Here is a 72,089-nt window from a genome sequence, read left to right as displayed (position 1 = left end):
CATCGCGAACACCACCATACAGTTCCAAAACTGTTAAATCATGATAACTCGCATCGAGAGTACAAAGACAAGCAAAGGAAACTGAATTCTGTTTAAGTATGGCAAGTATAACACTTCTGCCCTTAGACATCAGACGACACCTCGTACTACTCAATTTATTTGAAACATGCAGTGGCCTTGAGTCACACCAGAAAAGTTTGCAGGAAAAGTTCAGCACTTAGGTTTAAAGATCATTCTGTTTTCTGCAGGATCATCACATCAGCAATTGCCACTTATTGTCCCAGTGGATGAGATAAGATTTCACTCCATCATCTCTTGTTTAGAAAGGAGCAGATGGGCCACTTACTGGGAGAACAAAACCCTCTCATGTTTTGCATAAATCACATCCACAGAGATTACACTGATGATTGGATAGAGATCTCACAGACTCTCATTCTATTCACCAGTGATTGTAACAGACAGAGAGACGAAAACAACTGCTTCCATTTAAGTCATGGCCTCAACTGTGGGCGGATGGATGGATGGATGGATGGACTGACAGTTGTCTCCAAAGGCTGTCCTTTATTATCTAATCTGCACATTTCCAATCAGGACCCTAACATGTTCCTTCCATTCCCCCTTGGTTGATTAGATCGCAGAGACCAGCTGAGGCCTGAAGGATGGCGACTGTAGCCAGGCTGAAACAAAAGTGCTTCTGATAATGGGAAAGAAAGTGAAAAGGAAAGACGACAGGGAGACAGAGACATTATCTGTTAAAATGCAAAATAACGGCCAGACATACATGCACCCTAACATGCTACTATCTTCAGTTTCAATCATGGGTTACTGCAAGTTAGTCCTAGCTCTGCTGATCTGATGTTAAACTCTGGGACTGCTTAAGATCTCCATCAATCAAACAACTCTGATTATTAGCTGATTACCCCAATAAGTAGGTTTGTAATAATTCAATTGGTAGTAAGCCGTAAAATGATGTAAGGAGGCATGCCAGTAAAGGATTAAAGGTAATGCCATTTGCAGCCTCGTAAATCCTAACCAGCTTGATTAGAATCAGTGCCAGATCAGCCCAATCTCACTTTTCTCTGTATAAAGTAGCTGATATGGACGAACTCCTAAGTTACTTACTAAGTTCTCCAAGTCTTCTAATCCACTTTTATAGAGCAAGTAATTTCCACTTATCACTACAAAGTGTGATTTATACTCTTCTTCCATTTCCACTTTTGGCCGCGCCAATTAGAGCAATGCTGCGCCTCTCTGTCTCAAGGAACACTGTGCCATGCTGAGCCGCACCAGAAATGGACCTTCTCCAGAGTAGGGTCAAAGCCGGCTGGTCGCCCCGGAGCACGTGGTGGTGACGTCTCGCCGACTGCAGGCAACCCCCTGATGACCCACTGAAACAAGCGTTACTGACGCAAAACTTAACTCACGTCTGTCTGTGCAGGAGAGAGAAGAGCATTTTTAAATACTCTGTATGTAAAAAAATAAAAAAAATTATTGACTATAAATGCTTTGAGTAATTTGGGTTACATTCAAATGGTGAAATTCAAAGAATTCAAAAGACATTTTGATCCAAGACAACGGCTTTACGTTTTCATATTTTTTTATTACTATTATTATTATTATTTTATTATTTGTATTTTTTTATTATTATTATTTTTATTTTTTTACTAATATTATTTTTATTTTTAATCAGCATATATTGAAAAACATCTGTTCCAAAAAAAAAGTGGGTTTTTTTGGAGGACATTTGGACATTTTCTCTGCATTTGTTACCAGATTACATGAGAAATTGTCAGGAAATTGTGAATAAAAATGAATAAATGAATGAATAAAATCAGTTATTATCAGTTCAAAAATAATATTTATTTGTGCAAACTGATATAAATATCAGGTTGGGTGGGCACCAGCAGAAAGCATCTTACTCCTGTGGTATGAATAACACTAATACTTTATATTTAATTATATATTAATATATATTATTATATTTTAATATTTAATATTGTTTAAAAAAATAAAACAATAAATAAATAAATAAAATAAAACTACATTACCTCAAAAAAACTTGTCCCTTCTATCACCACTTTACTGAAGAGAGAAATTTTTTTTTTCTGTATTTCCACAATGCCTTTGCCAGATATAGATTCCTGAATGCAGCAAATGGTCATATTTGTTTAGAATAAATATTAACATATCTGAAAAGTATTGATTTATTGATGCTGTAATGCTATACATAAAATTATGACTCATGACATGAGTTAGTGTTGACCTGAGCTGTCAGCCCCGCAGGGCTGCAATAGCATCGGGTCAGATCACTTCACGGCCCTGAGGTTGCTGACTGTCACTTGACCTGCCATTCACCTCTCCGCTGAACCTTCCTCAACAATTACCAGAGCATGTTTTGCGCAAATTAGTGTATCAGTTCCCGGAGGTGTGTTTGTGTGTGTGTGTGTGTGTGAAGGAGAAAGAAATGTGTTCCTGTATCTGTGCACATCCCCATGTGACGAGCAGACTGTGTTCATTTAAAGTTCACACAGCACACAGAGAGCCAAAGTGCATATTTCTTTTATAGTTCCAGAGGCGTGTTGATGTGTACATGTTGTGTGTAGTTGTGTATTGTGTGTGTGTGGCTCACAGACACACCAGCAGCACTTTAACTAAGTGTGAAGGCGTGTCCTATCAGTCCCGCGTGTGCGTTTTCGTTGCCAGCATTGTTTAGAGGTCTGTGGAACGGCAGGGACGTGTCACTCTCAGTTTTCTTTTGGCAGGCAGCGATGTTATATTTCCTATTGGCTGCAGGAAATCAACAACTCGTACAACAAAGAGAACTCTATTGACTTTATGCAGAAGCAGAGAGTCATGCTGCTGAGGACAGCTGCACATTAAGCGTTAAATCTGATACAGGCACAATAAGACAAGCCGAGAAGAAGAAAGAGCCTGAAATATAGATAGAAGCATTCAGGGTCATCCCGATGTTCCCAGGGTTCTACGTCTCCTGATATCAACAAATACTGTAAGATACTGGTAAGGACAAGCTTTGCAGTTCAGAATACAAAAGAACAAAGAGATGCTCATGTTTCAAATGCATCCATTTTGCAACTGTGGGGATATCACGTTCTCATTCCAAATCGTCACATATCACCACTTTGTCAGTGGCCTTTCACGTCTACATCCTCCATCTGCTGTTGACGTTCCAGACCACTGCAACCAACACCAGAGGTCAACAAGACAAAAAGGTTACCTTTACAAAACAAAAGCACGTGGTTAGGTGTAATGTGGTTTGGTTCCACATTCATACAGGAAGTGAACAGCAGGCTCCTGGATGAAAGTCCAGGGTTTGTTGGACCCACCCGCCCCATAGAGACTTTCCAGCACCTTAAATTGCGTCATTACCGGCAGCATTTCAACCTGACGATCTCCAGCAGCGTATCATACCGCCTGTTGATGTTTCAGAATGCCGCAACCAACGCCAGATGTCAACGAAACCACAAGGTTAGGTTGAGGCAACAAAAGCACATCGTTAGCTTTAGAGCAAAACATCATGATTTTGCTCTACATTCATACGGGAAGCGAACGTTGGGCTCCTGGGTGAAAGTCCACGGTTTGTTGGACCCGTTTGCCACCCCTTACACCTGCCCTATGGGGACTTTCCAGCTCCTTATATTATGCCTTTACTTGCTGCATTTCTACCTGATGCCGTCCAGCAGCATATCATTCTGCCTCGACGCCACATTACGAACTGACACTGCCCATCCGTGTATCATACCGCTGCGACAGGTAGCTTTTAGGATCAGGCATGTGACGTCAAAGTCACTGACAAAGAGGCGGTATTTGATGACTTAAGAATGAAAACAGGCTGCAGTGTCTTATGATGAGCTAGGCTAAAGCTAACTGTCTCAGGACTGCAGTTCAGTACCTAATACACAGAAACAAGAGTGGTAGTTGGGTGAGAATTGTTAAACAGCAGGTAGGGATGCTAATATTTGTATATATTTAAGCTGCCAATTTTTGAAACAGCAATTACATTCATGCTTTTTGCAGCAGAACGCTTCTGTCTTCCATGTCATAACATTGTACGTTTGTAATGATGTAAGTGTGCTACATTACGTGGGGTGCAAAACCAAGTTAAAACACATGGTGGCGCCAGAGGAATTGATGATGAATCTATCGCGACTTCTTTGCACTCTTCTCAGAAAATACATCATATCTCAAAAACTAAATAATGTACATAGTTCGAATAACTGTGTGTCAGAAAATATTTTGTTCATGATTCTATGTTCAGAAATCTTTTGGTTCAATATGTTTTGTGTTTTCAATTATTATTTTTTTTTTACTTACATAACCTTTTAGCTTTTGTTGTACAGATTTAAGGGATATGAAGTATTTGAAGACATCGCATTAAGCAAAAGTACCAATGTAGGCACCATTTCGATTGCAGAGTTCAACAGAAAAATGGCCTAAATTTATATTTTTGTAGAAATATAACAGATATTGATTCATATTTTTGGCACTTTTAACTCATGATGCAAAGTGTTTTATCATTGTTTCCCCCAACCTTTGTATTCCCCATGACCTCAGCGTCTGTAACAATGTCTTAATGACAGAATCCAGAACAAGCAGCGCTGTTAAATTCACCATTTAAAGAAGTTTGGTGTGGTTTGACAAATGAAAGGCTGATTTCCCCAGCCTCACACAGCTCAGCAGTGACACAATAACAAATACAGCGCGGGCCAATTACACAGGCGGGGGGAATTAATGAGGCAGAGGAGGACTGTAGTTACAAATACAGCTGTGGAACTTGTTTTGACTGCTCAGCGGTTTAGCTGCATTGCGACAGCGAGACAGGCAGAGAGCTGGTTACCAGCAAACAACTGGCTGGACTGAGAGTTAACCCCCTACCAGCTGTGGCTGCTTGTCACCTCTCAGTTTTACTCCATATCTGATGAGGTCGTGATTTATTTACTATTAATTATTGCTTATTCGTTATTTAAACTTGTGCATTTTTTCAGCTGAACTTTGTGAGGGCAGCAATCCCGGCACCATCAGAAAAATTGCCAGTATTCAACCCCACAAAAACATAAAATCAATTGCACGCTTATCTCCTAACAGCCCCTCCTCACTGTTTCTGTGATGTATGTCAGGATGAAGACACATCACAGCCTGAGCAGACAGCACCCTGAGCCTACTCTCTGCTTCATCCTGTCCTCCTCAGCCTCCTCCTCAGAGCAGTAACAGGTGGATCCCTGTTAGGTTACCCTGCATTGCCTCCCCGTGGTCTCTCTAAAAACTGACACTAAATCAGCAGTTTGGTTGTGTTGCCATCTAGAGGTGAAGGACTCACACGTGTCACACGTTCCTCACGATGCCCTGAATCAATAAACCACACACTTTATGATGTTTTAAGAGAAATTTGATCAGCAGTGGTTTAGCTTTAATGACAGTAATAATCATAAACAAAATACACAGCCTCAAATGACAAATGGATGAAAGTGCAGTAAGAACATTTGAGAGAGAAAACACCAGAGCTTAACAATTTTAATCACATGCAGTATGAGATGTTTTATATATTTATGTCTATAAATATACATATGTGTGATTTAGATCAGATCCTAATTTATCCTTTAGCTCATGTGAAGCACTTTGAATTTCCTCTGAGTTTTAAAGCTATAGCCATACAAGTAAAGTTGCCTTGCCTATGAGCCGCTAGGGGGCACTGTAGTGCAGCATGGTGATACAGGTTTGGTATTATTGAACCTGTGACAGCAGGTTCCTTACTTTAACCCTCTAATGTCCTCACTAAGAAAAAAAAATCAATTGACACTTTTTATTTTCTTGGGGCAATAATAACAAATGTCAATAGGTTTGTTTGTTTGTTTATTTTAACAGAACCCATTTTTTAATGTCCTTACGAAGAAAAAAGCAATGGAAATATTTTTCTTTGCATTTTTCTTTATTATCTTGGGGCAATAAATACAATAAATTTTTATCTTTTTCTGTTTATTTTTTTATTCTATTTATTTGCAAAATAAACCAAACATACAAACCACATACTGTTATAATGCTTATAATATTTTATTACACCAACATATTTCAATTTGTGACTATGAAATTATTAGTATTACCAGTACTAGTATAATGTCCACTTATTTATTCTTGATATTTACCACTAAAATGCTTCATCTCAGAAATGGTGAAAAATTATATTGCTTTTTTTTTTATCAAATATATAATGAAATAACATTAAATATATAGTATTAACAACTGTGGATATTCATCCTTTTTTTAATTTCATGAAAATTGTAAATTTATTACCTTAGCATAACTACCTTTACCATAAAACACCACAGCATGGCTTTAGACAGTCAAAAATAATACTTATAAATAAAAATTATTTCATTACATTACATTCATTTTACAACAATAAATGATCAGAATTTTTTTTTTATTCGAACCAAATAGTCAATTTTAATCACATTAGATTAGCTTCACTACCTTTAACATAAAATGACACCGACACCGTTTGGTTTTAACCTTATAATAGTTTTAGTTTTTGTATAAAGTCACATAAATCTGTTTAAGTTAGACTTCTGTAGCTACAACATGTCAAATAAACGTGCCTACCTGAACTGAAACGACAGACTATTTAGAGACACACAACATCTAGTAGATTTTTTTTTTATCATACCTAAACTGTGTTAGGAATGTAAGAGTCAGCTCAGCCGGGTTGGGTCAAGTTCAGCACATTTTTCACCAAGATATAGTGACTCAAAATGTGCTCTAGGAAACAGCTGAGCAGATCATTAAAGGGTTAATTGTCCTAATAGGCTCATAAAAGGCTTCGTCTGCATGTCATTAAAGAAGGTTGTCAGCTGTATTATGTAACTCCAGCAGCTTCACTACAGTTGATATTTGGAGGCGTAACATCAGGCATATTTTTTTAAAAAAAAGCTTCTAATGTACATTTCAGCTAAAATGTGCTTGTCACCTTGGCAGAGAGATGCAGCACAACACTCATAACTTCACTGCATTAAGCACAAAAAGTTCTTGTTTCTGTGCTTGTTTTGGTTTTAACAGTAATCTGTCTCCGTGTATGAGCAGCCATTTTAAAGTATTTGCATAAACTGATTTCATTACCCCAGACAGACTGGTTTTTAGAGGAGACCACACTCTGTTGAGCTGTTTGTTCTGGCCGGCCACATCATCCCGAGATGATTACCAGCCACGACAGTGGGGTTGGTATTGTTTTTACCTTGTGAGTGTGTGTGTGTGTGTGTGTGTGTGTGTGTGTATCATGGCTAAATGTGGTCCTGGAGACACTAATTGTAGCAGGAACTACCTCAGAAGAGGTTTTGCCAGGTATTTATATGACTGTGGGCAGATTTCATCGACCTTATAGGGTCACAGCTGTGCAAGACGCAGTCTTAAAAGTTTGTAGGTGTGTAGCATTGATTGCAGAGAGAATGGATGTAGCTACCGTGACGTAACTGCTTCTTGTGGACTGCTGTTTTGAAGCCTCCATTTTGGCATTGCATCCGTTGCCATCTTGTGTTGGGTTTTTTTATAGCCAGAGGTGACCATATTTGAATGAGGGGTGGATCTGACTCACAGACTGTGGTGATGCCTCACAGACCACCTGTCACCCAAAGCAGCCCCGCCTTCAAATATACTAGCCTATACTTTGGACTGTCCCAAAAAATTCACCCCCATACAGTTGTCATGACTGTTGATTTTAGCTATAAAGACAGAACAGTTTTTTTGTACCAGGCAGTAAACGTTTATTTCTGCTGTAACGTTGGACATGTTAAAATGGTGGTCTATGGGGATTGACTCTGTTTTGGAGCCAGCCTCAAGTGGCCATTCAGCGAACTGCAGTTTTTGGCACTTCCGCATTGGCTTCATTTTTCAGCCTGATAGGTTGTTGCTTGGTGTGTTCCTGATTACACAACGAAGGCTCAGTTTAAAGATAGGTGTGGGCTGAGGTGACGTGATCCCATCCCAAGATGGTCTCTAGTTTTTGTTTCAAATGTTAAAACCAAGCGGCAACCTCCAGGGCTAAAAATGAAGCCAAAAACCGCACTTCTTTGAAAGGTCACTTGAGGCTGACTCCAAGGACGATTCAATCCCCGTAGACCTAGGGGAAAGGGTCGGATAGACGGATAGGGTCTATGGGGATTGACTCGCTCTTGGAGCCAGCCTCAGGTGAGTTTTTGGCTTCATTTTTAGCCCCTAAAGCTGCCACTTGGTGTTGACATTTGAAGTAAAAACTAGAGACTGTCTTGGGATGAGATCACGCTAACTCAGCCCACACCTATCTTTAAACTCAACCTTTGTTGTGACCTCAGGTACACAACAAGGGACAACCTCAGAGGCTGGAAAATGAAGCCAATGCAAAAAGTGAAAAAACTGCAGTTCCTTTAACGGCCACTTGAGGCTGGCTCCAAGAGTGAGTCAATCCCCATAGACCTCCATATTAAAATGCCCAAATTTACAGCAGAAATAAACATGTTTGCAGCCTGGTACGAAAAAGTTTTTTGTTTTTAACTGATCCATATTTCGACATTTATGACAACTATATGGGAGTAAATTTTTTTTTTTATAACTTACCCGTTTACATTTTATAGAGGCTTAACAAATAATGCAAATTTAAGGGCGAGGCCACCTTGAGTGACAAGCCATCTGCTGATAGTGTCCACAGCTTCTCGGTCACATCCACCTCCACAGCTCCAACCTCTCGTCTGAATATGGTCACTTCTGGCTTTGAAAAAGACCAGTATGGCAGCAGCCAAAATGACGAATTTGAGGTTTCAGATCAGGAGTCCACAAACCAATGGGTGACGTCACGGTAGCTACGACCATTATTTTTATAGTCTATGGTTAAAACCATTGGGAGGCTGTCAGGGGAACGGCTCCAAATGTCTCCTAGTGGCATATTTTGAGGTAATAAGGTGTCCAGAAATAGACGAAACTGTTGAATGTCAGTGAAAATACCTTTTGGGGTTGTGTCTCAGGTTTTGTCCTTTGAAGGGCAGTCTGCTCGGACATGTATGTCCTCAGAGCTGCAGGCCTGTGTGTGTGTGTGTGTGTGTGTGTCTGCATTTTATTATGTAAGAAAGGAAAGAAAACAAGAGTTAGACAGAGAACGGAGGTGGAAAACAACTAGGGACGGATGCATTTGTGTGTGTGTGTGTGTGTGTGTGTGTGTGTGTGAGGGGAGGGTGATGAGAGGAGATTGCATAACCCGTCGAGGACGAAGAACATGTGGTTTTCATGTAAATTAGCCTGCGCTGCAGACTGATGCTGATGTGAAACAAAGCTTTTAATGCATTTACTGCCCACAAAAACTGTGGCTGCATGCTGGCAGTCAGGAGGCCGAGTGGCTGCTGCAGCAAACACGGCTGATTAACTCTGTGGTGTGGAACAGGATGGAGGTATCCAAGTGACACCACTGCTTGTTCTCTGTTGATGTGATTCTTTTAAGTCAGTGGTTATTGACGGGATTCGTGTTTGATTGTTTGTCATTTGCGGTGCTAAGTACACAGAGCTGCTGGCCTCTCATAATCCCGATACAACAACACATCAACCTGAATCTACCTTACTCCCACAGGGCTGCACCTGACGGGTCTCCTGGCCGATTCCCAACGTACCCTGTGTTTCTGGGAGCTCTTGGTACATTCCTGTATATGTTATGAGAAAGCCGGCCTGTTGCTCATTTTGGAACGTGGTCTCCACACAGTTATTGGGTATATTCTCCTTATCTATGCCCACATCTGTAACTGCTTTACTCCTGAACAGAGGTGGGATCAAGTCGCTGTTTTGCAAGTCACAAGTACATCTCAAGCCTTTGCACTCAAGTCCCTAGTCAAGACTCAAAAGTCCCACGTCATTAACTTGAAGTTTTGAGTCCTAAACAAGTCCTAATGCGCTCTTTGCCAAATGTAATGCCATTCTACAACACGGTAACAGTATATCAAATAACAGAAATCATGAATGCTTTTAAAATTTGTTGAAACATGGTCTGTCACATGTGCTCAGTGTGAACCTGCTCTCATCTGTGAAAAGAACTGGGAGCCAGTGGCGGACCTGCCAGTTCTGGTTCTCTGGCAAATGCTGATCGAGCTGCAGGGTGCTGGGCAGTGAGCACAGGTCCCACTAGAGGACGTGGGGCCCTCATGTCACCCTCATGGAGTCTGTTTCTGGCAGTGTGGTCAGAAACATGCACACCAGTAGCCTGCTGGAGGTCATTTTGTCGGGCTCTGGCAGTGCTCCTCCTGTTCCTCTTGGACTACCTGTGCAACCTGACTGGGCTGCAGGTACGGCCTCATGCTACCAGTAGTGACAAGGACACTAGCAAAAGACCAAACTAGACAAGAATCAGTCAGGAAGGATAAGGAGAGAGCAACTGTCTGTGGACACCACATGTAAAACCATTCTGTTTCTGGGGGTTGTCTTGCTTTTGCCTCTCCATTGCACCTGTTGTCACTTTGATTTGCACCAAAGCAGCTGAAACTGATTCACAATCCCTGAAGGTGAACTGACTTGGTGTTAGACTGTGGTCATTAAGTGTTCCCTTAATGTTTTTGAGCAGTGTAGTTACTCACAACTACTAACATTTCTAACACACAAATGCCTGTTGTCTTCAAACCCCAGAAACACCCCTGCACATGTATAGATGTTCAGGTTTAATTTTTTCGATTTGAAAGCTCCAGAACAGCTACTAAATGGCCCCTTAGGTGAGACTGTGTTTAACTGCAGTTTCCAAGGTCAAGAATAAACTTTGAAACTCAGTATTTTTACTGTTGAATGTGATTTTTTATTTGTGCGTCAGTTGAATTTCAGCAAATGAACGTTTCTTCAACTTGCATACAAGTCTTCAATATGTTTCCCACTTAGGTTCTATTCTGAGATGATCTCTTACAGGAAGGTATTAGTAATGAAGATGCTAAACTGGGATGGTTTGTCACCATAGCAACCTGTGACTTTGTCTAGACCATGTCAGCAGCACCGCCCCCTCCTTGTCCTCTGGTTGCAGTTGCTACAACGACACTGTGAGTCTGTCTGGTCATGTGGGTGGGATGGTGGTGGCCCTGGCTTCGACCCAAACACTCCTGAAACACAAAGAGTGCTCAGCCGAGGCCCTGCCGCCACTGTCAGTGCAAAGTCAATGCAGAGCAACATACCAGTGATCCAGAGGTGATGCACATATGTCTTCTTCCTCATGCTCTGTCCCTGTGAATGTCTTCAGACTGCACATGAAAGAGGGGACGGTGCTGATGTCACTCAGTCTGTGTCACCCATGATGACACGAGGCGCCTCCTGAACCACAATCACATTAAAACAGTCTGGGAATCTCGTAATGAAATTTCATTTTCATTGGATATTGCAGTTATTCATTTAATTGCCCAATATTGTTTTGGAGAATTACAGCATTTCATCATTTAAAGGCAGTTATGGATCCCAGAGGTCCCAAAGCTACTGAGTAGTGGCTTACCAAACCACCAAAGCAACATTTAGTGTCGGCTGATGCTTTAGAGGCTTATCCTCCCTAACGATAAAAGCGCAGGGAGAACACGGCCGTCAAATGTGTAAAACTACTTGCATCTGTCCTAATAGATATCATTGTTGCTCTGGGGGGTCACGTCCCATTCATGCAGCGACACAGCTCTCTGAATAGCTTTCCAGGAATTGAGGCTCATCCACTACACAGAGGCTTTACTGGCACTGCTGCTCTTTTTAGCACTTTGTTCTCTACACTATGAGGACTCACTCAGGGGGCTATCATGCTTACAATGGCAATGCTAACATGCAAGTATAGTGTTTACCATGTTCGCCATCTGAGGTTAGTTCTAACATTTACAGCACAAGCACATCTGAGGCTGATGGGATCGTCTTTTTTTTTTAATTACCACCAAGTGGTTGTATGCCTCCACAAACCTGTCAAGTTGCACCTATAGTTTACATCCATGTCAGTGAAAACATGGATGCTTCACACACAGAAGATCTATACAATCAGCACAGTTTCAAGATTAGAGTCACCAATTCAGTATCTGACCAAATATCTCCTCTGTTCCTGAGATATGACACTGAGTAATGGCCAAAAGAGTGTTTCTGCAGAACATTATGATGTCACAGTGAAGTTGACCTTTGACCTTTTGGATATAAAATGTCATCACGTCATCATTTTCTCCCGTTAGACATTTGTGTGAAGTTTTGTCAAAATTAGCGTAAGAATTCTTGAGTTATGACATGTTTCGTGAGATCCCAGTGACCTTCAACCACCACAATCAATTCATTCTTGAGTCCGAGTGGACGTTTGTGCCAAGTTTGAGGAAAGTCCCTTAAGGCCTTCTTGAGATATTGCGTCATGAGAATGAGACAGACACAAAGGGTGTTTCTCAAAGTCAAGGAAGGATCCTCACAGCTGCATTTCAAGGACGCTACATCACTGATCCCCGCCAAAGGACTGTTGCATTGTCGTGGATCCCTCCGAATTTCACGAAGGACTGAGTCGTAAGGGCTGTCTCATTTTTCCACACTTGGCTGAGTGCGCTTGATTACGCACACACTTTGGTGACGTTTTGCCACGTAGAACGTACATTTGCCTATAGTGTTCAAGCACGTATTAAGTGGCCAAGTATGCGGGGATATTTAAGCGAAATTGGGACAGACTTGACAACGCCCCTTACATTGAGCATTGGATATTATTCTCTGCAACAAAAACATGATCCAGTTTAGAAAAGGGTGTAAAGAAATAATTTTCACGTAGGGACGAAAAAAGGTGTGGATAATCAGCAGGGATCTGCAGCTGTGATTTATGTTGAGCTGATGTATGTATATATGAATATATTTTCATGTTGTTACATGAACAATTCATGATATTTCTATTACATGCATTTAAGAAAGTCAGTTAATATGCTGGCATATACAACACTACGTTGGATATCTAAAGGAAAGTTAAAGGTTATTAATTAGTGAATAAAAGGGGAAGGATTAAATAAGTTAACTACTGTTTTATAATATTTGTCATGTTCGAAATAAAGACATCAATCAAAAGAAATGACGGAGCAAACTACTCACCTGTATCCATCAGCTGAAGTATTTTTAGCCCCGGTGGTTAGTAAATAATTCCAGGGCAAAGCTTGATGTGAATTTCCTCACTACAGACACATTAACAAAGCTGCCTAACATGTATCATCATGACGCTATGATATGAACAGGACTATGATATAAAGTTACATTTATAAAACATTTTTCTTACATTGAAATTTCTTCGGCGGCATCTCAGTCGAAATCCTGATGATGGCAGATTCACTGAACCCTAGTGGGCAGACTTCACCAGCAATGATGCATTGTGGGCAAATACCGCTCAAGTGCGGTCTTACCGTAAGTGTGGGTAAAGTACAAATCAAGCGCACTGCACTTTTGGTCGTTGTAGAAATGGGACACACTTGCACACTTACACTAAGCACATGGACGTGCACGTCAAGTGTCCAAGTGCATAAGTGTGATCAAGCGCGCATAATGGGACAGGCCCCTTGTTACAGAGAAATTCCAAGGATGCATGTGTGGATCCTCAGCGGGTACAAAATCCCCACAATGCTTTGCACACAATTTGCTGGAAGTGAAAGTGGGGCCTCTACACTGAAACCTGCGTCAGCAGAGCTCAGCAGGATTTAGATAAATATGACATTTATTTAGATTAATGTCTCCACGAGTTTTTATCATACAAGCATGAAAAAATATTGACAGAAACCTCATAATTTACACTTTCTAATGTGTCCACTGACGAATAATGACATTCTTTTTAAATAACGTGAATTAGATAAAACATAAAAGTTTTTAAATGAAGAGTGCCAAAATGATAACAGTACCCTGAAACCTCCGCAGTCTGCTGAGGGTTAATGACACACACCTGGGGACACTCGTTAACCTGTTCTAATGTGTGTTCACTGAGTGATAGGGAGGACTCTTGCCTTGCCTCTGCAGGATCCTTCCTGAACCCACAATGCAGACCAAAGACAGGGGTACAAGTTAACTGGTTTATTATCCAGAGACAGGCAGTAAGGAGGGGTGTGGATGAGAGGAACACAAGGCTAGGCCAGGGGAGTCAGTCCAGGTGGAGAGGGATCGGAGCCAATTAAGAGTTAGGGCTGAGTCTGGCCGGGCACACGTGGTTACAATAATGAACTGGCGATGAATGGAGAGAAAGGCCAGGTATATACACACTGCAGGAGAGGTAGGTGCCTATCACCTTGACGCAGAGTAGCTGGGAGGTTAGTAATGAGATGCTCAGAAGCCACGCCCAGCCGAGGTCCCAGGCAGTGAGACTTCAGGAGAGACTGTCATGAATCTGACTGTACTAGAGGTCAGAACAGGACAACGATAACCCAATTTACTCCGTGTGCGTATTCTTAAACAATACAATTACTCTATCAAAAAGTGATCTCAGTTAATCTTTGATCACACTTATTCCTCTGTATGCCTCAGAGCTTGACTAATTCGAAGTGTTGCTTACAGTTTCATGTGTAAATCCGATTTAAGAGGATTTCTCGGCAATGCAGAGCCACCCTCCAACACCCGCTGACTCCCCCTTTGTTGTTAGAGCAGTGGAGCTTAACAGAAACTGTTCCAAGGAAAGGGTCTGATTATTATTATGGAGTATTAAAAGGTTTTCATCTGCACACTTTCTGTTGTCGTTGGACATGAACCACAAGTTTGCAGGCTATAGCAAATTGCTGGGGAGCCGATAGAGCACAGCAAATGTGAAATGTCCATACGACGGTGTTTAAAAAACAACATAATATGGAATGCATAAATGACCCCAAAGAGGCTGAGTACATTTCTGGTGAATCTCCAGACAGTTAAAACATGCCTGGGATAAATTTAAAGTGAAATCTCATTAAAGATAAGCGAGCAGCTCACCAGCCTCTTGTAAAGCGTATCGCCCACCTCAGGCCAAGAAAATAATGAGTGTGAACAACAGTTGAAGATTTAATAACTCATGTTTGGGAAGTTTATTGTTTTTGCAAATATGCTCAGGAACAACCAGCAAATGTTGAGAAGAAGGTTGTGACACAGTGTGTGCGAGCAGATGGAGACGGATTCATCGTGCTAACATGTGCTAACAGTGACAGTTTAGATAAACAGCAGACACAGGATCTGATAGAAAAGAAGAGGAGGAAGGTGAAAACAGAGCAAAGGTGACAGAGAACAGGATTACAGTTGTACAACGTCATACACTTCTCTATCACAAATAGCTTTAACGTCTATATCGTCACTGTCTATAAAACACTGGCTGCTCTAACTAACATTTGGTTCCAAAGACAAACAGCACTGTGCAGTTTTTCTCATGAATAATGTAACGTCTAATATCTACTACTGAATAAAGCAAATAAGTACGGCAGCATGTCTTGCTTTAAGTAGATCCTGTTAATGTCATAACAACATATTTTTCATTATTAATACACAACACTTTTTTTACAAGGAACATTTTGTGCAATAACATCACATCCTTCATCTTGTGTTATATCGAAACCTTTAAATCAATGTCTAACTGAAACAAAGAATCCAATGTTGGAAGGCTGACATCAACCCAATGTTGGGTTGTGAGATTTAAATTTATGTTAATTTTCAACCAAAATCCAACATCCTTTCAATGCTGGAAGGTTTGATGTCAACCCAATGTTGGGCTTTGATGGGTATCACGTTCTAAATTTCGACCCCACTGCCACTTCTATCCAACATTGGAAGCTGATCGTTGGGTTTTGACATCAAAGCGACTTTCATTTCAAATCAAATTTCGATGTCTTTCCAGTGCTGAAGGTTGACATCAACCCAACAGTGGGCTTTGGCTATTATTGTCTTCTGAATTTCAGCCACAATGTTGAAGATTTCAAGCCAACGTTAGGCTTTGACATCAACCTGATTTTCATTTCCCACCAAAATTTAACATCTATCCAACGTTGGAGGGTTGATATCAACCCAAGGTTGGGTTCTGACATTCAAATTTTCAACCAAAATTCAATGTCTGTCCAATGTTGGAAGCTTGATGTCAACCCAGCACTGGGCTTTGACATCAACTTGATTTTCATTTCCAACCAAACTTTAACATCTATCCAATGCTGGATTTTTGACTTCAACCCAACTTTGTTTAACCACAGCGTCTACCTAAGGTTGGGGGTTGTTGCTAAGTCAATGCTGGGTTTTGACACCAACCCGAACGTCTGTCTCATGTTAGAGTCCATACGGTCTAACACGGTTGGCAGGTGTAGCTCAGTAGAAAGAAAATAGTTTCTCCATTAAACTGCTCACTACATAGTCTGTGGATTTTTTTGAGTAACCGGGTCATGATTTCTGTAAAGAGACATTGCAGTTGAGTTTTTTTGGTGTTTTGAGCACCACAAGCTGAGTGCCATCTCGTTCTATTATACTGGACAGAAGATAGACACCTCTACGGCCGATATCTCCAACACTCACACTAAAATAATCCTGACTGATTGTAGGCTACCCTGTCTGCTCTTTGGTCATTGGCTGGATCTTTTTCTTGTTCTATGTTATGTGATAAGAAACATTTCTTGTTTTAATAAGATACACTGATTTTGAGTAGTTTTGTATAATAAGATAAAGTGACAAAGTAATGACAAGAAAAACATGTTATTAAAACATGATAAAGATCTTGTTAAAGCAAGAAAATAATTTGCGAATATTTTATGTCACAGTGGCAATATATGCAGCAGTAGATAAGACAAGAAGTGCTGTGTCATATTTCTGTTTCACATACACGGATTCCTTCAGCAAAATAAAATCTCTTCACAACAAATAACTGTAACAGCTTCAACGTTCGGCACAATCTGACACAACTGACAAACAGTTTCACTACAGAGAGCTGGAACTGGGTGCTTCATATTTTCTACTAAGGCAGGGTCAGCTGCAAAACTCGTAAGGCAAAATCCAGTTAAAAGCACTTCATGAGCGAGGATGCTCCTGTTTGTCAGCATGAACACCTCAGAAAGTCATAAATTAGTAAATCAGGCAAATAAATAGGTTACAAAATACAGTGAATCACAAGTTAACACAATGGAAAGAAAAAAGGAAATTTTAAAGGGATAATTTGGATTTTTTGAAGTGGGGTTGGATGGGGTAGTTTTCAAAAGACAGTATATTACACACAATAGATGTCAGTCATCACACCCTCAATTTGGAGAAGCAGGCTGGAGTCCGACACATAAGGTAAGAATAACAACAAAAGGTGTTTTAACCACTTAAAATGTGTTGTCTTCAAAGCCACCAGACTACACTGACAACAACAGCAATTTTAGCACACTTAACACAAAAGCTGCTGGTCTACTGCTGCTTCAATCAGTCTAGGGATGCACCTAAATGTGGCCAAAGCCGAAGCCGAATAATATTAAATGCTTGGCCAAATACCGAGTGCCGAATACCGTTTTTTAGTTTTTCATTAGTTTTTGCAGATGAACCCCCTCCAGATTAGTGTTGTCACGGTACCAAAATTGGGACCCACGGTACGATACCAGTGAAAATATCACGGTTCTGAGTAGTATCAGGATACCACAGCAAGAATGAGGCAGATGTGCCTTTTGTCATTTATAAAAAGATAAATGACTTTTCTATAATACATCAATGATATTTCAATGGAATAAATTACTTATTGACTTATTCATACTTCAAAAACAGCATCAATAAGTGATTAACATAGAGGGGATTGAAATAAAATAAATAAATAAAATAAGAATCAACCAGCCACCCTCCTCCCCTGACAAGTAAAGAACAGTCCCTTCAGTGCGGTGAGGTTTGTGGGCCGTTACCTGCCACAAAGAGAGAAATGTGAACGGCTCGTTTCTCCTCTGACACGTCACATACCTGTGTGCCGCCACGGCTCAGCTGTTCAGGTATTTTTGGGTCATGACAACAAGTCATTCACCTGGAGCCGGACTTCTCCGTCGCCAGTAAGCCGTTATCATGTGCCGTCGTATTTGGTAGGAATACGTATTCCTGTCCGTGTCTGTGACCCCCGTTCAACCCACAACCGGCGGGATTCGCCGTTTCGTTTCTGCTGCTGGTTGAAATCTGTACTTGCACAGCGTGCTGAATGATTTATTTTGCTCGCACAAAACTATTTTTAGTCACAAATGTGAGTGCGGTGACGGACGGAGTAAAATATCGCCACACTGCCGACATTTTACTCCGTCCGTCAGCGCACGCTGTTTGATTGCGTTATCAAAACACGCCGCTATTATTCGGCCTTGCTTTTCACTTATTCCAACAAATACCAAATGTGTGTTTTTTTTGCAATATTCGGCCGAATATATTCGGTTACCAAATATTCTGTAACTTTGGTGAATCTGAACTAACTGTTTTAAACGCCAAAGTCACACAATACCACAAACTAACTAACTGTTCGAGGCAGCAGTAGACCAGCAGCTCCTGTGTTCAGCAATGTTAAATCGCTGTTTTTGACAATGGAGTCTGGCTTTGAAGAGAGCAATACAATGGCTTCATTTTACCAATGGAAATCGATGTCTGACAGAAAGGTAAAGCAGTGAATATACTCTTAATATAGCTTAAACTTAAACTGATAATCATTTTTTTAGGTGGGCAGAAGACCTTTTGTTGCTGACCCCTCCACAACAGTACATTGCTTAGCTCCCGTGTCGGACTCCCGTCTGCTTCTCCAAACTCGGGGCATGCCAACTGACATCTACTGTATGTAATATACTGTCCGCGGGTAAGTACTCCATTCAACCCCACTTAAAAAGACAGAACGATCCCTTTAAGACAAGGATAAGACCACTTAACCAGGACATGAGTGCAAAACACTGGAATGATTGTAACATTAGCATCATTTTTTACTTACACAATGGAATGTAACATTTATCAGACTTGGCATCACAAACACACATGACATAACCGAATGTGCAGATTTAGTCACAGGAGACATATTGGATATATGTCAAATGGGAAAATACTGAGTATTAATAAAGCCCATTTACATTCCATCCTCCTAAAAATAAATTACAAAGGTATGCCGTCTTAACTTCACATTACTAGTTCTCCAAATTTTAGTCAGAACATATTGGACTCTCAGATGCCAGAAAAGGTTTAGTCTGGATGACATCATCATTCTGGCCAGCTGCAACTGAAGATTAACTAAGCAGAATTTTAAGACAGTGTGTTAAGACATTACGCCGTGGTAGAGATATGAAGGGGATCATCTGTGTTGTGAAATTAACACTACAACAGTTTTCCGTTCTATGTCTGTCCAGCTGGGAGAGAAGCGGTGACTGTTGTGTTGTCACCGTGAAGGCAGTAAGACGCTAAGGCAGATTTCCAAAATGCAAAAACCTTCAAGAATATGTTTGAAATGACTGCAGACTGTGTTGTGACACCAGTTAAACTCTCTTCAGATGGTTTCTAATGTGACTAGCAGATGACTGACCACAGCTATTGAACTCCACGACTTCACTGTCCTCAGGCAGCAAAGGTGGAGGTCCAGGGAAAAAGCATTGATTATACAGACATCAGAATATGTCTGATTTGGCTAATCAGGTGGCAAGGATCGATTAAACATCATAGGGCTGCCCCCAAACTAAGAATTTTCCTAGTCAACCAACAGTCGTCATTTAGGGCCATTAGTCGACTAGTTGCCCGCATGTTTACGATATTAGTGTAATGATTAAATGATATATTTTGGTGGTTTGAGTTGAAGGTGTGAGAAAGAATAGTATCAGTAACATTGTTAACACTGTGCTACATTACAGAGAAATACAAAACCGTACTAATGAACCTTCATTAATATAGGCCTATATTTTATCTACAAGTGCACGTCACACACTGAGCGAGCCGCCTGTTAACGACGCTGTGGGCTAATGGGCATGTAGCTACTTCCATGTTTCAGATGATACGTCATGTTTGTAGTCGACCAATGAAGATGAGTTTACATATCACCTTGGGTTCGTCCTTCACCTTCTCAAAATGATCCCACACTTTGGATTTCCTGCCCGACATGTTATTAACTAGCCTGCGGAATAACCGCTGGTACCAGCCCTGGAGATTAACCTGACTCCTGTCTGACTGCTGAGCGTGGACACTTCCTGTGTCTGTCCTTTCAAATTAAAGTCACACATGGTCCAGTCAAAGCACAGCTCTTACTAGAGTTTCATGTTTGCGGACTAAAGACCTTTCTGGTCGACTAACGTTTGGTCGACTTCTTGGGGGCAGCCTTAAATCATCTGTATCGGCCCAGAATTTCAAAATTGGTGCATCCCTACTATTGACATGATATCGATATATTGCCTAGTCCTACTTCTGGACTCACTGCTCTTAAATTTTTCGAACCTATTTTTAAAATGCTGTGATCACCACATATTAAAGTATATAATATTTGGATGGAAGCAGACATTTTAGAGAGCTGACAGCATGGACAGATACAACCAAAAGTAAGTGAGACTCCAGCAGTTCACTGTTTACGTTGCCGAATGGACCTTGACCAACGCCTTTCCTCAATCCTTCATATACCTGTTTCTGTGGAGCCAGGTTCTTGTATGATTTAGACATTAACTGCACAGATAATTCTCCGAGGGGCCTGTTAAAGGAACTGTGACGCATCTGTGAAGCCAGTAAAATGTCTTACGTCCAACTCTTCACCACACTACACTACAGTATGTTCCTTTCCTACACCTGGACATTTGCAGGTTAAAAAAAGTCACTGCCAGAGACATGTGATCCCTCAGGAAGTCTCAGATTTAAGGAGTAGAGCTCACATTATGTCAGAATCCCATGTGCAGCTCGATACAGAGCCAGTGGGATACTGAAGAATGGGTCAACGAAGAATAGAAACAGTGATGCTGAATCCCAACGGAGCATTTTGAGATTTAAGTTAGGGGGAAAGCAAATCCTGCTTCTCCAGAGTAGAGCAACAGGTGTGGGTTTTTCTACCCTGAACCTGCGAGAGGGGATGAGGGCAGAGTGTGAAAACCATCTGAAGTGAGTTTAGTCAAAGCCGCAGAGTTTAGCGAGCAGGAAGAGGCCTGATGGGGAGATTGGAGGAGACTTTGCCACATGTTTAGATCTGAACGGCACGTCAGACACATTCTGAGATCAAACACAAACCAGGTGCTCTCATGTAATCAAAGCTGCTTCAAATGTAGTTTGTGTAGAAGTGTGTGTGTGTGTGTGTGTGTGTGTGTGTGTGTGTACAGGACACCATGTTCAAGACCCACGCATGTCAACACATCAACATGTAATTAAAGACAAGCCTGAGGGACCTCACGAGTTTGAAGTGGGGACACAGAATATTCAGTCTCACCAGACACACTCACTTACACGCTCATCGCAGAAGATTAGTAGAACAGGAGCAGCCTCGCTGTCACACTGCTGTTCAGCAATTCATCAGTGGTGAATGATCAGTTAGGATGATGGAAAATGGAAGCTGGGTTGTTCCTGTGGGTTTTCTCCTCATGCCACCAGCTTCTCTGGGTTCTTGGACAGCGTGTGCAACAGGCTCCTCTGGAAGTCCTCCTCAGGTATTTCAGGAACCAGGAACTCAAGCAGAAGATCAAATATGCAGTAGACCAGATGTCTGAGGGAACAAAGGAGCAGCCGTCAGCATCTTTTCTTCAGTGACTTAATGTGAGTGAGATTTAGTGAGGAGATGCTTTGATAAAATAGCTGGTGTGAGGCCCATGGTTAGATTTGGAGCTCTGCGACCTGCTTGAGTTATCGCAGTCACGTGGAGTCTTTGAAGTCTTGCTCTGAAAAACTAAATTAATACCATGTTATTTTTGTCAGTGTCAACGTCCTATCTGTCATGTCATTTGACACATTAAGTTTAAAGGTCCAGTGTGCGGGATTTAGTGGTGATATTATCAAAAGAATCAAGTTTGAAACCAGTGACCAGTATTTGTATTTCACAAAACAGAATATGTAAAAAGTAAAAAGTATCTTGATGTCTTTCTGAGACTCCACATATCAAATCGAAATACTACAAGTAACAGAGCTGACTGATTTAAACCATGGTTAGTTTGTACATCTGTAAACCATTTTTGACCTCTCCAGCTGTTTACTCAACACTCTGTTGTTTAGTGAACAAATTAGTCCACGCTTACACAGTCTGTGCTTACGTAAGCACCAGAGGATCATCAGGAACCGTTTTAACATCAGCCCTTGGCGTGTTAGCATGCTAAATATGCTAATTAGATCCAAACACAAAGTACAGCTGAGGTTGAAGGGGGTGTTAATAATTGCGCAGGTATGGTATAATTTTAAACAGTTACACCTAAAAAGAGTGTGTTACGTAACCCTTCACTGTAAAGAGACGATGATCACATCATTAATTGATGATTATTAAAATTCACATTTGAATTTGTGTTAGTTGCTTCGAGTGAAGTCCTTGAAAACAGAAAAACTGTGCTTGAAAAAAATATTTTAAAGTCCTTGAATTTCATTTTGTAATGTACGTATGAACACAAGAAACATTTTTTCCAATGATATCTAAACAGATTATTGGACATTTATCAGCGATAGCGAAGATACCGCTATCACTGTGTGTATCATGAGATGAGAATCTGAGAAGAAGGTTTACCAAGTGCTTTTCTCCCCCTTTTCCCATGCATCCCCAACGCACTGGTGCCCTAAGTAAGTTGCCTATGTGCAAAGTGTATGTTCACCTGTTAATATAGGGGTCTTGAAAAGAGTCCAGTGCAGTCTGCCAGCTGAGTTTGTACTTGTCTGAGCCCAACATGTCAGAGACCAGATCTGGAGACACAAAGACAGAATTATAGCTGCTGCGCAGTGGATTCTGCACCAGTTGAGGCTCGAACCCACAACCTCTGGAACCTAAGACGGTCATCTACCGCTCTGAGCTAATTGGCAAGTAGCAACTCAACAGTGGCTTCACAAACTGAGTAAGCCATTCACTGTTGTGTAGGAAAGCAGCCATCCGTGCATGGAAAGGCAGCTTTGAAACCACTGTAAAAGATTCAGTTATTGAGACAAAAATCTGAAAATACACGTATTGCATCTAGACAGCACGGAGATGTTGGTAATTTGTTTGTAACAATGATTGATTTGCTCCATAAGTGAAAAACTGATGTTTAAAATTGCCATTTTTACATTGACTCCAATTGTTCACATTAGAGCAAAATTCAAAATGCTGTCAAAAATTCAGTTTTTGAGATAAAATTCATGAACATTGAAGATTTATTTAGCAAGAATTTGCATGTATATGTTTACAGTACCGTTTACATTCAAACATTTTGATGCACTGTAGGCTCAATTTTTGATAAATCAAAAATCTGAGAAACGTAGTTTTTGTAGGACAGTCTGAAGATGCTCTGTAGCACGTTTGGTGTCAACTGAGCAAAAATTGTGGGAGGAGATAGGTTTAAGAAGTTCAACAGGTTTTGAAAAAAAATAGAGTGATGAACTTCATAATTTTTAATAGGTTTAAATGTACAAAAGTTTCTTCAGTATTGGGGCTACAGTTTGATGAAAGTTGTGAAGTTGTAGCACGTATGGTTGATTTGTTATGAATTTTCAAAGTTTTGAACTTTAGACGCTTGCTGTAGCGCCACCATCAGGACTATTGGCTTGAGTTTACAGCTGAGGATATCTGGCATGAGACTGGACCTTTGTGCAAAGTTTGGTGAGTTTTCACCCATGGGAAGTATGATTTCCTCGGAAGAAGAAGAAGAAGAAGAATACCTAGGATTACAATAGTGTCCTCCCTAATTATAAAACACTGTGTAACCAGCTGTTTGTATTGTTGCTATTTGTCTGCATGTACACGTACCTGGTAGGAGTCTCATCAGACACTGTAAGGCTTGTTGCCTGGTGCTGTCCTTCTGCTGCTGGCTGCGTTCAAGTCGAGGGGCCGTAGGCAGAGCTCCTCCTGGCCACACGGCCTCCTGTATGACCTGCAGGTACACCACCCAGTACCTGGTGCATGTCAGGTTGGCTATGCTCACATCCAGCCATCTGAAATTTACAAACACACAACAGCGTTACACTCAACTTAAACTCTGACCCACAAATTTGTGCCGCTGACCTGGAGCAAGCCATCTTGACAGGGACCGAGAGTTCAAAATGGAGGAAGCTAACATTATTATTAGCTCGTTAGCATGTGCTGCACTATTCTCTTTTCTTTAATTTACTGGAATAAATAGTATTCCACCCAAAACAGGCATGGTTTGCAGACAGTTATGGGACAGGTGTTGATGGTACCAATCAAGCAGTGCTGAAAACATTCTTTTTCGCTATCTGTATCAGTCTGGACTCGGTGCTGCCTAAAACACTTTCAGTGGCTGAGAGTACTTGCTTTGACAGACAAACTCCTCCAGCCAATCACAAAACACCAGGAAACATCTTGTTCATCACGAACAAAGCCAGATGATTAATCAAGCTTTTGCCAAATCCAGGCAAAAACATCTTTTCCTCCAAAAAAATTCCACAAGTGTATACTCTTGTTCTTGTTTGTTATCGACTCTATTTCTGCAATAACTTCACTTACTGTTGTGTTTACTGATGTTAGAGTTAGCGCTTGTTGCTTCAGGAGCCGCCATTACTGTTCTGCAAGCTGCGGGCTACATTTTACGTCATCAACCACCATTCTGAATGGACCGCAAGTGACTTGCAAATGTGTCATATGTGTACAAAACACACTTAATTTTTAAGTACAGTAAATTTCCGGCTCAGAGTTTTTATTTTGAAGTACTGTTTCCTGCTCTAGAGTGAGAGCTAATTGACAGAGACAGCCAACTAGCTTGATGACATGTCCAAACACAAGTATGATGCTGAATGTATTAAACTATGTGGACCTCGAGCTAATAACTAAGGAGAGATCTGGACCCATGGCTGGACCAGTTGGGAACCACTGCAGTACATCGCCAAGAGTCTGGCGCCACCAGTGTCCACATACAGTATGAGCGAATACCACCACCTTATTACATAAAAGCGTATCTGATGTCAAGGCACAATGACCTTGGCAACAGTTGGTTAACCTCCTGACTTAATGGCCCTACAAAATAGTCAGTCAAAGTGCTGTGACCTTGTCATCGTGCCTCACCTGACCAGTACTGAATAATCTTGGCCTCAGACCAGCCAGACCCTTCAAATGTAACCCATGCCTCACTGCATTCCCACGTGGATTTGAAACTCAAAGTGCTGAGTCCATTGCCCTCAAGTCATCCTTACGTGGATGACTGCTGGATTTAAGGTCTTGTGATGAGTAAATTCAATAGGCTGCGTGTAGCTGGGAGACATTGACCCTTTCATTCTGACCTGACCTTTTTCATGCCAAGATTTACCATCTGAGGGTCGGAAACACAGCCAGTCGCCACCCAGACTGGATGAGGAGGTTATTTAAAGCTCAAAGTAAAAGCTAAAAACAACATCTCAATGTAGCTCAAGCATTCAAGCATTGTACGGGTCAGGAGCATAAAGCTGCAGGAGATACTAGCAAAGTAGTCTGAATGAAAGCAAAGTACATACGACAGTGTGGCGTTCACGACCATTTAAGGCCTTGAATAAGATAATTTCAGATACTGTAAGAGTTTTCGAGGACTTACAGACCCTAAATATATAACACCATGCAGATGCTGTTATGCAACATTGTACAAAACCTCGGGGCTCTGTTAAAAAGAACCAGGGACCCACCTCTGGGCCTAATGTTCTGCTTCTTCTGCTCACTACATGTGGCCCCTAATGAAGTTATTTCATTAGCTTGTTCTGGCCAGTCTCCACGCTGAGGAGCTGCACTTAGAGAAGCTATGGGTGGCAAAGTTGTGCCAGCCACAACTTTGGGTTTCAGCTATTTTACATGTTTTTATCTGTTGGTATTTCATAACAGTGCAAGATGCCAAAACCTTAATACTGATGGTTAAGTAATTTTGATTCAAGTTGTACAACTGCAGACAAAAACCAGGGATGGGAGACACTGTGAATTAAGTTTATGTAAGGGGTCGCTGATTGATGCCAAAACTTGTGAGATGTGAAACTGCATATGTATGTGTGTGTGTGTAACATGTAAAAAAAACTACATAATAATCAACAAAAAGAGGACATTTAATTTTACATATTTATGCAGGACACTGGGATACACTTAGTCAAGAGGCTTGACAAATTCATATGAGCATTAATAAAACACTACACTGATATAAAGTAAATTCTACACTCCCTCATGCACAAACACAGATGATACTGCAAATTGTGCGAGCATCCTTAAAACTCAAGTCACCCCAGTAACAACAGTATATTCTGGTCGAGGCTAGTAAAAGCCCAGCCGGTGGACAATGAAGTTTGTCTCTTCACCAGCTCATACCAGTCACAGACAAGCCCACTAAATCCCACTGAGTAATGACCGACCACTGGAAAGGGGAAAACACGAACACCGAGACCTCCAGTCACTGACAGCCAGACACAATAAAGAGCTGCAGCACCGAGACATTATTTGGACTAATTTACAATTTGTCAGGGATTCCACAGTCACTTTAGTGCTACGACTGTAAATCTTTAGAATGATTAAACGGCCTGATGGTTACAGGCTGTAAAACTAGAATTACTGCCTTGTGATTGTATGCCTCCGAAAACCAGTCGAGTTGGTGTTGCAGTTTACATCCATGTCTGTCCAGACTCATATGGAGCCATGACAGTTGACAGTGCTTTAAATTAGAGATGTTGCTGCATATAAGCAACAAATTCTAAAATGTGATTGCCTCACACGTTTTCCCCCCGCAGCACAGAAGATCTAAAGAATTCAGCAGTTTCAAGATGGACACTCAAAATTAGTGGTTACAATGGTTCCAGTGTAATGACAGTCTTATTGCTATGATAAAAGAAAGAGAGCTGCAGAGCTGGAGGGAGTGAACAGCAGTTGTCGACCACATCAATGCAGCCAGTCTGCCACCAGTCAAGGCAGAAAAGCTGCCACTGAGTTTCAATCTTAAATCACCAGAGGCAAAATTATCAGAGTAAATCACTGGCCTACAACAGTAAGGAAGATCCTAAGTGCTGGGGTACACTATGCCATGGACTGCACCATTTGTAAATTCAAAGCTGTTGGAATGTAATGTTTTGCTATCTAGAGCAACGCACTCTCTGAGTTGCAAAGCATTCTCTGGGCGCTCTGTCGACTCATATAGAAACAGAGCGCTCTGTTTCTTCGAACATCAGCTCTGTCATTTTAGCGTAGAGCATCAGATTAGATTGATGAACGCACCCACAGATTCATCCTCTTTGATCCAAACACATTTAGCATAACCCACCCATTCACACGGTCTTCATCAGCAATTGGAGTTTGCTCGTTTGCCACAGAACTGTAGGTCCAAATCAAATGTTCCAGAGCAAGCAAGCAAATGGACCTTGAGTTGAAATTGTTTTGTCAGCTGCAGCTTCGAAGGTCAAGAATGAGTTCCACACTGAAATAAAAACTGTGTTTCTCGTATGATGACTAACAGGGAACACTGACACAGATTGAGGGTGTTATTGAAGGCATCATGTGGAGTTTTTGACCTCTAGTAGTAGTATAGAGCAGTTTTGTTTGTAGTGCTGCACACTGCAGCCAGTAGATTCTCACTATTCTACTGAGTGACTATTCCAGACAGGTGGTGACAACATGCAACAATGTGCCAGCAAAGAGAGGGAAGACGGGACTGCCAGCAATTGAACATGGACGCAAACAATGCAGGATTTCAAAATGTGAAAAAAAGAAAAAGAAACAGCTTGGTAAAAGTTTTATGAGGATGGAAATGCACACTCAACAAAACTATAAAGTAAAATGTCCAGCTAAGGTTTGTGTGAGCACACAGAATAAAGGTTCTCAGACTGAAATCAGAATTTAAGAGTGCACAGATGCATAAATACAGCGTGCCTTATCATCTCGTTCACGATAATATCCACAAAATTTTTACTATATGAAAAACTCATGTCATGATATTTCCACTTGTTGACATATTGGTGTCATACTGTTACCCACGGCAACAACAAGCATGGCTGAAAGCGAAATTATTCCCGACTCCGCGGTGGTTCCAAAAAGAGGAGCAGCTTCAGTAGTGTGGAATAAACTGTGGCGTCCTGAATGTTTTATGAACAGCGCTGGACTTCTCAGACTCTTTAAGCGACTTACCGCTCAGAGGGAACTCATTCAGCAGCTCCTCTGGCAGCAGCACAGCGTCTCTCCCTCTCCTCTCCTGCCGTGCGCACACGGGAGTTGGTGCCGTCAAGTCATTTTGTCATAAACCTTTGGTAATGTAAACCTACATGACGCTTGCAGCTCAACACAAAACTCCATATATGTGTGACAGCGTGACAGTAATGTCCAAAACTCAGCTGCTAGAGTTCTCTGTCACACGAGGCTCTGGGAGCACATTACACCGACCCTCCAGCAAAGTTACTGGCCCCCAGTTAAAAACTGCATTTTAAGTACTCCTCCTTGTCTATAAATCTCTCCATAGCTTGGCATCGCCCTACCTTTCCAATCTTCCCCATTCCTACGCACCTCTTGGTCCACTCCGTTTCTCTGATGCCCATTTGATCCCAACTCCCCACTCCAGGCTCTGCACTATGGGTTGGGGCCTTTAGTGTGGCTGGCCCTTATCTGTGGAATGCTCTCCCTCAGGGTCCAAGGCACGTCGTTTTCTTCTTTTAAGTCACAACTGAAAACTTATCCTTTCAGAATAACCTCTCCTGGTGTTTCATAATGTGTTTTATGAGTATGTGACTAAATGTCTCCTCTTCTGTTCCTGAGATATGACGTTGAGTAATGGCCAGAAAAGTGTTTTCGCAGAGCATTATGACGTCACAGTGAAGTTGACCTTTGACTTTTTGGATATAAAAAGACATCACGTCATCATTATATCCAATAAGACATTTGTGTGAAATGTTGTGATATTTAGCGTATGAATTCTTGAGTGACAGACCTCGAACTTCGACCACCATTTTGTGCCACATTTACAAAAATTCCCTCAAGGCATTCATGAGATGGGGACAGCAGACAGACAGAAGGACAATATGAAAACATATTGCCTTCCGCCGTGGCTGTCGCCAGCACAAAGGCATAATAAACAAAATCCCTTGCACCGTATCCCAGCTGGAAAATGACCTGGCCTAACTGACAATTAGAGTGGAAAAAGTGACAGAGTCCAAGGAGTCAGGTTGGGTGGCTGTGTGAGCGACGAGAAGGGAGGCCAATATTCATTTGGAAGAGCGAGCAAGACAATCAATGAAGTGTCTGTAAGCTGGCAGAGGAGGTTGAGGGCTAATGCCTTTCAGACTGCAGCACACCAGCCTTTGATGCAGTTCATTTAAAAGACACATTGCCATTTAATGAATGTGTGTTGGCTCAGGCTATGTTAGCGTGTCTCATTTGTCTACAAGAAAGATAACATTGCTGGTTGCTGGCTATGAGGCAGCTCAGTGTTTGATGAAGCTGATCATTCCAATGACACTGTTACTATTTCACATGCAAAAACAAAACTTGAAAGTAGATCATGACGTTCATTTTACGGTGCATTATACTGTGACAAAGGGTAGTGGCCTTAACTATTGACACTTATACAGTTTGTAATTGAGGATAACTTACGTAGCGGTGCACACGCATAACGGCAGAAAACTAATTTTATCCTAAAACCAACTTTAAATGTTATTTCTCATATGAGTCAGTCTGGTGAAGACAGTTTTGCCAGCTGCTGCCCAAAGGACAGTGAGCCCATGAAAGATGTCAGAGCTGGCTGATGAAATCCTGTGTAGCACTTTTAAGCCGCTGACTTGTTGCTTGTATTCTTAATTAAGGGTAAGACCAGTTTGCAAAATACTGGAGGTATTAGATATGGAGACGGATGAAGCCTTCTGTCCATACTCTGTGTTCATTTCGTCCATATTTGTGCACGTTTCCTGACAGCTTGCCGATATGGACGAAACAGAGCAGTACCACCTAGACTCACAAGTCAGTCTTTAGACGCTTTGCTTAACTAAAGACTGATGTCTTTCTCCCTGATTTTGTGTTTAGATGGGCGGATACAATTTCAGAGTTTAAAAAAACTCCCTACGTTGCAGAACCAATAGTAAATCCGCAGGGCGGTCCTTCGGTGGCTGGCTGAACTCTTGTGCTCATAAACATAGTCCGACTGCGCTAAAAGTTTTAAACAAAGTCGCTGTAAGTCCTTCATTTCCACAATCTTGTGGACTGAGCACACGTTTGATAAAACGGAGTTAAATCTCTTGGCATCTATTTTCAAGCTCTCTGTGTGTTTGTTTTCTTGCGGACGAGAAAAGGAGGAGCGCACATTTCCGGGAGGGCGGATGCAAGAGGTGTTGCTTTGTTGCCGGCTGTTTTCTCCGGTGTGTTAAACACACTTTAGAAAGGAGTGTCCCCAGACTATCAGAAGGCGGAGATCTCTGATTGTCAGGATCTCTGATTGTCTAGTGGAACGGAACGAATCAGTGATATAGTAAAAATAATTCTTGGTCCAATCTGGGAGTGAGATCATGGATACAAGCCGCCAAAATTAGTATCCTCAGAAGAGTGGCTGGGCTCAGCCATAGAGACAGGGTAAGGAGCTCGGACATTTGGAGGGAGCTCAGAGTAGAGCCGCTGATCCTTTGTGTCGAAAGGGGTCAGTTGAGGTGGTTTGGGTATCTCATCAGGATGCCTCCTGTGCCCTTCCGTTGGAGGAGTTCAGGGCAAGTCCCACTAGTAGGAGGCCCTGGGGCAGACCCAGAACATGCTGGAGGGATTACATATCTCGTCTGGCCTGGGAACGCCTTGGGGTCCCCCAGGAGGAGCTGGAAAGTGTTGCTGGGGAGAGGATCGTCTAGAATACTTGCTCAGTCAGCTGCCAGTGCAACCCAACTTTGGATAAGCGGTTGAAGATAGATACATGGATGGATGGATGGATGGATGGGCTCTCCATCCACGTTGGAGCCTATTTAATGGCATCACAGAACACCACAGTCGAAAAAGCTACCTCAGTTACAATATTACAACCTCCTCCACCATCACCTCGTTTGTTGTTGTGTTAAACTTTTGCCCTCGCCCTCTAGGGCCATCTATTGGCTGTATCTATGCCAACATAAAGGACGCATGAAAATATGAGGGTGGTGACGTTTACAGCATTTGAAATGGACGTACAGTACAGGCCAAAAGTTTGGACACACCTTCTCATTCAATGCGTTTTCTTTATTTTCATGACTATTTACATTGTAGATTCTCACTGAAGGCATCAAAACTATGAATGAACACATGTGGAGTTACGTACTTAACAAAAAAAGGTGAAATAACTGAAAACATGTTTTATATTCTAGTTTCTTCAAAATAGCCACCCTTTGCTCTGATTACTGCTTTGCACACTCTTGGCATTCTCTCCATGAGCTTCAAGAGGTAGTCACCTGAAATAGTTTTCCAACAGTCTTGAAGGAGTTCCCAGAGGTGTTTAGCACTTGTTGGCCCCTTTGCCTTCACTCTGCGGTCCAGCTCACCCCAAACCATCTCGATTGGGTTCAGGTCCGGTGACTGTGGAGGCCAGGTCATCTGCCGCAGCACTCCATTACTCTCCTTCCTGGTCAAATAGCCCTTACACAGCCTGGAGGTGTGTTTGGGGTCATTGTCCTGTTGAAAAATAAATGATCGTCCAACTAAACGCAAACCGGATGGGATGGCATGTCGCTGCAGGATGCTGTGGTAGCCATGCTGGTTCAGTGTGCCTTCAATTTTGAATAAATCCCCAACAGTGTCACCAGCAAAACACCCCCACACCATCACACCTCCTCCTCCATGCTTCACAGTGGGAACCAGGCATGTGGAATCCATCCGTTCACCTTTTCTGCGTCTCACAAAGACACGGCGGTTGGAACCAAAGATCTCAAATTTGGACTCATCAGACCAAAGCACAGATTTCCACTGGTCTAATGTCCATTCCTTGTGTTTCTTGGCCCAAGCAAATCTCTTCTGCTTGTTGCCTCTCCTTAGCAGTGGTTTCCTAGCAGCTATTTGACCATGAAGGCCTGATTCGCGCAGTCTCCTCTTAACAGTTGTTCTAGAGATAGGTCTGCTGCTAGAACTCTGTGTGGCATTCATCTGGTCTCTGATCTGAGCTGCTGTTAACTTGCGATTTCTGAGGCTGGTGACTTGGATGAACTTATCGTCAGAAGCAGAGGTGACTCTTGGTCTTCCTTTCCTGGGTCGGTCCTCATGTGTGCCAGTTTCGTTGTAGCGCTTGATGGTTTTTGCGACTCCACTTGGGGACACATTTAAAGTTTTTGCAATTTTCCGGACTGACAGACCTTCATTTCTTAAAGTAATGATGGCCACTCGTTTTTCTTTAGTTAGCTGATTGGTTCTTGCCATAATATGAATTTTAACAGTTGTCCAATAGGGCTGTCGGCTGTGTATTAACCTGACTTCTGCACAACACAACTGATGGTCCCAACCCCATTGATAAAGCAAGAAATTCCACTAATTAACCCTGATAAGGCACACCTGTGAAGTGGAAACCATTTCAGGTGACTACCTCTTGAAGCTCATGGAGAGAATGCCAAGAGTGTGCAAAGCAGTAATCAGAGCAAAGGGTGGCTATTTTGAAGAAACTAGAATATAAAACATGTTTTCAGTTATTTCACCTTTTTTTGTTAAGTACATAACTCCACATGTGTTCATTCATAGTTTTGATGCCTTCAGTGAGAATCTACAATGTAAATAGTCATGAAAATAAAGAAAACGCATTGAATGAGAAGGTGTGTCCAAACTTTTGGCCTGTACTGTATCTATTTTGGTATGTAAAGGGAGTATGAATGAGCAGTATGGGGGTCTCAGATCCACAAGTTAACACTTAGGATCATTGGCTTTCACTCAACACATAAAACTAACCAGTTACTTCACTTCGAAGCCTTTGTCATGCCAAGCAAATAATAATATAGCCCTCATAAATACAAATGATCTACACCACAAAAGCAACGACTGCATAACAAATGAGGACAGTCATTTTCTGTGTGCTTATAAGTGGAGACCATGAATGTTTTGAGGACCTTTAACAAATGGGAGCAGATAAAAATAGTGAGCGCTTTCCTGTAATGTTTTTTTTTTTATGGCCAGGCTCATACTCTATGTTCCAAAAAAAAAAAAAAAAAAAACACTGGTTAAAAACAGTGTGTCTCAATCTAGCTTCACACTTCAGTTTAAATTACCATGCTGACACCATCTGGTCACGGATCTGATTTAATTAAGGGCATGCAGCAGACGGACTATTCCAAATGTTCCAGGCTAAGTTTCCATCTGCTGGGACCAATCAGAATATGATCAAGATAATGAAATAACAAAATATTCAATACTAAGCATGAATACCTGGCAGAAACTTGTCAAGGCCGAGCAAGAAATGATAATAATAATCATGGCTGCACTGTAAGGCTGCGTTAAAAAGATGCAGATGTGACAATTGGGATCATTTCTACAAAGTGGCAACCTCTACTGCTGCATACCTTCTGAAGTGAAAGCCAGAGCTGAATTAGGAATCAGATCAAATCTTCATGTTGTTTTATCTGCAAAGCAGTTGCACACAGCTCAGTCAGGGATGAATCAATAACAACCCATCTAAGTGCTGTACATGCACGTGACTGTGGGCAAACAGAATTTAAACGAGAGCCTAACTTAAAGGCATCCTGTGGAGTTCTCTTGTAAATAAACCGAAGTTGTGTTTATGTTCAGTGTTATTCACCTTCAGGCCTGATTTCTTCATCTTCCCTGCCTTTGTTCGTGCAGTGTATCTTGGTGTGTGACCACCATCTGTAGATCAGTGTAATAATGTGAAACCATTGGTGTGTGCATGTGCATCCTTGTGCCCATGCACGACATATTACAGCCTGTGACAGACTGATGCAACTTGGATGATAGGAAGGAAGCTGCGTGTTGCCTGTTCATCTCAGAGTATTGAAAAGCATCAGATTTCACTGGACTCCATCTCTGTAGGTCCAGAGAAGCAGACACGTGTACTCAGGACATAGAAATCCAGACAGAATGTGCAGAATGTGGAGTCACAAACAGCAAATAAACACTGTTTTAATAGCTGTGGTCAACATGAGCGCATCACGGCTCACATACACAACGATCTGTCTGTAATCTTAAATTACCACCATATGTTTTAGCTGCAGGCAGAGTCTCTTGAGTACAGTACACTCCTACAAATAAAATCCTCAGAGCTCAACAAGATGAAAACACACAACCTCTGAGTTTGATCTTCAATCACCATTGCTACCAAACAAGGACTTGTTAGTGGAATGCTGATGCAGCACAACATGTTTTACTCTACATGCCAATGGACTGAAGATCTGTCGTAACTGCATCAAACGTCTTGGGTATATTAGGTCCCAGGAGAGATTTACGCCAATTGAATTCAAGAGTTGCATTATAGATCTTTGGGTCAAAGCACACACTGTATATAAAGATGGGTCTTCCATCTTTATTTCCTGAATACAGGCACTGCCATCGGTAAGAATGCATTTAAGTCAGTAACACTTAAGTCAAAGAAAACTTTATTTCTATTTGCAGTATTATATGTGGTGGTATGGCTCTTTTCTGAAGCCTCTCTGCCCTTCCTTGAGCCTATGCAGAAAGCCCTATGGTGGAGAGAGCACATCTCTCAGCTGTTCCATGTGCCTATGTGGAAAGCCCTAAGGCAAGGAGAGAAAACCTCTCTGCCCTTCCATGCGCAAACAAGGAAAGCCTGAGGCAGAGAGAGCACACCTCTCTGCTCTTCCATGCACCTACGTGGAAAGCCTAAGGCGTAGAGAGCAAACGTCTCTGCCCTACCATGCGCCTACTTGGAAAGCCTAAGGCAGGGAGAGCAGCAGCAAAGACCCCCGGGAACAGAACAGAGCAGCATCAATAGCCCTTTTTAGATAGGAATGCGCCTTTTTTGGGGCAATGGGGGGCGTGAGCAAGTAACAAAACGTGTAGCTCAGCATGTGACGTAAACAGTGACGTGGGAGGGAAGCCGTTCCCGTCATCTGACGGTTAATGGCCTCTTCATTTGTGAAGGCAAGGAGGGTGCGCATTTCCTTGTCTCCCCAGTTGCTCATCTTTACAGTGTCTGTCAGGTTTGTGTTTCCCTCTTGCTACTAGCTGCTCATTCCTGCTATCAGCTGTTTCCGCCAATATGTCTACCCTACGAGGCGGAAAATTGGGCATCTCGGATCAACTCGCCAATCTGGCTCTGTGTGTCTAAATGCTCACAGCTTGCCGGCAAAACGGCCCAACATTCGCAGAAAATCTGGCAGTGTAAAAGGGGCTAATAACAAACATAACAAATGACAGTGATAAGTCAGACACAGCATGAAAGGGAGGAACTGGGGTGGAGGTGGGTTGCAAAGCAGCTTGCAGAGGAAGCAGCAACAGTAGGCAGGCCAGAGCAGTTTAAATAGTGCGCCCTGAATGAGATTTGCCAATTGGTTGCATAGAAAGGAATCATGTGATCTATCAGCTGACTCCCTTCCATCAGTCAGCTGCTCCATCAGTTGAATGGGCTGTTTGAGATCAGCTGATGTAGCTGGGATGTGAGCTGAGCTTGACATCGTGTCCTGCCTGAACTAACGCTATGATCAATTTGATGTGTACTTTGATCTTTTCGTTTAGCATGAGAGTGGATGGGGTTTGTTTTTGCTTCACTTCTGGGGAGCTGTCATGTCATCCATCTCTATGTACAGTCTATGGTAGCTGCTAAAGTAGCATGGCTTTCAGTAATACATGTGAGCAGGGGGTGGCCATCTGGCATACCGGGCAGTTTCACCATGGACCAACAATATGTTTCTAAAATCAAGAATGAACCATCAAGTTCAAGTATACATGTCAACTGCTAAATATTATTTCCATTAAAACATCTTTCCTTGCTGATCCTACATGCTTTCAAGACTGTTTTCAAGACTTCAAGACAAGCAATAAAAGTAGAGTGTTGAAAACTCAAGGACAATTACCTTTGTTACAGGTTATAGTTAACAGCTGTAGTTCATGTGATACCAAACATTTGGTCATCCCACATGGGATTACAAACACTGCTTGTGATAAAACATCTAAAATCAAGACAAGATATTGTCTGGTGAGATAGACAAAACAAAACAAAATCACAAATTTCAACACTGCACTAAGACAAGGTCACCCACAGGACACCAGTACTAACCTTTAAAGCCCCATATGCAATCATTGCTGTTATGCACGTAAAATGGGAAACAACAGACTTTGGTTAAATCATGAAATACATCTTGATTTTCATGAGGAGGGATGAAACTAACAGGTAGCGACTTTGTAGGAAGCCTGCGTAACTGTGACCTCAGTCCTGAGGTAAGCATGTGACGGCTGTGAATTCTCACTGTTTACCCCGGTTCCCATTAAGAGTTTCATTGTCAGTAAATGGTCTTACATCAGAGAGAACAGCAGGACAACATGGACATCATAAAAAACAGTTTACATCCCCACAGATGAGATCATTTATCTGTAGCCTGTGAGCAATAATGGGAGAATCACCAGTCATGATGTGGACAGAGCAGTGAGGGCAGACAGGAGTCATGTGGAGATGAGCTTTGTACAAGACCATGGCCAAACAATTCCTGAGTAAGGCCAGAGATATACCTGCTTTTTAAGCCTCCTACAAACAATCTGAAAAGTTTAGTGCAGCTACACTGTGGGACATGGATCTAATTATCTTGGTGACAACATCAAGTTTGATGTACGCTGACTGTACGATGACAGCGCCTACTGACTCACAGGCTACAATGTACGGTTATTACTTCTTCAACTGTGAAGCACAACATAGAGGGTCACATTACTAAATAACCAAACGTTCTGGGGGCACTATATACTGCGGTGTGTCTGTGTGTGTTTGCTAACTGCTAGGATGCTGAGAGGAAGTCTCAGTATCTTGAGAATGTTGGTATTGTATGTTTCTGCAAGGTATGCTACATTCGCAAGCATCATATGTATAATGTCAACATGTCTACAGTGACGATTTATGAGCTGGATTTGTCATTGGGAAGTGAAGGGGATGGTGGATGGGGTGGCACCAAGGCGACATGCATGCCAAGCTGAAGACCACTGTGATTTCTGGGTCCTTTATCACTGGCTTAAATTCCCCCCCAGACAATTTGAGGCCCTCTATAAATTATTTCAGGGAGGATAATCGCCTTCCTTCCTGGTATAATGACAATAAAACAGGTTGTGATTTTGTGAGTCTTGCTGTGTTTCCTGTGGCTTTTTAGGAACGCATAAATGAATGAAAAGTGGTGAATTTCTACCAAGGCATCGCCAGTTAAATCAGGTACTTTAAACCAAAACTTAATCTTTTCCTGACCATAAGAAAGTGTGTTTTTGTGCTTAAACCTAACCACAACATATCCACAGCATTGGTAAAATGTAAAGTTGTACCGTAGCTGCAACATTATAATGTGCAAATGTAACGAATCTGTTTTAACACAGGACAATGTCATTTACTAAACACTATTAACACCATCACGCTACTATATCCCCAAATAGTGCATGTTGTAAATAAACAGATGTAGTGTTAATCTTTGTCTCTACTTCTGTCTGTAGCCGTGACTGTTCTGAGTAAGGCTTGGCTGTGAATGCTGGACCATTAACACTTCATCATATTGACTGACCTCTAATTTTATCCCTGCTTCTCAATCTGAACAGAGATGGTTTTGGTGAGCACGCGGTGCTGACTTTAGTTTGGCCACGACAATGTTTCTTATAAAAGAAACAATGGAATGTACTATACATATTAGAGCTGTGTGATTGACATATGAGATATATGTCAAAGCAGTTACAGAAAAAAAGGTTGCAATTTCTGAATGAATCATTGTTATAGTGCTAAGTTACTTCAGGATACACATTGACCTGACTGTTATGACGTCAGGCAATGCAGCAGGGGGGCCTTCTTCACCGGGAGTTCTCTGAAGTCGGTTTGGTGTGTCTGGAACTTTACATTCAAATCACAGTATCTTGCTATGACCTCACATACATATACGGCTGAAGAAGGCTCCCCTGCTGCATCGCCTGATGTCGCCATGTCTTGGCCAAAAAACTTGCATGTGAACACACCGCAAGGGCCACAGCTGACGGCCAACCGGCGTGAGAGGAAATGACTCTCCACACCAGCAACCAGCAGTCTGTCATCATCATTCAAGAAGGGAAACCAGATGACTGTCTTGATGCTAGTTAGCCAGTTAGCACATCAACAACACAATCCAATGTTTGACTAAAGAAAAATAATTTTACCTTATGTAAGTTTGTTTTGGTCTCACTCCCTCTTGATTTTTAGCTTTTTGTTTACTTTCCTCACTTCCATTTCTCTACTCATACGCTGAGCTGAACTGCCATTTAGAGTGATTTCATTTACAGACAGGCTCTGCTTTTGCCAGCGCCAATTCAACACGTTGAATCAACCAAAAAAATGCAGACAGGGGCTGACAAGGGACAACAGTGCGGACACACCACATTGATGAGGGCGGCATGCTCACCGACAGCCCAACTCTGACCGATGGCCAACTGTCGGCTCGGTGTGTCAGGGCCTTAAGGGAGGAGCTCTGCCAGTTACTCAAACCAGCGCCTCAAACAAAAAAAAGGTGGGGACATAGCACAAGTTTATTATGGAGCATTCTGTGGAGCGAAGGATTTACATATATTGATATGGCAAACTAATTGAAAATCTTAAAATGGCCGACCCCTGGCCTACACAGTAGAGGCAGAAAGGCAGAAAGATCTAGACCAGAATTCCAAAGTTACCCAGTATGAAGTTGTGAGCGCCACAGATGTCAGCAGAGAGCAGCGTTGTTCTGACCTAACGGTGTGATGTGCACCTCAGTCAAGCCCTCTGGCTCAGGACTCATCACATCACCACCTCCATACATGCCGTGGTGCCCTCTTACAGCCTGGCTGTCTAAAGTCAGCTCAGTTTCTCCGTGTGTGTGTTTGAATGTGTGCACGTACGTAGCGGGTCTGGTTTTATTGGGACTATCGTGGCGCCTTGTTCCCCCCGGCCGGTCAAAACACAGACATGTGACGTTACAGCCTTGAGCCAAAGTTTATCACATATGGCCCAGAGAGGTTACATATACACCGTCTTGGTGCTGTGCGTTTCAAACCTATGTGCGAGCTGACACTCTGAGCACGCAGGACAAACAGTGAGCTAGATCAGTGCATGCAAACATCAACACACACACACACACAGGTCAAGGTTCCTGCCTATGCTACAATAATATCCATCGAACTTCGTCTCTGCTGTCATCACCATTGCAGTCTTGTGGCAATCACCAAAGAGATTACTTTTCCCTTTGGCGCATGCAACCACACACAGATTTAGACCCTGCACACACACACACACACAGAGCGCTTTCAACCAATTAGAGCTGACAAATGCCAAGTAATTCTATATGAGAGATTGCGGTCTGGTAGTCTTAGACTCTACAGAATTATTGCTACCATGAAAACCACCAGTTGTTTTCCAGCTCCACTCTGTCAGAGAGATATTTTTCAAGAAAGAGGAGAGCGGCCAACCAATGTTCTGCTCCCTGCCCGGGGGCTTACTGGGGCTTAAATTCAACAAAACATGTAGTGTAACTATTTAAGCCGCATTGATACGCCAGTGTGGATCATCTGCGGAGAAGTTTGGTGTTTTGTAACCAGTCAGTTATGTCTTCTTACAGATGTCTTTGCCTTGCTTACTGTCATTTATTTTATCTTCATGCTATGCAGCACTGATCATAAAGAAAAGATTCAAAGAAAGATACTGTACATTACAAAAATGCTGATTTAATATCAACAGTCTAGCAGGGCTGCACACAAGGAGCAAATGGTTGTTGCCGTAAAATAGGCTGAGAGAGCAGAGGGACCGGAGGCTCACAAAATAGTATTTGGAGTTAGCGATGTAACTTTAGGGTTAACTCTGGGCTTTCAGTGCTATGAAGCTGGTTCTCTTTTTACCAGGATAAATCACCATGATAACTTATGCTGAACAGCTAAAGTGCTCCAGAGAAGGTTATGTTCAGAGTATCGTATCACAGCCTGTCAACACCTCGAACTCTGACCAATCAGATCACTAAAGAAAGAAGTATCCATAGACAGAAGTCCGGAGTGAGAGGTAAAAAAGAGGAGCCTATATATTGTTATAGGTCAGGAGAATCAGTTCATTGCTCCAGGGCTCTATTTCCACTGGTTTTAAACAGAGCTTCTAACAAACACAGAGATTGTTTACACACTAAACACAAGATTTTAGCAGGATTTGAAATGATGCAAAGTTTACTTTCCTCCACAGTGACAGTGTTGCTATTTCACACTCTGATTCATTACTGCAGCTCAAAATATCTGTGTCATGAGAACTAGGAAAAAAGGTAATACTTTAATTGTCTCCTGTCTCCTCTAAATACCACATTTCTGTCAGACAGTGAAGATCCTCTCATTACGAAAAGTGTGTGTCATATAATAACGTAAGTAATGGTCAAAGTTGTCATATGGAATATTCAAGGTGTGCTGATGGATTCACGTCGTCAGCTCGTGCATTGAGTAACATTACAAGTTAACGTTCCACCTTAAAAGTTGCCGGCAGTCGGCCCAGTGAATGAAGCTATTTCCTAACCTTATTGTCAAGCTGGCCTCAGCCAAAAGGTTACCGCTTTGTTTTGGTCATTGCATTGGTAGGCTGATCTGCTGATCTGTACTGAGTGCACTTTCCAAGTTTTGAATTTAATTCTTCAGCTGTGCACTATGTACTTTAATCTCAATTAAATGTTCATTGAGAGTTTTAAGAGAGAGTCCATTTACGCCTTTAAGCTCAAGGGTCTGAATCAACGGATTAAATAAGCAATGACTGGGCTCAGCACCAACAATCAACCTGACACAATCTACGATAATCCCCTTCATGTTCATCAAGATAAAACAGAGTTATCGCTGATTGTCGAGATGCTTCGAATACTTGGCAGGAAATCAATAATCAGTGACGCAAGAGAATCCAAATACACGTAAAACATCAGCTGAGCTGGCCGACAACTATGTGCTGGACTCCAGAGGGATTTATTTTAGTTACCATTTATGGTAAACACAGACAAGTATAACCAGGTCCCATTTGAGCTAAAAGAAGCCTCCAGACAGTTTTCGACAGACGAGATGTCATTGCACAAGTATGTCTCTGGAGACAGAAGACGAACCATGACTTCGGAGTCACATCTCGGGCCCCAGGCTCAGGTGAGGGGTGACAACAGACTCCGGGGATGTGAAGAGGCCAAAGGGTCACTTCATTTTGCAAACATCCCGACAGCGTTTGAGCATGTGGCACTTGTCCTCCATCTAACTTTATCAAGAGTGGAGACAATAATGAGCCATATCATCTTTCATGTCCTGGAGAGGGAGGATTTTGGTGTCTCTACAACTCACTAACACTAAATAAGGATAAATGGACACAGGGGCTGGGAAGCTTTAACTGATGGCACTCAGGGGCTGGGGATAAGTGTGTTTCATAACCTTCACGAGAAGTGACCTAGGTATTTGACCTGTAATGTCCCCTTGAGACGATTACATAGGTCTTTAGGAATTGGAAAGCAACTGCAGACTACTATTAGCCTGTAACAGAAGACAATATTTATATTTCAAAAACGTCTGTTCATGTAAAAAGGGAATAATGCCCCGAGCAAACGTGATGGTGACATGACACAGGGCACACTTCCAACTGAAACACGGGGTGAGATATAAACCACTCAGACAGCCTGATCCCACAGCGAGGAGTGCGTCAGAATTTGTTTCATCTCAGGAACAGCTTGTCCAGGAACGTCACACCTCCTCCACTCTACAGCGGCTGATAGATAGCCTGGACCATTATGTAACAGCAGCTTTTCCAGCCAACACTCCCTCTTCTTCTTCTTCCCACCAATACCAAATCTGTCATGTATAGCCCACCCGGCTGACCACCGGCACACTCAGCCTGAGAGAGAATTCCTGCTGACAGGAGAAGCTTGCAGCTTGCAAGGAGGGGTTTCTGTTTATACCTCACGCTTGGCCCCAGGACCCATATGTCAAGGAACAGCACCAGAGGAGAAAAACAGCAGAGGACTCTGATATCACCGCCTCGCTGTGAAAACAACCAGTGGTGTCAAAAATCCTCCTGAGCTGAGGATGGATCTCTGTTTTTAGGCCAGATCTTGAGAAAAAAAAGGACACAAATCTCTGGATTCCTCACATCGCTGTCACTGAGAAGCATTAGATCATCACAGGAACACAGCATGAGGTCTTCTGTTATGTTAAGACATGATAAAAAATTAGCTCTGACACTTGTTAAGTCAGGCAGACGTGCCAAAGCGAAACACTCTGTCCAGGAGAATGAATTCTAGGAACAAGAGAAAGTCACACCTAAAAGATTAAAAATAATCATGTGTTCAAAGCCAGACACATATGACTATTATCTCATAGTGCTAATACCCCAAACCTAATATCTGCTGATACATATTCGGACATGTAGTAATTTTAGACCAGAGTGCCTGGACCGAATAATTTGAACTTTTATTTCTCTCTCTCTCTGGTAGAGATGGCAGCGAGCCTGCAGCAGACTACCAAGCAAATGAGCCGTTTGACTTGGGTAAACATCACTACATATGGATCTACTCAACACATGACAGTAGCGTGGAGCTAGCTGGAGTCCCAAGTTGTGGCTAAATTGTGCTGCTGGTGCTGCAGCCTTTGCAAGCATGAATAACAGGCTAGAACAGTTTTCTAATGGTAGCCAAGTAAAACAATATTATAAGTGAAGTCTTACAAAACTTGTTACTAGAAGCTCAACATGTATCTAATGTAGTTGCTTTCTGCAGCTACGAAGGTTAAACAAAAGCAGCACAAGGTATTTAATTATTTAAGCTATAATTCTTTGATGTTTTGTTTCTTAGGCCTGCATTAATCAATTCTTGGCCCACTTTGGGGCAGCGCAACCATCTGTTCACCAAGTGGTCACTCTGAGTGACAGGCTGTCTGCTGACTGTCAGAACCACCCCTCACTCCTCCACAGCACCACCCTTTCACCCGAAGTTGGTCACCTCTGGCTCAAAAAAAGAAGATGGCAACGACCGATATGCCAAACTCGAGGCTTCAGAACCGGAGTCCACAAACCAGTGGGTGACGTCAGGATAGCTACATCCATTATTTTTACTGTCCATGCTGTTAATACAACACTGACAAAAGTCTGCTATCCGTCCCCATCTAAGCTGAAAGCACCCGGTGACACTGATGTCTGAATTTTGCATCGGCAGCTGCAGGGCACCATTCCACCATGGTCACTGGCTACCTCCAACCCTACCAGCCTGTGCACCGCAAGTTCAAGAAGTAACATTACATATTTGGACATGCATTAGAGGAATACTTCACGCCCCAAATAACCCTCTCCATATCAATTACTCACCCCGTGTTACACTGAATTTGTGACGTAGACATTTTTCTCAACAGCAAACACTGCTAATGAATTGACGTCATTGGGGTCCACACATAAAAACAGCAAAACTATATCAAAATATGCGTTTAAAAACTTTCACACAACTTGTGGAGTATAATCCAAGTTTCATGTGTTTGATCATTTGCGAAGAACTTCCAAAACACTTGGCATTACCTGGCTGTCAGCCTTCCCTGTTGGGACAGAAAGTGAAAGCTAGGTTTTACTTTCAGTGAAAACAACGTACAAATGGTCATTTTGGGGGAAAGTATTTCTTTATAAGGACCTGAACAGAGTGTGAAGGTTATTTTTTGATACTGGAAATAGTACTTAAACGAAAACAATCTTAACTCGTCGTCAACTTAACAGCTTTTTCTGCATTTTCAAATGCTTTCAGTCTTTGTCCGAGGATGAAGTTCGTTGTGATGACGTCCTGAACAAAAGCAGAGCAAACCCTGTCCACTGATGAAGACTTGAGACGCACATGAACATGCACCATGAGTTCATATTGTTTATGTCAAAGCCCTGAACATGGTCTTGCTGTGCCTTAAAAACATCTAGTTTGAACGTTATGGTATCTGGCTGTGTTATGGCTTCTCATACAAACTGTAACTTCACAACTTCATCTACATGAGCCTGTAGCGAAAACATTGTATTAGAAATGACTATAATAACCAGATTAACATTCAGGACTGTTGTTATTGGATACAGCATGCTCCAGCACACTGAAGCAATCAAACTGCTCTGTGCAAACCTTCTGCATTCAAAGGCAAACTGCCAACTCTAAAAATTGAAAAACAAATTATGAAATAGCATGCAAGTCGTCTCATGGTGAATAAAATATACTACTTATAAAAGCCAGTGTTATATATTTTGTTAATGGTGGAGTCCTGACCACATCTTCAGAGTTCTCGCCAAATGCCACAATGTGGTCACAGGCTAAATCATGCAGCAGTGAGACCAAAACCACTTTCCCTGGAGCCAAACAAGTTGTTGTTCACCACCGGTGAAACCCAAGCAGGCCACTGTGTGTCAGATGGAGATCCCTGGGTATTAATTATCAGTGTAGCTGAAGCAGAGACAGTGAGACCAAAAGAAAAAGATTGAGAGAGCCAGAGTGTTCTCTATGACAACTGTTGACAAGCTTTAAATCCGCCATACTCTGCTTCATCCTCACCTCCATCATCAAGCTGTCAGCGAGGACTTGTGCTACCATTTGATTTGTTTATGGAAGTATTAATATGTCATTTTAGGCAGTAAAAATAAAGAATCATGTCATTGTGTGACAGGTGCAGAAAAAGACTGGCAGAACAGGGGTGCCACATGGAGTTTGGTGAGGTAAGGGTGTTGTAAACCAATACGGAAGCCCTTCAGACCAACATGTATCCCGCTGAAAAACCAGAACTAGAATTACTGCCTCGCAGTTGTATCCCTCCACAAACCTGTTAAGGTGCTGTTACAGTTAATATCCATGTCTGTCCAGAGCCGTATGTAGCAGTGACAGCTGACAGTGCTTCAAATAGGCTATGGTACTGCTGCAAAGAAGCCACAAATTATAAAACATGGATGCTTCATGCACAGAAGATCCGTACAGTCAGCACAGTTTCAAGATGGGCACCCAAGATTAGAGTCACTAATTTAGTATCTAACTAAATGTTTTCCCTTCTGTTCCTGGGTCACAGCGTAATGGCCAGAAAAGTGTTTCTGAAGAACATTATGATGTCACAGGGAAGCTGACCTTTGACCTTTTGGATATGCGATATCATCACTTCATGATTTTATCTTGATAGACATTTCTGTGAAATTTTGTCAAAATTAGTATTCAAATTCTTGAGTTATGGCCAAAAACATGTTTTGTGAGGTCACAGTGAGCTTGGCCTTTGACCACCAAAATCTAATCAGTTCATCGGTGAGTCCAAGTGGACGTTTGTGCCAAATTTGAAGAAATTCCCTCAAGATGTTCTTGAGATATCTCATTTACAAGAATGAGACAAAAGCAAGGTCACAGTAGCCTTGACCTTTGACCACCAAAATCTAATTACTTCATCTGTGAGTCCAAGTGGGCATTTGTGCCAAATTTGAGGAAATTCTCTTAAGGGGGTTCATGAGAATGAGACAGAAGAGGTCACAGTGACTTGGACCTTTGACCAGTTTACCTACGAGTCCAAGTGACCGTTTGTGTCAAATTTGAAGAATTTCCTCAAGGAGTTCTTAAGATATCATGTTCACAAATATGGGACGGACCAAAGGATGGAACTGTCTATGGCTATCGCTGACATGGAGGCATAAAACTTGTAGTTTGGTGACGTGTTGTAAATAAATAAGGAAGTCCTTCAGACCAGCAGTTCCCAACTGGTGGGTCGCGGTCCAAAAGTGGATTCAGGTCCATTCTTAATGGATCGCAAGTGATTCTTGAATGTGTCAAGTTTGTACAAGTACAGTGTCAAGTACAGTGAATTTTCAGCACAGAGCTTTTATTTTGAAGTGCCATGTCCTGCTGTAGAGTGATGGACTAAAGAGTCCATCCATTATCCGATATGATGTGTGCTCTGGACTCACTGGGGGAATATTCCATGCTTACAGAGTCTTACTGACCACAGTCCAACGGCAAAACAGCTTGCCGAGAAAACCTGAACCACTTGATTAATTTGATTAATTACAATCATTATACTGTGTCATCATCGCCACTAACCCACTTTCTCCACCACATGACTGCAGCAAATGTTGTCCAGTGCATGTAAGTGAGTAATGGAGCGGCATATTTCATTCTGTTGTAGGGCAAACTAACCTCAACACTGTCACACATGCATTTATGGACTTGACCTCACACGTTTTAAAGTCTGACATGAGTCTCAGCACACTTTCATTAAGAGTGTAATTGACAGTTATTTGTATTGATGGATGTTTGCTTCAAAATAATCACCAACTCACCTTTTCTTTTTTTTTTTTTGGTAAATGAAGGCAGTATTATCTTTACAGACACATTTAACCAAACAGAACACGGACTATCCCTACTAAGGCTTGTGATGTTAACATGAAGTGGCTGCACTCTGCTACATCTACAGAACATCTAGACCCTGGATCCAGCTGGATTTTCCATCCAGACTGCTGTCTAAGAGAAAGAGACTATATTCATCTTAAACTGTCCCACTTTCCAGTCCATAAAAATCAGACATCTCCCAAACCAGAGCCTCGCCTTGGACCCCATTTATAGGAGCAGAGAGCCGGCTTTTCCAGCCAGACCTGTCACACACACACAGACCCAGATTTGGCCTGTTGGGTCCTGGTTTCATCTCCCACACACAAACACGCGCTTTCTCTATCCACTCACAATTCCAAATTAAATTCTGACATCCACTACATCTGTAGACTGGCACGGATAAAGTTTCTACAGCCTGCAGCTTTGCCTCCCACCAAACAACTGTCAGATTGTATTAAAGAAATAATTTTGTGGATCTGTTTATTAATAAAAATGGCTGACTAAAACTGAAAAAGTTAATTATACTTAATGTGCATTAGTATTTGTTAAGACCACCGTGGTGTGTCTATATTTCTCCACTGTAATGAAAACATCTTGGGAGAAATTTTGGGAGGTACAGATTTCAGTAACCAACAGTGAGCAATATACACAACAAGGTCTCTTGCTTTAAAGGGACTCTGTCAAATCCAGAGCTTATGAGTTATCTGCACACAGTTCTCAACATGGAGGTGGTTGAGCTAGCAGCTAACAATGTTTACTCCATAAACAGAGCTAAACATGAAAACGCTGCGCTAAAGTGCCCTCTTAAGTGGCGAAAAATGAGCGGATGTGCCCTATCAGCTGCCCTCTTGAATGATGAAAATGAGCAGATGTGCCCTTTTGGCTGCCCTCTTGATTAACAAAAACGAGAGGATGTGCCCGTTTGGCTGCCCTCTTGAGTGATCAAAACAAAACGATGTGCCCTATTGGATTAAAACGAGCGGATGTGCCCTTTTGGCTGCCCTCTTGATTAACAAAAACGAGAGGATGTGCCCGTTTGGCTGCCCTCTTGAGTGGTGAAAACGAGAGGATGGTAGCTTTTGGCTGCCCTCGAGTGATCAAAACAAGACGATGTATCCTAATGGATGAAAACGAGCGGATGTGCCCTTTTGGCTGCCCTCTTGTCCCCATGTCATGCAGTAGGTGCCCTTTTTTCCTTTTCGCCCCTGCCCTTCAAACATCCTGAGTCCGACACTGAACTTGGATTACAACACACACATAGGGAGTGTGACTTCTTTTTCCACTCAGATACTCCACCATATCTTTACATAGCAAATACTGGTTTGCTGCTCTATCCTCCTGAGACCCTGTGTCCTAATATGAGGACATCACATTTTGGGTTTACTTGGCCTTATACTTCATTCTACTTAATTTAGACCTGTTGTCCTCGTTCGTGGACAATTAGTGCCACGAACGAGCCCATCTAGTCCATCTAGTGGTAGTAAGAGCACAATACACTAATCCATGTAAAAACAAGATGGCAGCCATCTCTGCCAAGTCAGACTGCAGCCGATTGCGACGCACAAGTAGACAAGGTCCAAAACCTTTATGACTAATAATGTTTGTAGTTTGATATGGCAACAAATTTGACCAATTTTAGCAACAGTAACAAGCTAAGACACTGGTGATTAGGAAGTACTTGTTTGAGGACACTGGGACTTTGTTATCGGCACACTGGGAATTATAGTTGACAATGTTTGTTTTTTTAATACTCATCAGGTCCTACTGATCCCTAATAGCTAGGAGAATTTAAAAAAGCATACCAAACAAAAGTTCGGGTTTCAGAAGGATATTAATCATCTGAATTAACCTTTATTACAGGGGTGTCCAAACTTTTTTTGAATGGGGGCCAGATAAAACAACGTGAAAATACCTAGGGGCCAACTGATTCTCGCATCAAATGGGTTTAAAAAAAAGTGAGACAAATGCAACTTTTTTATCTTTTAATGAACTATTACTATGTGATGCCTGTCTACAAACTGTATGATAGTCATTGTGAGGCTGGGGTAAAAATGCCAAGTGATCTTGCTCTGTTAACCATTATTGTGTAAAGGGCCACATATGGTATATTTTGAAAGTCAAGCCGAGGGCCGATTAAAATTGGTCTGCAGACCACAATTGGCCCCCGGGCCAGACATTGGACATGCCTGCTTTATTACAATGAGGCAAAAGTGGAAGCAAATGCATTTCCCCCACTGAGTTCTGCATAAAACATCTTGGAGTGTCTTACCAAGCCTAAAGCATGGCCACTTACCAAAAGAAAAAACGAGGCAGCTGAGGTTTGCTCATGGTTGGGTTAATAATGCTGCAATGTTTCTATGACTAGACCTTCATCAGGCAAACAGTTTTGTAACAAAGAGAAGCCATCTTTTGGTACCAGGTTTTTTTCTTGATTTCGTTTTTCACTGTGATACCTCAAGAACACCCTCAAGATGCTCTTGAGATATCGTGTTTACGAGAATGAGACGGACTGATGAACAGCAGACAAAGCAAAACACATAATGCCTCTGGCCATGGCTATTGCTAGTGTGGAGTCATAAAAACATTGTGGTGGCTACTGACGGTAGCTTGTCTATTTACTGTAAGAATGACTGACGACTGTGCTGACGATCCTCTCCAACCAATCAGTGGTCTCCAATTATCAGCTCAACTTGCTTGTAACCTCGACCAAGGTGGCACCAAAAAGTTCAAGGTACTATCCACAACTTTTGCCAATGGAAAACCAAAAAAGAACAGATCCAAGCTAGTGCAGTCAAGCCTTACCATGCAGTGAAATGTGGCATGTGCTCGCCATTTTAGTGCAGGGGATGGTAAGTATAAGACTATACGAAAAGTCAGGGGATCCCCTAAGCCATTAGGATTCATCCAGTGTTTTCCATGGCTATCCATCAATATTTCAGTCTGAATCAAAGTGGTGGATCAGTCATCTAACCAAGCTAGAAGTATTTTTTTGGCAGAGCATTAAGGCTGGGCTAGGAATGGACACTAAAACTGCCACCTCTTTGTCTCTTTTATCTCTTAATCAGATATAGTGCATCCCGTAACACTCAGGCGTGGTTCTGGTAACCATCAGTAAATCCTGGCTAAAGACCAAAAGTTGTGCGCCGAGACACTTTAACACACCCTGACATACGCTAACAATTTGAACTGTCATTCACATCAGTTTTTCCCTTTAGGAGAGTGGCTTTTATATAACTTAAATTTTTATGTAAGCTTTACTTGCTTTACTTCTGCTTTTCATTTTTATTCTCTACTTATCATGTACCACTTTGCGTTTGTTTCTAACTCACATGAATAGAGCTATCTTAATAACACAGTTTCACCAGTAGTGTTTCTGTCAACAGCGGTTCAGAGCATCTTGTCTCCTCTGATCAGAGAAACCAGTTGATGAGAGCAGATACTCGCCACGCTGAGAGCTGTCACTGCACTGCTGACAGACTGCTGCCTGATATAGACGAGGCCAAACAAAAGCACAAGGCCTTTCATACTTGGCTGGTGGAACTTCTTAAAATAGAGGGCCCAGTATCAATATGAAGAAACGATATTCCCGTACTGACACCCCAGGGAACGTGAGGTCAGAGCATGAACACCACAAACACTAGAACCTGAGAACATTGTCTGCATGTTCAGTTTACTGGCAGCGGGAGCTATACCTATCTGCGACAAATGTTTGGGGAGTTGATGTCAGGCATTCTACTGAGGGCCGAACAGAGGAGCATATGCATATGTGCTTATAGACTCTATTATACAACAAAAGTGAGGAGGTCTCTGATGAGCACATTTCTTTACAGCCTCTGTAAAGTGATTAATAGGTATGCTGCATGGCAAGTGATGCCCCTGATTTTTTTATATCACAGATCGCTGCAGAGGCTCATAGTCAACTCTTGTCTGAAATATCAACCCTCTTGACTAACGACTGTACATTCGCCAGAGTCCCCTCTCCAGCTCATAAACAGCCCTCTCTGTGGAATCTCCACCAGGAACCATGTGTTCTCATGTCCTGAACTGGCGGAGTCCACAGACTCAGCCGCCCCCTACTATGTAGAACTTTCCATCATTTCTTTGCTGTAGAAATGCTTGTAAAAGCACTTTAAGAAGATCGAGTCATTCAGGGGCAACTGTTGTTACAAGGAGAGAAAAATAATTTGCACTGTCGTGGCAGTATCAGCAAGGTTTCTCTACAAAGATCTTCATTGGGTTGCTTCAAAATGTTACCAGGATCTGCTTATACCCAGTCGCTTAGGATGAAGGAAAGTATCTACAGTATCTAGGTGAGGTTTTGTCTCTGGAACATGACATGGAAAAACATGATTGGAATTAAGAATAGCAATAAATTCAAATGAAAATGGTGGATTGCCTTAAGACTCTAGGAAGAGTACCAGGCTTTGAAGCCGGTTTTACTCACTCGTCAAACGTGATGACGCCATGGGGCCCTTACACTACTTGCCCATAATTGTAATTTCACGATCTAGCATACACTTAAAGGCACCGTATGTAAGAATGTGGCCAAAATGGTTACACTCAAATTCAAAATACTGCCGCAAGTCGTGTCCGCCCCCCCTCCCCTACAGATTCGAGGTTGCTGGACAGCGGCATGCTGGAGACTGATTTGTTTGCCCACGGGCGGCTACCGTGGCAGGGCCGCGGCGCTGCGTCCTTGATCTTCGGTTTTCCAGCGGACTGTTCGAGCAAGTCCGGCTTCTCTGCTGCTAATGCTGCTGCTGGGATACAGCGGAGGAGGAGCCGGCTGCTAATGCTATGTACCGGGACACGATGACCCACCTGCACATGGGCTACAATGTATGATCGAAAATGAATAACAGTTGAAAGTATTCGAAATGTCCATCCCCGTCTAGCTATGATGCTAGTTAGCCAACTTTGGCTACAGCTTACCTGTCGAGGAGAAGAGTAGCCACTTCGACATCCGATTTCAAATTCTTCTCCGCTTTCAACCATCTCCACCATTCAAAAGCATCTCCTATAGACCCTCCCTTTGCATCGAGTTTTGTCTTGGCGTTTTTGGGAATCATAACAAGGTCGTTTGGGTTTAGTCGCACCGTCAGCCATTGTAGCTCAGTCGTAACTGTAAACTATAAACATGATTTGCAGACCATAAAAAAATGTTTTAAATGCGAATATTCTGGCTGTACTATTGTTGTCGGTGAGATCAGTATTTTATATTAACATTATTCCTTCGTCTCTGTGACATATTCGGATGATTTTACGACTATTTGCTTTAGATTTCTTACATATAGCTCCTTAAAGGTGAGATCAAACGCAGCAAAAAAATGAAGAGGCGTACATGATGGAAAACAAACGTCACACACCGACGCAAATTGGAGCTACATTACATTGACAGCTTCACAAAATAAATTTGACCTTATATTATATTTTGAGGAATGTTATCCACGGAAGACAACTGTATAAATTTCATTACATGAAACAAAATTCCATGACTTTTCCAAGACTTTTAATGACTTTTTACTATTGCCATGACCTTTCCAGGCCTGGTAAATGTCAAACTCTCCAGGTTTTCCATGATCTTGTGTACCTTGTTTAAAAGCTGCCAGGCCACCAAAAACACCTAACCTCTCCTTCACAGTCTTCTTACAGTTTACATACCATGTGTTTGCCACCAACCAACCACTTACTAGACATACCTTGCTGAGTTGTGGGAACAGTATCACTTTACGCCAAAGGAAACTTAGCCAACTGATATGTATAGTGATCAGGGGTTAACAATCCATCTATAACACATTGCTGTATAGAGCTTGAACACATCATAATGTAACTCAATGCAACCTCTGTTAGTTGTGTGCAAACGTTAACGAGCTCTTCTTTCAACACAGATTCATCGCTCACAGTGTAGCATTATTAGGGACATGACTACAGTGAGTTTACTGCATTTTCATAATTACTTATTCAGTCTTTCTTTTAAACTCGGTGCAGACTTGTTTGGATCAATGTTTGAACTTTTCTTGGGCGGAGATGGACGGTATTTTATTGTGTCCTCTCATTCCATCTCACAGGTAACGAGGCTAAAACTAGCACGTTCAGCTAGGTGTTGTGTTTCCATCATTACGGGATGGCTAAACCTCTAGACTTACTTGCAGATTCACTGTCTATTAACTTAATTTTGCCAACTTGTTTTTTTTCCATCTTTCCATTTAATCCGTTTTATTTTGAGGATTTTTTGGCTGCAGTGCCAAGTCGCGGGGGAAAAAAACTTTGTAAAGTCTGCTGTAAGACATGTGTTACTGAAATCACATTTTCCTGAAAGTACTCTTTGGCATCCCATGACTGTTAATGAATGCAGCATGTCACCTGTTAATAAGGGTCCCAAACAGCAGCCTGATGGTCTTCTGGATGTTTTCAGTGCACAGCCAGCTCCACTGCTCCTTCATCAGCAGACACAGGATGTTCAGAGCCACCTCAGCCAGCGCCGTCTCAGAGGCTGCGCCCACAGCATGCAAGACAGACATAAAATAAATAAAAACACAACTCAGGACGGCATACCGCGAGATAATCACTATGTCACAGGCAAAGATCAGACACAATATTCAACATATACTGCACTACATGTTGGTTTAGCATGCAAAAGTAGCAGCTGACAGACAGATGCATCTGTAGAGAGACATTAATGTATATCTGAAACCAAACATCTGTTTTAGAGAAAGACACTTCAGGTCCAGTAATCCCATCAGCACCCCACTTCATATATTTTGTAACACTGCCCTCATGTGGTTAGACTGATGTACTGCGGCTTCTGCTGAATGTGATTTTTATTCTAGCACCCTCTAATCAACCATGTTCTGCTATTAAGTCAAGTTGTCTTTTGGTTTTACTTTCGATGCTATCTGCAGGATATATTTTAGTTTGTGTGTATTAAATCTGAAAAGCCAAATCAGAAAACACCTTGATGGCATCACACACCTCTCCGTAGCCCCGATCAGTGTCTGTCAAAGGTTTTATCCTCTACACACATTTGATTCTTTTTTCCACAGTGAAAACCGCAACTGGAATCTATAAAAACAGACATGAATTCAAAATGACTACTAGCCTTGGGCGGTATCACAGTTTTACAGTATACAAGGGTATTTAGAAATCCCCTCCGGTAAGATTTTCAGTAACGTCATAAATACAGCTGCTCTTCTTTCTTTTGAACTCGTTGTATTTATTGCACAGCACGCACCATCAGAGGTCAGTCTCTGCTCTCTGCTGATGGAACAAGCAGCTGAGCGGACAGATATAGCGACTCCAAGTGATGGAGGACTGTGAACAGGCGGCAAGCAACATCGGAGAGAATGGTGGAAAAACAGTATAAATATACTGTGTACCCCGGTGAAATTTCAGGAAGGTGGGAACTAGGAAGGTATAAAAAAATTAGACACCGCCTGAGCCTGATGACCATAGCGGCACCATGACTTACAAAACTACACAGAATTTTTAACTGCCACCTCTACAGTCCACACAGGGTGAATGATTACTGACATGATTCAGAAGAACCACTTTAAAGAGCATGAGGTAGATGTGTATGGATACACATACACTAAGTACTCTGTTTAAAATATCATGCACACAAGCTACACCTTACCCAGTGAAAGGGTTTAAGCGAAACTTGGTCTGCAGAGAGAGAGAACTTATGTATTTGGAGAACTGGATCGTAGGAAACAGGAAAATAAATAAAATACCATTACGTGTAACAGTGAGTTTACATTAGTCACAGATGTTGCAATAATAAACACTTCCACATACGGGTATCCCACCCTGAGTCAGTCTGAGCATGCACACGCCCATGAGCCGTGCATGAGACTGTTTGTACTGACATGCTTTAAATAAAAAAGGCATGTTTTGGGGAAGTACTGAGCCTATGACAGGATACATGAGACTTGGATTATACTGCAGGAGCTCTTTATAAATGGATGTTTTGATATAGTTTTCATTCATTATCTGTAACTGCTTATCCAACTGGGGGTCGCAGGGGTGCTGGAGCCTATCCCAGCTGACACTGGGTGAGAGGCAGGGTTCACCCTGGACAGGTCACCAGACTATCACAGGGCTGACACATAGAGACAGACAACCATTCACACTCACATTCACACCTATGGACAATTTAGAGTCACCAATTAACCTGCATGTCTTTGGACTGTGGGAGAAAGCTGGAGTACCTGGAGAAAACCCACGCTGACACAGGGAGAACATGCAAACTCCACACAGAAAGGCCGAATTCAAACCTACACCCTTTATATAATTTTACAATTAATGAAGAATGTTCACCTTTTTTGGATTGTCTGTTCACCCATGGAGGGATACAAGAAATACTAAACTTTCTTTTTGAATTCAAATCAACATGCAGTTACTTAATATACAAATGGTCATTTTGCAGGTGAAGTTTTCTTTTAATCTGCTATGCACTGCCCTCATTGGTTCGATGTCGGGTGGACTGAGCAAGCTCGTCAGCAAGCGCTCAAGAAAAACACACCAAGTGCAGCTTTGGGTGGAAAAATGTCCACTTAGTACATTTTGGCTCCACGCAATATAAACCTTCTGGCCACTATATTAGGCACATCTATACAAGATCAACATATTTTACTGTAACAAAAATGTTTAAAGGGAAGGTTTAGTTTGAACATTCCAAGAGGTGTTAATTTAGCTATATGTTAACCATAAAGGTCGTAGTTGGTGGTGGTGTTGTACTGTACAACATTATATTGACAAAAAATTACACTTCTGACAGTGTCAAACAAAACTGAACTTTATTATCTCTGTACAGGTCAAGTTTGTGACTGCGCTGTTACATTGGAAAGCACTTGATTTAACAGGTGTACCTAACAATGTAGACACTATGTGTACATCGGTGCAGGATTACTGCAAGGGCGGATGGAGGTGACATTTCAAATGTAAAGACAACATTTGTGGGAATCATCTATCTTGATTCATGTGGTTTGAATTCCCCTCTTTAAATGAAAATGTCAATGTCAAGAGCAGGTTTTGTTTTGTTTGGGATTTTTTTTTTTTTGACAAATGCAAAGATTTCTGGTGTTTCCCAGCCACTTTTCTGTACTTCTCTTTCTTGGATCACATGACTGATTACACTCGTGCTGACTGACTCATTCTTGATTGCTTATCCGTGATAGCCTCATTCAAGTTTTGATTTGAAATCCCCCCCTACAAAGATGAAATTCAAACTACATCACATTATACAAGACGATTTTAAGAGAAAAATATTTAAATGCTTTAAATTCAGTGTTTATAATTTAGTGCGGGGTGAATTTCAAAATTAGGAATTGGTTTCTAATGATTCAATGTGCTGTAAATGCACTGACTAAAACACTGAGGTATTCAGACATCTATATCTCAGCTGTGAAAGTAGCACATTAGTTCTCAGCGGACTGTCAGTCTGGTATGTTTTACAGTGTAACATTACGGTCTGGTCAGAACTGGTCACTTTCATTCACCCTGACTGTCTGGAAAAAAAACTGTCCTTCACAGAGACAATGACCAGATGCCTAACGAGGAAGAAATGCAATTTGGATTCAGTTAAACAGGGAATGTCTCATTCTAGTGTCGAGCAAATGCAGAGATAGTTTCCATATGATGTTCATGATATCATCCCTTTTTCCGAAGGTGACTCCCTGTGATGGGAAAGATGGAGCAGTGATGATAAATGATGCAACACGGTGGATGGCGAGAGACGTTCCAAATAAGAGTTACGCACAGTTAATGGTTAGAGTGACATCTGTAGGTAACCGGACAATATTTTGGTAGCGGAAGCATTCTGGTTTCCCTTGCTGATTAGACTATAAACTATGACCTGCACGCAAGTTTTGACCTGAATATCATTCATGCATTATCCGGATATCCACTGGCTATACCTGAGTCTCCAAAATATTGGCATGTGCCCCCAGAGGCTGGCGAGGGGTCTGAGATGGGTGTCATGGGTAATATTACGCATGGGTCATCAGGCAAAGAAGAATGTGAAGAATAAAAAAGATGATATCTCTGGTTCCTGTGCACTCATTTTGATCCTTTTTTAGGTGTCCGACAATGTTATAGGAGTGCAAAATACGCAGAGTAGCCTTTTAATGCTCCGTTAGTATGCAAGAATCACGCAGGAATTGTTTGAGGAACATTCAGGTGACGTGGTGTGAATGTCCTGGAAAACACGGTCGCCCACTAGAACTACTTGCCTTCCTTTTGGGGCATGCTGGGACGCAGAATACCCACCAACTCATCAACCTGGCGAGCTGCATGAAACACTGAAGTCTGCATGGTCAGCAACAGCAAGACATTACAGGTCGCTCGTTAAATTGCTGCCATGACATGAGCAACACCAGGGATACTCAACTTGCTTTGCTCTGGGGGCCACTTTTGCAAAGTGACAGGAGGCCAGGGGCCACAGAATAAACAAACATTAATTATTATTCAGCAGATAAATTGAACAAACAAGGCGAATCCAGTTGCAGCAGCCCGGCACAAGTCAGGTGTACGAAGGGGTTGTTTTAGGATTTGAGCACATTTGGGGCTTAGCCTGGACCTCCCCTGGTACTAGGGCTGACCTGAACGCTTCGAAGCTCTGAAGCTTGAATCATTGCCATGGTAATCAAAGTCCAAATCAGTATCTGAATACACAGATTTTCTACACCATTATCCCAAAAATCCTGAATAGCCCATAAAGTAACAAACAGTAATCCAGTTATTATGCATCAGCAATAATTATTATTAGTTATTCTCAGACAAGGACATTTAAACTTAGTCATAGGACTAGTTTTGTGACTCGGACTCACCCTCATCTAACATCAGTCACTAGCAGTCCAGTACTAAAGAACCTGGGACAGTTTCACCACCTGTGACAGGCTTACAGATTCACTAGCAAGATGTCGAAAAAGCAACTGGAATAGTTCCAAAATCTGTGAAGATGACCCCAAAATGTCGAGTGCCAGATATGCCAAAGGAAACTGGCACATCACAAATCTACACTGCAAGTAACAGGTCAACTGTCTCGCCAACTTTTCTTTCTTTTTAGCTCATGTTTCAAAAAATGTACTCTCGGATCTCATTACCCAACATTATCACAGAAATGTTTCACTGAAGCTTCCATGTCCCAAAACTGGTATTCGCAACAGCCCTACCTGAATACATGAGCTCTATTTTAATGCTTTTCGTGCACTCATTATATTTGAAGTATAAAAATATCTCCCAGTGTGAATGAATTTATTTTCATTACGAATTAGAAAATGATCGGTGGTCCGCTCTACAACCACAGACCATAAGTTCAGTGGGATCAAAGACCAAAGGTTGTTTTGAACAGAGTTTCTGTGTCTTCTGTTTCCTGAGTGTAATTCTTCTTTCATAGAGGGGACGTGCATATAATGCTCATATGCTAAAAGTACATTTAATCCTTATTAGACTTATTTATATAGGACTACTGTCACAGATACATCTTGAGGTCAGCACTCTGACTCAAGTCTACAACTGAAGCTGTGTCTGTTTCACTTTCAATTCTGGCTTTGCTTACTCACATTCGCCCACTCTCTCATATGGTCTCGCTGTCTGTGTCTCTCAGAGGAGACAAGTTATCTAACATTTCAGCATAAACATCATTAAATTAAGTTTCCAACCCTGTCACAGACAGCTGTTCACTCCAGCCAGGCACTGTCCGAGCTGCTTTCAGCTGCTCGTTGACCTGTTCTCATTACCACCAACACAAATTAACCCATGCCAGTGACTGGGGTGTAAATGGAAGCTTTCAGGAAGCTTTTGGAAAGGAAAAAAAAAGGACTGTCACACCAAGTCACATCTGTTGCAGCAGCATGTCAACAGTTGCCAAAACATGAATCCAGTCTGATGAATCCGATGAGTGACTGGAATATGGAACAAGCTGGTTTCCATCAGATAGTCCCACTGTAATCGTGGCGAGATACTGAATGGAAAGTGGTGGAGTTAGGCACACAGGAAAGCACGGAGAAACGACAGTCAGTGAGTCACTGAGTTGGTCAGACACAAAGGAAAACGAAAGCAGACAAACCAGGGTGAGTCAGACAGGCAGACGTGACGATTGCGGAGATAATGATGAGAAGCTGGGAGTAGTCTCGACAGAAGCCATCAGATGAAATTCTTGTGAAGCCTTCAAGAGTTCACAGATATAGAACTGGTCCTCATTCACTGGGTCCAGCAGACTGCAAACAGTTACTCTGCTGCAGGTGATGCGGTGTTGGCAGGTGGGTGTGACAGATGAATTAGCTCCAGTTCTTGAACCGATTACCTTCAGTACTCTATAATTCTTGGTGCCATCTAGCAAAGCAGCCCGCTTTTCCGTCAGTTTCGAGTGGAAACATTGTCATAAAGGATGTGTCATTAGCGGAGGGCGGTGCACAATGCACACCGAAATTAAACAGTAGCAGGAAAATGACGTTTCGCATTGATTACCTATCTTGTGACTGCAGATATTTGTTTTTATGCAAAAACAAGCGCGGAGCATGTATAAATGAGACCACTGCACTATCTGTTTTTTATAATGATTTCTTGGTTATCGTTCTATTGTTGCCTTCTCCATCCTCTCTTTACAACCTGTAGATGACAAGACCACTGATGTCATCACGGTGCGCACCTTAGATCAAGGAAAACCTGCTGTTTTGGTTCCAGTTTGGTTCCAGCTCCCAAAGATTCAAAATTAGGACGCATTCACACTGGCACTATTTGGTATGCTTTAAACGTACCCTGGTCCACTTCCATGGATACTTCTGTTCGTTTGGAGCGGTGTGAACGCTCAATCGAACTCTGGTGCGGAGCAAACGAGCAAACCCTGGTGCGCTTGAAAACTGGGGGTCTCGGTTCACTTGCAAGTGAGCCCTGATGGGCTGCAGTGGGAAATGCAAATGGACTATCAAGTGGACCAAAGAGAGGAAGTGAGCCAAAGAGAGGAAGTGACGCAGAGTGAAGTGCATTTTGGGTAGAAAAAAAGCAAAGCCAACTGCACAAACTGCTCGTTGCTTCACCAGCTGCTTATACTGGGCAGCTTCTTGTGAAAAAACAATTAGGTCTGAACACCAAAGTAAAAACAGAAACACCAAAGACTGCATAAATTTGGTGTTGCTCCATTGTTTGTGTGGTGACCAAGCCGGCTGGAGGGGATGGATTTCTGTTTTCGGTCCTGGCCAATCGATGAGCTGGGTTTTCTTCTTCCTTGTGCTTTTTTTCTTCCTCGTCAGTGGTCATTTCGAGCAATACCGCCCCCAAACGAGCAGCTGTTGTAACTGCGTGACGTTGTCCAGGCGGTTTGGTCCACTTTAAAAAGTGCAGTATGAAAGTGAATCGAACCAAATGAAGGCGCGAAATTTTTCGGCATTCCCCGCCAAATCTAACCGAGTCCCCCAGACTTTCCTGGTGTGAATGCGCCCTTAGGTGCGGGAACCACAACAGAACCTTGTGCTTCGGTCCTCCTCACTGCACCTTGTCGACATCACTGAGCTCACTGTGCCCTGGGAGGATGCTTTGGAGGAGGGATACGATTGCAAGAGCCTTAAGTACGCCAACCTGACAGCAAACATTGAGCAACTTGAGGGCAAGTAAACTAGCAGGCTGCTTAAGAAAATGGGAATGAGAGACACCACTTGGGCCCAGAAATGACACCAACAACAGCAGGGATAGAGGGAGTAATAGCAGAGGGGATACAAGATGTTGCCGATCAGCCCACCACTGAATGTGGGTATCAACCTGATAACCCTAATGAAGCTTTCAACCCCCACTAACTGCCCAAACATGGCTCCCACTCAGAAACCCTCACTTTCACTCATTATCTCAAGTATGTCCAACAACAAGGGATTGGCCTGTTAAATACCAACTCAACTCAAGTCAAGTAAGTTTTCTCCTTTTAGTTTCACCTCTCTTCTCCCCTCTCATCCCTCATCAAAGTAAGGAAGTAGTCTGGCCCAGTTCAGCAGGGGAGAGTTCAGTCCACGCAGGAGTCTCTCCTCAGCTCTGCTGATCTGTGTCCTTTGAGGTCAGTCCTCTGGTCTCTTTAAACTTAACTGCAGCAGCTCAGAGACAAGTACCAAGCACACAACCTGGGATCAAGCAGAGTGAATACTTTATCTCACAGTTTATCCCCTCGCCCTGTTCTTACCAGTTTCCTGACCATGCTTTCCTCGAAAGCTCTCATCCAGATAGACCCCGAATTGTTTTATTACTGGACTGTCCTCCTTCTCTGACTCGGCTCTGATGGACAGTTTTTCTTGGTCGCTGACAAAGACTTGCAAATCTTCCAAAGACATCCCGTTCAACACCTGTCAGAGCAGAGAGGAAGTAGTAACACCAGGTAAAACTTGATTCAACCCTAAAGAGTGATTACAGGAGCAGTAATGTGACTTACGGCGCTAGTTTTCTCCCAGCTGAACAAAACTGGCGGTCTAATGTCTGAGCCGTTCATGAAGGGGACGTTTTTACTGGAGAACTTCAGACGAGACCTGGGATCATAGAAACGTAATTAATACACACACAAACACACATAAAATCAACTATATCATTCATCATTGTGCAATAATTAAAGGGATAGTTCGGATCTGTTGAAGTGGGGTTGTATGCTTATCCATAGACAGTAGATGTCCAAACGTAGCAGCTCTGCAGCTCTACTGATGCCGTCTACTTTTACTCATCTAATGTCCGACTGCCATTTTTCTTCATCATGTGAAGGAGTCGCAAATTTAATTTCTTTGTACTTGTGCAATGACAATAATGACATCTATCAGTCTTTCAATCGATCAATCTATCTCTGATCTACAAGACCTTCCTCAGGATGGAGGATCTGAAGATCTTATGGATCTAAACTTTGCCTTAAAAAGAGAAATAAACCTTTTCTTTGCAGCCTCCAGTTTGCACACCTCCTTTGCACCCCCACATGAGTCACACCTCCCACCCCCTACCAAAAGTGTCTGTTGATTCTCTGTATAGGTTTGTGTTTCTGGTATATATGTAGATAAAAGTTGGTCTGGATTTCTGGAGTCATACTTGCTCTTCTTGTCAGAACTTATTTTCGCTGCATCCATCTCTGTCTCATTATCCTCTGTTGGGCTCTGAGGTTCTGAACGAGGAAACGCCGTCTTCAGGGTGTCCACAATGGCATTCACTACAATCTAAACACGGAAACACACACATGACCCATGGACTTACAACCTCACCATAAACCCAATAGAGGCTTATACTTATCCTGAAGATAAACAGAACTCTACAACCATCAATAAATGTTTTTAACATGTCATTTTTTATGTGTTTATGACCTTGCATCACAGTCTGATTATAGTAATTATCCTGCATATAAAATGTCCTTGTCATAAAGTCAAGTATTGGTCGTGCTATAATGAAATCAAACCTTGTCTATGCGTGACACGATGAAAGGTTTCTTGACAAAGGCAATCCTGGCGTCTGTATTGAGAGCCAGGAACTCCTGCATCTCTTCACTGTTGGCTATTTCAGAGATGGCACAGAGGTTCTGAAAAAGAGGACAGAATGCTGGTCGACAACTTTACAGATCAAAAACAATAATAAATGTTCCACTGGGGATACAAATACTAAATTAATGTAATACAGTAAAACTCTACTAACCTTCAGGAAGGTCTCCAGAAGTCCTTTCCGGGCCTCTATCTTGTCACTGTCCATGTTTCCAAACGGCATGTCTGGGAATATTTTCTTTGGACCTTTCACACCTGAAACAGTCAGATCAGTCAAATTACAATAAAATCCTGGATGCTAGATCAAGTACCAAACATCAGTCAAACTGGATCCTTCCTTCCTGGATTGGCGGTTTGGTGCGGCTTCTGCAGTGATGCAGGCACTGCGCCGTTCCGTCGTGGTGAAGAGGGAGCTGAGCTGGTAGGCGAGGCTTTCGCTTTACTGGTCCATCTACGTCCCAACCCTCACCTATGGTCATGAGCTCTGGGTAGTGACTGAAAGAATGAGATCAGGATACAAGCAGTGGAAATGAGTTTCCTCCGAAGGGTGTCTGGGCTCAGCCTTAGAGATAGGGTGAGAAGCTCAGACATCTGAAGGAAGCTCAGAGTAGAGCTGCTGCTCCTTTGCGTCGAAAGGGGTCAGTTGAGGTGGTTCGGGCATCTGATCAGGATCCTCCTTGGCGCCTCCCGCTGGAGGTCTTTCGGGCACGTCCCACTGGTAGGAGGCCCCGGGGCAGACCCAGAACACGCTGGAGGGATTACATATCTCATCTGTCCTGGGAACACCTTGGGGTCTGCTTCCCCTTTACGACCTGGCCCCGGATAAGTGGATGAAAAAGGATGGATGGCTCCTTAATCCAAAGGTGTCAAACATACAGCCCAGGGTCAGAACAGGCCCGCCAAAGGGTCTGTTCTGACCCACTAGATGACTTTGCACACCTAATATTGGTGCACTTGTGAAGGCTAAGAGGTGACAGGTTTCAGGAGCAATTTAAACAGCGAGTGGACACTTGATGTAAATTGCTGCCTCAGAGACTTTTCCATCTCGACCAGAATACAGCTCTTTGAAATAACAATGAATACTTACTGTGGTCAGATTTAAACTGATTGAAAACTGTGCAAAATATTGTTGAACAGCAGATTCTGTACAAAATAATCTGTATCAGACTTCCATCAGAAAACAATAGGGGTGAAACCCCGCACAGTGCCTCATTTTGTGTTCACACTGAGCGCAAATAAAACAATTCATGCGAGTGAATTACATGTAAAGTCAATATAAAGATGTGATAAGATGTGAATTCCCACCAGTCAGCACGATGGACACGAAATATGCAAATTAAGTGACGCAAATGAAGCGAATAGCATGATTTCGCATCATAAGCTTATTCACAGGAGATGAAGAATCTGAACTTTAGTGACTGAATCGTGCAGCAATAGCCAATCAACACTGAGATCCTTTGGTGACACATGACCCTGAGGAAGCAGAAGTTCATACATTGATTCAGTGATTTCATGTGCTCATGAAGCAAGTCAACACAAAACAGTCTAGTGTTCAAACTTGTGTGAGTCATAATGCAAATTTAGGTGTATACACAACATTACACTGACAAATCTATAGACTGTAAATGGTTTACAAGGCAGGAGATGACTCAACCTGCTTCTTCAACAGCTCCCACTTCAGTGGAAAGTTATGAAAAAGAAGTTACATGTAAGGACAGTGGACTGACTGAATGTGTAAAAACTGAGACAATTTGCACATAATTTTCTTCAGGTATTTCAGGCTGTTCGTCATTTGTTTTGTGATTCAATGGATGTTTTCAGAATCTTTACTCTAAAAAAGGGAAAAATTTGAAGGTGTTGTTATTTGTAGGTTATTATGTAATGGTTTTACTGGTCTGGCCGACTTGAGATCAAAGAGGGCTGTATGTGGCCCATGAACTCAAATGAGTTTGACACCTCTGATTTAAGCAATGGCCAAGACCTGAACGGCAAATCCAGGTCTGTTCGTAGGCCATGCAAAGATTCCTCCAAGCCAGACTAGAGCTTACTCCAAACAGCAACACAGGGTTTTAAATATAAATCTAAAATACACAAAATGTTCAGTAACATGATCCAGCGTCCATCCTTCCTACCTTTGATGAGTTTCCGTAGCTCTGATTTTTCTTCCAGCCGTGTCTGCAGGTTGAGGAACTCGCTGTATCGTCTGTTGACCATGTGATAGGCTACTGGCTGAATGGGTGACGGATTCTCACAACCTGACGGCAAAACGTCAGTATCCTCAAAGCCTGGCTGGATGCCTCCTGGGTTCTCACAGCCCATCGCTGTCTCATACTGAAAACAAACACAATGAAGAAGAGGGTTTGTCATATATTGTGTGTATCATATGTTTTGTGACATTTGTAAAATGCCCTGAGGTCTGATGTTGATATTTGGGAGACCCAAACTCTGCATTAAAAACTAGGACTACTCTTAAAATAAAAAAAGATACGACGCAGAAGAGAGAAACTGTTCCCTTTTTTGGTATCGATCCTATTGATGCTAGAATCGATCTTCAAAATGAAAACGTAGTATTGAAAGTATCGGATATTTTAGGATCATGCCCAATCCTAGTTTGTGGAGTTTTGAGTTGGGGTGGATAACTGATCAGTCGATGTGATCTCAAGTTGATGGGCAAGAGCAGCAGCTGTTTGTGAGTGAAAGCAAACTTTAGACCAAGCACACTTGAGGTAAAGTGTCATTTTCACTGTGCCCTCTGTCTGTGCAGCAGATGATAACCGAACAGTATATATATTTCAACCTCAGGAACGGTCCAGCTCCAAAATTAGAAAATCTAAACGTGACCGTAGATGATTTAATCGTAGCCGCCCACCGCAAAAACATGAATGTGTGGGAAAACTGGATTATAAGGATAAAAATGGCGACATGTTGCACCTGGAAAACATGAATACCGCACAGAGGAAAGAGAAGCAGATACAGATGATGTCATCTACTTACTTTGATGGTGTAGAGAGTGTAGGGGTGTGAGCCAGTGCCGCGGTGCTCCTTAGCTGTGATGGTGCCAGTGATGCGGAGGTTCTGGATGATGACTGGTCCATCAGGGCTGCTGAGGGGCTCGAAACTGAACGACGGTATCGGGGAAGAGCCCTGCAGCGGACTGACTACAGTCAGCTCGTTGGTGTTCCCCAGCCCAGTCTGCTCTACTCCCAGAAGGAGCTCTCGGGCTGGGTTTACTGAAGGAGAACTACCTTCCCTCTCCAGGTCCTGGAGGCTGCTGTTACCAGGAGTCCCCTCTGCTGTCTGAGCTGATGAGGGGTCACAGCCATTAGGATGGCTTACTGGTTCTGAACTCACCAGGACCTTAGGACAGGAGCCGTCCATCGGACTGGGGCAAACATCCTCCAGGTCCACACCAATGTTGTCAACAGATGTGGCACATTCTTTCTGCCTGTCATACAGACCCTCGTCTTGGTCGATCATCACCAGGGAGTCAATGGAGCTTCGTTTGAAGTCAGCCAGAGGAGAATCCAGGTCAGAGTCATTCTCCTGGTAAAATGGGTTTGACTTGCTTCCTCTCATGTAATGTCTTAAAAAGGGTAGAGTAGGGTCTTCTTCTTCAGTGTTGTTGTGTGAACAGTCCACCTCCTCTGAGTCAATCACATCATAGGCGGCAAGCTCAGGCGTGGCCACTTCTGTGTCACTGACCACTTCGGTCGCCGCTCTTAGTGGGGGAACTTCATTATTCTTTTGAGGTACATGTGTTGTCTCTTGTAGTGGAGCTGGCTCAGATTCAGCAGGTGGTGGCGGTAGCGGTGGCGATGAAGCCAGTGGCTCTGTTGCAACTGGCTCCTTTGGCTGGCTGGATTTGTTGAATATTTCGATCACGAGAATGTTCAGCCAATCGGGGTCAGACAGTTTCGCGATAAGAGGGAGCAGAACATTGCAGGTGATGAGCTCTCCGACAACAAAGCGTCCAGTGCGGGTCTCTAAGTGAGGCGATGGCACCAAAACATGCAGCAATAAATCTACAACTGCTCTGGTGTAGTTGACTTCCTCTGCGTCACTGGTCATGGCAAGATGAGGCGTGGTAACGCTGGAATACGCTTTCCACAGCTGCTCGCTTTCATTGCTCCACTTGTCCGTCAGAGACATTTTCTGCTCGGTCACCAGCTCCTTGGCTCTGATGTAGTCCTGCAGGTGGCAGCCGAACAGATCCAGGATCCTCTGGGTCAGCTCCTGCAGTGAATTGAAAGTTGTCCCATGAAAGACCATTAGAGATTTCACTTCTCATTTACATGACGTTTAAGAAATCATATAACCCAGCTAGACAAGTGCAGGCAGGCACACGGCACCACTCTGCAATCACTGATGTCTTTAATACCTTCCTGTCGAGCTGTCTTGCACGTATTTTCAGCTCCATGGCCATGGAGATCATGGCCTCCTGGACCTCTGTTTCAAAAGCACTCTCAGAGGACACAGTGGAGTACCAGGAGGTGACAAAGTCCCTTATGATTTTCCGCACAGTGTTGTGGATCTCCATGTCCAAGTGATGCTCATCCTCCACAGATGGTGGAACCTGAAAGTTTTCAGGGACAAAAAAAATGCAAGTATACTGGCACTTGATACAGATTTTATTGGGTTCACCGGGCAAGGATAAGATTATCTTAGCCCAGTAAACCACATAAAACTTTTATGATCTACAAATGAAAAGAGAAACTACCACTGTTAAATGTTCTCTTACCTGCTCCATGGTGATAAACCTCTCCAGGTGGAGCACACTGTTGGACTCCAGGACGGCCTGCGAGCCCAGCCAGCCACCAAGCACCACCAGCAGGCTGGTGAACACACACAGCAGCCAGATGTTGACCAGCAGGTGGAACAGCACCAGCCATGCCAACACCACACCAAAGCCTAACAAGCTCCTTTGTCCCAACACCTCAGCCATGGCACTGGGGGGGTTACTGTCTGGCTTGACGCCCTCGGGATGAGATGTGGAGGTCATGCATGCCAGAGCAACATCACACCTTGAAAGACAAAAACCAACGGAGAGTATAGATTAGGTAAAACCTCATAGACAAGTGGAGAAGCTGCATAGATGTCAATATATTATAAGTAAAGAGAATTAATGTATGGTCTGATTAATCTGCAATGGGGCAGGGGCAAAATCTGTTCAACTGCTTGTTAACACAAAGAGCTAATCAGCAACTCAATGCATTTAGTCATGTAGACATGGTGAAGACGACCTGCTGAAGTTCAAACTGAGCATCAGAATGATGAAGAAAGGTGATTTAAGTGACTTTTTAAGTGGCATGGTTGTTGGTATTTACTGGGATTTTCAGCACAACCATCTCTAGGGTTTACAGAGGATGGTCCCAAAAAGAGAAAATATCCAGTGAGCCAAAATGCCTTGTTGATGCCAGAGGTCAGAGGAGAATGGCCAGACTGGTTCAAGATGACAGAAAGGCAACAGGAAGTCAAATAACCACCGGTTCCAACCAAGGTCTGCAGAAGACCATCTCTGAAGCAACAACACCTTGTCCAACCTTGAAGCAGATGGGCTACAGCAGCAGAAGACCACACCAGGTGCCACTCCTGTCAGCTAACAACAGGAAACTGAGGCTACAATTCACACGGGTTTTCTCACCAAAACTGGACAATAGAAGATTGAGAAAACGTTGCCTGGTCTGATGAGTCTGGATTTCTGTGTCCATCCCTTTATGACCACAGTGTACCCATCTTCTGATGGCTACTTCCAGCAGGATAACGCACCATGTCACAAAGCTCACATCATCTCAAAGTGGTTTCTTGAACATGACAATGAGTTCACTGTACTCCAATGGCCTCCACAGTCACCAGATCTCAGTCCAATAGAGCACCTTTGGGATGTGCTGGAACGGGAGATTCTCATCATGGATGTGCAGCCGACAAATCTGCAGCAACTGTGTGATGTCATCATGTCAATATGGACCAAAGTCTCTGAGGAGTGTTTGCAGCACCTTGTTGAATCTATGACACCAAGAATTAAGAAGGGGGTCCAACCTGGTACTAGCAAGGTGTACCTAATAAAGTGGCCGGTGAGTGCAATCACCCATTGAGGACAGTGCAGACAGCAACCTACATCAGTTTAATTACACAGCATTCTGCTTTAAGACCCCATAAACCAACCAGTACTCATGCTTGCAGTGTGTCTGTGTAGTGTAATCTATTACAGATGTACTTAGGAATATGCACCATCAACTAAGCTAATAAACTACTTAAACCTGATTTATTACACATAGAGTTATGAAACGGTGCTTAATTTTACCGTAACTGACCTCATTAATGAGGAAGAACAAATTAAACTGGACACCATCTGCCGACTCTATGCTAGCTGCTAACATATGTCTCGGTGACGACTGTTTACCTTACGTCATCCAGAAAATGTTCAGTCACACTATTATTTTGTTTACATGTATTTATCACTTCTAACAAGCTTCCGCTAACTAGATAATGTCTCTAACAAACGTTAGCCCTGATTTGTACCGCTATCTGTTCTGGTGCGAAAACGCGACACCAAATCCCGTTCAGAAAGTTAACAATTTACTGTTTATTTGGAGCATGGCGCATAAATGCCGGATGAAGATGTTTTTAAAAGCTTATATTCTCCATTACACACAACAAGAGAGCATTCGGCATACATGTTATTCGACCTGCAGCGATATTTTCCAACATAACATCTGTTGTATGCTTCCTCTGTCTCCACCCTCCACGGTTAATTAACGTTTGTAGTGGACTCGAAATGAAAGGCGGGGTCATAACTTACAAGTCGAGATATTACACAAGAAATTTCGTTTTGATGTACTAAATTAACGCCGAACTACAGAGGAGATCCTAGTTATTTATTTGAGGTCTACAAAAGTGACCTGTGAGAGGTCAGTTTTTGCCAATAAGCCTATCTTTCTTAAATTAGTAAGTTTTTGAATGGAGGCTTGTAGCATAAGGCTAGCACCCGGAGATCGAAGTGTCGCAGCTAGCTACAACTTCACACAACACGCTGCGGGCACAGTGCAACATGCAAAGTGGCGTCCTGTGGTAGATACACACTTCCTTCGATCCCTATTTAGATAAAAGAGAAAAATGTTTCACCTGGACGAGCTGTCATGGCACGGGATGGGAGGTCTCATGAGCGTCACCGCCGTCTGCTTTGTTTACTTCCTGTATCATGACGTATGTTCGAACACCTCTCAGTGGCTCCTGGTGCTCTGTAGAACAAGGTTGTCAGAAAAATTAAAACAGGACAACTTTAAAAAGATAGACGAATAAAACACGGATTGTTTTGTTGTCATTCAGCAACTACAGCTCCCATGGGACTTTGTCAGTAGCTAAGACTCATGGGATATGTTGTTTTATGACGATATGATATGCTTTTTGCTTGCTGTACATACAGTACATATTGTTCTGTTGATAAAGGGGAGAGAAAAAGAAAAGCTGTTGAACAGACTTCAGGGACTCTGACTTGTCACACACAGATGTCAGATTATTATTTGGCAGCTTCGCCTTGCAGTCATCGCTGGAACTAAGTCATCATTAGGGACTGTTCGTTACTTATCAGAGGAAAGGGATTTTTCATTTTCTCTTTTTTTTTTGTTAGTTTTTTTTTCTTTCAGACACTCCCCGAAGCTACAAATATTTTTCCCTGTGCCCCTTCTAATGCTGTGACTTTTCCAGGTTTTCCATAACCTTAGGAACCCTGAAAAGTTGAAGAAAAAATCCTAACTAAGCAATAACCCAAATTAAACTTTGGCGTTTACTTAGGTCCTGTTTATACGACAACGATTTCAACAGGTTGAAAACAGGTTCCAGAGTGCAGTTTTTTGGAAACAGCAACGTCTCCGTTGTCATGTAAACTTGCAATATGCAGTTCCTCTGAAAACGGAGGCATGTGCGAGAAAGTCGACCATCACAACAACAATGGCGGACTCTCGAGTTCTGTTTGTGCTTCTCACTCAGTTGAATTTCTCCAGCAAAGTGTAGATTTACTGTACTTACCAGGTGTGTATTGTTTCATTACAAAGTCACACCACCAACTACTGGCCTGGCATGTATACGACAGTATTTTTGCAGATCCTTGTGCACGGTGATTGTTATGAAATCGTTGTCGTCCAAACACGGAACTTTTTTCGAAACAAAAATGAGAAACAATTCCATTTTCAGTGGATTGTTTTTTTGTGTAAACATGGCCTCAAGTGTTATTGTATGACTTGGGGAATCCAAACTAATCCTTTTAACTAAGTGATCAAAGCAGCAGTACGCCAACAGTTCCAGAGTTCAGCGTGCCAAAATGTTTTTGTCCATGGAGTCTGGTGGCTTTGACGAAAGCATAGATGGGGAACTGAAGTGGTTAACAGCTTTACCATCAGAACAGGCTGTCTGATGGAAAAGTAAAACAGTGAAAATACTCTCAATATATCGCACACTTGAACTGCCATTAATTTTTTTAGGTGGGGCTTCTTTAGGTGATTAAAACACATCTACCGTATGTAATACACTGTGTATGGATAAGTACCCCAAACAACACCACTTGAAAAGATCCAAACTCACCCTTTAAAGCCCAGTGGTTATGTCAGAAAAGACGCTAGCACCTAAGGGATCTGATCCTAAGAAACCGAGATGACTGGGCTAAAAGCAACTCGGCTGCACCAACATTCACTGGGATTACCTCAGAATCAACAGAATAATAAAAAAATGCACATAATAATCCTAAATCACAGCAAAATCCTGCACACACTGTAGTGGCTTTAAAATGCAGAAATACTGTAAAAGTCAGATGAAAGCTGTTCGAAATTAAAAGTGTAGTAAATTAGCACTGAGGGTTGTGCCTGCTCTTTGCAAGTAATGCCAATGTTATATTCTGTTAGTTATTAGTTACTAGATTTAGTCAGGTTTGTGACAAGATGTCATGTCACTGTTATTTTGGTTACATATTTCTCGGCCTATGCCCGCCCTCTGTGCCTCCAGTACGCGAGCAGTCTCTCATATACTGTTACAAGATTCATGGGTTCATTGAGTGAACTTCAGCTCACCATAATCTCACTGGTTGAGGAAAATTGGAGCTTAAGTATAAGACCCGTTCAAAAGGATGGGATCTTTTAAGTCAAATGATTTGCCATTTAACCATCCACCAGTAGTTCGGTAAATTGCCTCTTTTCAGCAGTCCAAATATGTTTCCTGTTGTTCCATCATAGGTTGAGACTATTTGTTGCTCAGTTCTTTGTGCATTTTAATTTCTCACACTGATGGCATGTCAGACCCTGACCTAAAAAGCCACAAAGGAAACTAAAGTGGCACCACAAAGTGTGGTAACGTCTTCTCACTGAAACTGCAAAGTATGTTAATTACCTTCTGCAGTATTCATGTTACAAAAGTGTGTGCTCTGATGAAGGTCAAGTAGACTGAGTGAAACACTGCATAGATGTTAGAAGTGTGCAGACTTCAGGGGCCGTATTCACAAACTTTCTGAGAACACTGAGAGCTCCTAACTTAGCCTAAACATTTTTAGTAAGGAGTCCTAGCTTAGGAGTGACTTAGGACAGTTCTCAGAGCAACTTTGTGCAAGGAAGAGACAGAAACTTTTACCTCAGTGAGGAGGTGTGGGTGACTTTGTTGCTAGGTTTGATGCTTTCTTTTAACAGATGTGATTGGTTGTCACAGACACACCCCTTTGTGAGCCTGTAGTAATGGGCAAAGCAGTTCTTAAGATGTTACTGAATCACTAGAATCAGTTCATTAAAAAGATTCGTTCAAAAGATTCGTTCACTGAATCGTTCAGTGCTTGGCGGGAGGAGCCCTGACTGTGTACTGTGTAGTCTGACTCACTGAACTGATACACGGCTGAGCTACTGCCGCGTCTGCCCTGCACTGGTGAGTCTCATTACTGGCCAGCCTAACATTTTAAGTTTGTTTATCTGGAAACTAAGTCTGTTAAAACAATGGGGAGGTGTGTGATTGTGTTCATGTGGCTTGACTCCTGGCTACATTAGCCATTAGCTTGAAGAAAACGGTCCCTATGAAAGTGTATCGCTGAGAAGAAATGATTTGAATAACTCAGGGATCAGGGTTACGTTGTTCACCAAGTGACTCATCATGCGGTAGGCAGTCCCTCCCTGCACCCTGGCTGTCTCGCGAGTGACGGCCAATTTCCACCAG

The 72,089-nt window shown here is 42.4% G+C and overlaps 1 protein-coding gene across 1 annotated transcript; it reads right to left on the bottom strand.

Annotated features, from left to right (window-relative positions):
• Nucleotides 1–19,251: 19,251 nt before the first annotated feature.
• On the bottom strand, nt 19,252–69,119 carry snx19b (sorting nexin 19b). Its single transcript, XM_033630550.2, has 14 exons — nt 69,030–69,119; nt 66,646–66,928; nt 66,286–66,480; nt 64,902–66,140; nt 64,040–64,238; nt 62,062–62,162; nt 61,829–61,948; nt 61,468–61,592; nt 60,833–60,926; nt 60,587–60,746; nt 52,786–52,915; nt 23,801–23,985; nt 22,677–22,764; nt 19,252–21,589 (listed from the first exon to the last, which is right to left on the bottom strand). Exons 1-14 carry the CDS (start codon nt 69,065–69,067, stop codon nt 21,466–21,468), a joined length of 3,081 nt encoding a protein of 1,026 aa, XP_033486441.2. The 5' UTR covers nt 69,068–69,119; the 3' UTR covers nt 19,252–21,465.
• Nucleotides 69,120–72,089: the final 2,970 nt, after the last annotated feature.

This window comes from Epinephelus lanceolatus, chromosome 4, assembly GCF_041903045.1.
Source record: "Epinephelus lanceolatus isolate andai-2023 chromosome 4, ASM4190304v1, whole genome shotgun sequence".
Taxonomy (NCBI): Eukaryota; Metazoa; Chordata; class Actinopteri; order Perciformes; family Serranidae; genus Epinephelus; species Epinephelus lanceolatus.
Note: the sequence above shows the minus strand (reverse complement) of the source record. Positions and strands in the feature narration are given on the sequence as shown.

Excerpts from the sequence above, each read along its gene's own strand:
- snx19b (XM_033630550.2), bottom strand. The coding sequence starts at position 69,067 with ATGAGACCTCCCATCCCGTGCCATGACAGCTCGTCCAG. Across the intron at positions 66,481-66,645 it reads GGTTTATCACCATGGAGCAG|GTTCCACCATCTGTGGAGGA; the intron begins GTAAGAGAACAT and ends GAAAACTTTCAG. Across the intron at positions 23,986-52,785 it reads TTTGGGACCCTTATTAACAG|ATGGCTGGATGTGAGCATAG; the intron begins GTGACATGCTGC and ends TGTAAATTTCAG.